The sequence below is a fragment of the Panthera uncia genome, chromosome B1 (genome assembly GCF_023721935.1).
Source record: "Panthera uncia isolate 11264 chromosome B1, Puncia_PCG_1.0, whole genome shotgun sequence".
In the NCBI taxonomy this organism is placed as follows: domain Eukaryota; kingdom Metazoa; phylum Chordata; class Mammalia; order Carnivora; family Felidae; genus Panthera; species Panthera uncia.
This window is the reverse complement of record NC_064811.1, coordinates 153,381,438-153,442,385: the sequence shown is the minus strand read 5'-3', so window position 1 is coordinate 153,442,385 and position 60,948 is coordinate 153,381,438. Positions and strand designations below refer to the sequence as shown.

Sequence of the window (60,948 nt, the reverse complement as noted above, 5' to 3'; positions counted from 1 at the left end):
GTCCTTTTCCTCCCCTGAGCTTAGAGGTCAGTAAGAATAGGAACCAGGGGCGCCTGGGTAGCTCAGTCGACTGAGTGTCGAACTTCAGCTCAGGTCACAATCTCATGGTTCGTGAGTTCAAGCCCCGTGTCAGGCTCTGTGAGGACAGCTCGGAGCCTGGAGCCTGCTTCGGATTCTGTGTCTCCCTTTCTCTCTCTGCTCCTCCCTGACTTGTGCTCTGTCTCTGTCTCTCTCTCAAAAATAAGCATTAAAAAAAAATTTTTTTTTTAAGAATAGGGACTACCTGTATACTTGGGACCACACTCGTTATCTGGCACATGATAGTCAACATACATGACAGGTACTCAACAAATATCTGTTCAATGGCTACGACAGGTATGATTTTCCTGTATTTTAGAGGAAGCTGGAGCTAATGAGGTTTAGAAATGTGTCCAGAGACACAGAGCTTTTAGCTAAGTCCTAGATTTTTCTTTAATATTTTTTAAGTTTATTTATTTATGTTGAGAGAGAGAGCACGCGTGCACGAGTAGAAGAGGGGCAGAGAGAGAGGAAGAGAGAGAATCCCAAGCAGCTCCGTGCTGTCAGCACAGAGCTCGAAGCAGGGCTCGAACTCACAAACCGTGAGATCACAACCTGAGCCAAAATCAAGAGTCTGATGCCTAACTGACTGAGCCACCCAGGTGTTCTGCAAAGCCCCCAGATTTGAGCCCTGGTCCTTCCCGTGCAATAGCCCACACTATAAAGCAAATCCCTCCACCAAAGTGTGTGAGAATTTAATCAAGGACTATGCAAAATGTTTCATTGGAGTCCTCAGTTCTTTCTTATTTTACCATAATAGTCCATCAGAACTCCCCCTCTCTACCCAGTGAAAATTCTAACAACTCATATTTACAAACATAAATCAAAGGCAGGAGCTGTGTTGATGAGATGGGGGGCAAGGGAAGCTGAAAAAATAAACAGAATCTCCTTTTCCTACAGTTTTCTCCCTCTTTTGATTAAATATGTTTTGCGGGCCCTGGTGTCAAATAACAAAGACAAGAAATTTGCCAAAAACTTTCCCTTTCAGCTGATACAGAAGAACAGCCAACACAATGGACTGGTTGGGCTGCCCACCTAATTACGCCTGGAGCTTTTTAGAGCCTTTGGGGTCCCTGTAGAAGCCACCGTTCCATTTCAGGATAAGGGCCTTTTCATGAGAACCAGAAGACGTGTCAGGCTGGGCAGGGGATCGGTAGTGCCTGCCAGAAAGCAGCCAGGCTTCGACACGAGGAGTTATCTGCTGCTCCTTTGTGCTCTGCCCCACTGTGCTATCTGTTGCTGTGTAACAAAGTGCTCCAAAATTAAAAGCTTCGAAGAGCGAACTTTTATTATCTCTGTGGTCCAGGCATTCAAGCGACTTAGCCGGGTGGTTCCGGCACAGGGTCTCTTATGAGGTCGCAGTCAGGATGTTGGCTGGCACCAGAGGGTCCACTCCTCAGATGGCTCACTCACCTGAGCTCCTTGCTGGCTTTTGGCAGGAGGCTTCAGATGCTTGCCACTTGGGTATCTCCGCTGGGTCGCTACAAACACGTGGGTTCTTTCCCCACGCAAGCCAGCAACTCTCCAACACCAGTGGGGTGTCCCATGACTCGGTTCAAGTCTGACACTATCTACATGCAGATCCCACAGGTTGAGGGCTCAGTCTCACGAGACCGCTCCACTTCAGACACCAGTCAGAAGTCCAGGATGTCACCTGTGCTGCTGACTGACCGGCTATGAATCAGAGGTTCCCAGAACTCCCTCCTTGTGTTCGGCTAATACGCTAGAACAGCTCACAGAACTCAGGAAAGTGTTCACTCGCTACATGAGCGTTTATCACAAAGGATATTAAAGGACGCAAATCAACAGCCAGATGAAGAGATTCACAGGACAAGGTACGTGGGAAGGGGAGCAGAGCTCCATGCGCTGTGTCACTCAGAGAGATGTGTGAACACCTCCATATGTTCAACAACTGGAGGCTCTCCAAACCCTGTACTTACATACTGACACGTTTTTATGGAGAGTTTATTACATAGGCACGATTGATTATATCACTGGCCATTGGCAACTGAACTCTATCCTCCCCTCTTCAGCCCCTCTTTCCTTCCCAAAGGTCATAGGGATGGGACTAAAAGTTCTAACCCTCCAGTTGGATTCCCCCCGACCAATCCCCATCCTTAAGTCCCCTAAGGGCTTTCCAAAAGTCACCACTTGAACATAACAAGACACCCTTTATCACTCATCACAGAGGAAATCACAAAGGTTTTAGGCATTCTGTGCCAGGAACAGAGAGAAAGACCAAATATGCATTTCTTATTATAAATCACAGTATCACACTCATGACATGGCAGCTGGTTTCCCTAAAGCAAGTTGTCCATGGAGAGAGCTCAAGGAGGAAACTGCAACGCCTTCTATGACCTCGTCTCTGAAGTCACATGCCTTCACTTCTACCACATTCAATTCATTACAAATCAGTAAATACAACCCACGTTCAAGGGGAGGAGAATTAGGCTCCACCTTTTAAAAGGATAAATATTGGGGCGCCAGCCTGGCTCAGTCAGTGGAGCAGGCGACTCTTAGTCTCGGAGTTGTGAGTTCAAGCCCCAAGTTGGATGTAAAGATTACCTAAAAATTAAAAAAAATCTCTAAGAAAACAAATAAAAGGAGAAATACCAAAACAATTAATGGACATATTTTAATGACACCACACCTATCAACTTAAGAAAGCATTAATTTAGGGGTTAAGTGTCTGGCTCTTGATCTCTGCTCAGGTCAAGATGTCACGGTTTGTGAGTTCGAGCCCTACATTGGGCTGTGCACTGACAGTGCGAAGCCTGCTTGGGATTCTATCCCTCCCTCTCTCTCTCTGCCCCTCCGCTGCTTGCTCTCTCTCTCTCTCTCTCTCTCAAAAGTAAATAAATACACTTAAATTTTAAAAAGCATTAATTTAAAAACACAAACCTCTTCCTTCCTCTCAGGGATCTTACCTCTCTCAGTTAAATGACCCAAGCTGTCCCAGGTTCTGAGAAGTTCCCACACATCAGAAATTATTTTCTTGATTCTAACACCCATTTATGAATGGTGTGAGCCCTTGCTCAGTCCAAAGTGTCTGTCATTCACCAATGAGTAGAATATTTACGGAGCGCCCTGTATGTCCCAAGTACTTAGCAGTTAGAGGGGAATGCAGAGATAAAAGACAGTGTCCCTGCCTCAGATGGCTCCAAGTTGAATGCAGGTGAGAAATAAGTAACCACTTGTCACAAGGCAGTGGGAAAGTATTATGACAGGATTCTGTTTCTGGCGGTTATACGAGCCCATAAAGGAGAGAACTACACCAGACTGGAGAGTGAGAGGAGAAAAGGACACACCGACCAGGTAAGATAACCTTGGAGATGAGTTTTAAGTGATGAGTAGATAGAGCCACTTTAAAAAAAAGGGGGGGTGGGGGGAGGCAAGGGGACTCACCAGGAGATCCTTGGCCTGTACGAGGCCATGCCGATGAGAAGGAACACGGACTATTTTGGAACTTGTGCAAGGTTGCTTAGGGCTGGTGTACAATACGATTGAGTGGGAAATTAGAAATGAGGTTAGACAGGTTGCCCTGCTGAGCTTGGATTTTCTCTGAAGCCAGTGGGGAGCCAGGGAACTATTGTAATCAATGGGGACAAAATGAAATGTGTGCTTAAAAAGGCCCCTACTCAGTTAGCAACCTAGAAAGAAACTTGGAGCAAATTCAAAATGGAGAGTAGAAGGCCAGTCTGGAAACAGTTAGGGTAGTCTAAGCAAGATATGAGCAGGACCAACCCCAGGGTACAGATCTGATGAATCAGGTGGGGGCAGGGGAGGAACTAAGGGAGCCTGAGTTTAGGTCTCAGGATTAGGCAACTGGAGGAAAGGGAGCCACATTGCTAATAAGACAGGAGATAGAGGAATGGGGAGAAGAGAGAAATCAATGTGGTTTAGAGAACGTTGGGTTTGAGTGTTTATAGGATAAATACTAACACGAAAGCCCCTCCATTAGTTTGGGCTCACTGGGCAGAGACTAGAGTTAACAGAAAACTAAATTATAGGGGTACCTGGCTGGCTTAGTGGGTAGAGAATGTGACTACAGATCTCAGGGTCATGAGTTCAAGCCCCATGTTGGGTGTGGTGCCTACTCAAAAAAAAACAAAAACAAAAACAAAAAAAAAAACCTTTAAAAAATCTAAATTATAGACTTTACATGAAAAATTATGACTGTGTTGGGTTTTGCTTTATTTTCTTTTAATTATTTTTTTTAATTTTGCCTTTACCCTCAAAGTGGGGCTAGAACTCACAACCCTGAGATCAAAAGTCACATGCTCTACCAACTGAGCCAACCCAGCACCCCTTGCCTTGTTTTGTCTTTATCTTTACTGTCTCCTGTTTGACCTGTCTTACCGAATCTTCTTTTGTGAACATGTAAGAATTCTCTAATTGTTTGGATTTAAATGGTTGTCTCCAAGTGCTTTTAAGTACTGGGAAATTTCTTTTCCTGCATATTTTTTTAAATGTCCCCTTCTAATTGGTAACATTAGGATATATTCACACAGTGATATAATGTGTTACCATTTAAAATGGTTTGTATGTAAAAATATTTAACGAATGGGGGAAATCATTGTGAAGTACTCCTAAGTGGAAAAGAACGGGTATGATACATAAATAGTGCATACGTATAAATAGTATGTACAATAGGATTCTAATTTTCAGAAAAATATGTGTGCATCTATACTTAGAAGAAAAAATGGAAAGAAAAACAGCAAAATATCATTCTGAGTATTGAGAATTTGAAATGATTTTTTATTTCCTTGTTGTGTCTTTATGCATTTGCCAAACTCAAAACAATGCATATTTAATATCCCAGGGTTTAAAAATTCATATTGTTTCCAAACGGTTTGCCTTATAAATTTATTCTATATCTACAGTGGCAAATTTTAAAACCGAAAATAAATTCACCAAATCGGCAGAAGTTATCTCTGGATTGCGGGACCAAGAGCAATAGGTTTTTCTTACACTTTTTTGCATTTTTTCCCCATAATGGAAAGGTTTACAATTAGAAACAGGTTTTTAGGAGGAAATAGATTTCATTCCTTCCTCTGGCTCATAAAGTTTCACTATCAGGAAAGAACCTGGTGTTAGTCATTTGCACCTCTGTGTGAATTTGACACCTCTCCCTCAGAGGTATTTACTGTCCCCTTATGTTCTCTAAGAGGAAACCTGAGTTCCATAATGTCAGATGTCACGTAGCTGAGCCCACCTACTATCCCACCAGACTTCCTTTTATTTTTTTTAAGTTTATTTACTTGGGGGGGGGGGAAGCATGAGCGGGACAGGGGCAGAGAGAGAGAGAGGGAGAGAGAGAGAATCCCAAGCAGGCCCCACACTCAGCACGGAGCCTGACTTGGGGCTCGATCTCACAAACCATGAGCTCATGACCTGAGCCAAAATCAAGAGTCAGATGCTTAACCCTCAGACACACCCAGGAGCCCCTCCTCCCCCACCCAACACACACCGGACTTTCATAAGGAGTTATGCCCTCATAGGAGATGCCCTCTTCATGAGTCATCCTTCTTCTGCCAGGGACGAAGAGCTCTTGTCCACAGTTTTCTCCTTCGATCATCTTTCTTTCCTATTTCTGCTCCTCAGTGTTCAGTGTTCAGATTCCTTGGCTAATAAAGCATGTTGGCTGCATGGAGCTACTTATAAGAAAAACCAGAGCAGCCTCCAGTGGCTGGAGAGGTGAATTCCTCCCAGATCTCTTTTTCTTGCTCGTAACCCCAAACCGCTTCTTTTTTTGCTTTTTTCTCCCAGTTCATTTATCCCTACAAGTCCTGGATTTTCTGAGGCAACACAGTTACAAATATCCTGTGCACATACCCTTGCTTTTGTCAGATCATGCATTTTCGATTCTTGGTTCAGGAAACGTGGTCACCATAGATGACCTCCCTAAGAGCCTCAAACAGCCCTGAAAAGTCAACGGCGCTGGGTAGAAATCAGACTTCTCCATCTACAGGTGAGGAGGGAAGTCTCCATGAGGTTAGGTGGTTTGCCACAGGCAGTGAAAATGGCCTAGAGCCAATACTCAAGCACTGTGTTCCTTTATTTACTCCTGTTTTCCTGGGCTCTGAAATTCCCTTACTAGACACAAAACCTTTCATTCCATCTTTGGAAAGAAGTCCTAGATGCCAGCCGAACTTGAAGGAAATGACTCATTGTGAACAGCTGAGTTTCCTAGATAGCTGAGGGCTTGCTTCCCTATCATCCATTTCCACTCCTTCCTCCCTGCTTTATCCCCCTTCCTCTCCTCTGTTTCCCTCGATTACTTTCAAACTATTTGGAATAGTCTATGCTGCCTTGGAGTGTGAGTTACAGCCCCCACCCCTATCCACATGGCTGCTACAGCCACTGCCTAGCAGAACACGCTACATAAGGAGTAGCAAGCCGGTTGGGGGGGAGGGGGAGGAAAACTGGGTCTACATTTTTCTAGAGCACAGGAGAGGCACCAAACTTTCATCATCACCTTCAACCATCCAACACAATATACGGCAAAGTTGCTTGCCTTCTTAGGAAAAAAAGAGCTGAATTTATCCTTTGTGTGACAACACAAGAATATCCTGATAAACCTAATAATAGCCTAATATTTATTTAGTGCTTACCAGGCACCAGACACTATTCTAATTGCTTTACACATATGAATTCCTTAATCAATATCCATGCATCGTTCAGTTTTTTGCAATCCCGTAAATCAGCAATGCTTGAGGAGCTATTGAAGTATGGGGACTATCTGCCTCTACATTTTTTAATTCTTGGATTTTTTTTTTTTTTTGCCTTTTTCTGAAGGCATTGCTATTAGGTTGCAAAATATCACCATTCTAGATTTCTGATTTGCTTCCTTTAATCTCCTACAGATTTAGAAGGAGAAACCAATCATGTTGAAATTCTATCCAGAGAAAGGTAAATATGCATTGATAAGGGCACATAAGTAAAACATATTAACAATCATGACCGTGTGGCACCCAGAGAGAAATATATTCGATATATCTGTCTCATTCCTCTTAGGTGCCAGAGGCTTTATTTTAACTCTTTATGTTGAAATAATTTCCAATTTACAGAAAAGTTGCAAGAACAGTACAAGGAACTTCCATACACTTTTCACCAACCTTTCACTAACTCTGGGTAGAAGTATCTCAGTGAGTTCATGAGGTATAATTTCTCAGGATCACTAGTAAAGAATGTCACCATTGTAGGATGTTTAGTCTCATCTATAAAGAACTTACCAAACTCAACACCTGAAAAACAAATAGTCCAGTGAAGAAACGGGCAGAAGACATGAATAGACACTTCTCCAAGGAAGATGGCCAACGAACACATGAAAAGATGCTCAATATCACTCAGCATCAGGGAAATACAAATCAAAGCCACACTGAGATACCTCCTCACACTGGGCAGAGTAGCTAGAATGAACAACTCAAGAAACAACAGATGTTGGCAAGGATGTAGAAAAAGGGGAACCCTCTTGCACTGTTGGTGGGAATGCAAACTGGTGCAGGCAATCTGGAAAACAGTCTGGAGGTTCCTCAAAAACTTAAAAATAGAACTACCCTAGGACCCAGCAATAGCACTGCTAGGAATTTACCCAAGGGATACAGGGGTACTGATGCATAGGGGCACTTGTACCCCAATGTTTACAGCAGCGCTTTGAACAATAGCCAAATTATGGAAAGAGCCCAAATGCCCATCAGCTGATGAATGGATAAAGAAGACGTGATTTATATATACAATGGAATACTACTTGGCAATGAGAAAGAATAAAATATGGCCCTTTGTAGCAACATGGATGGAACTGGAGGCTATTACGCTAAGTGAAACAAGTCAGTCAGAAAAGGACAGATATTATATGTTTTCACTCATATGTGATCTTGAGAAACTTAACAGAAGACCATGGGGGAAAGGAAGTAGAAGAAAAAAAAAACAGTTACAAACGGAGAGGGAGGGAGGCAAACCATAACAGACTCCTAAATACTGAGAACAAACCGGGGGTGGATGGGGGGTGGGGGAGAGGGGAAAGTGGGTGATGGGCATTGAGGAGGACACTTGTTGGGATGAGCACTGCGTGCTATATGTAAGCAATGAACTACAGGAATCTACCCCAAAAGCCAAGAGCACACTTTACACACTGTATGTTAGCCAATTTGACAATAAATTATATTAAAAACAAATAAGTTAAAATTAAAATTAAAAAAAGAACTGTTTAGTCTGTATACATTTACTCTCCTAATTTTTCCTCCCACCATGAATGACTAAGAATCAGCTAAATTAATTTTTGCTACCTATTTTCAACCTGAAATCAGAAGTATGGAAATCCCTAGAGACGTCATTGAGACCACTGACCCGATGAACTGTAGAAGTTAACTTAAACTATTTCAGATTGAAGAAAATTAATCCCAGCTTCTGGCTGTACTATATATTTATTCATAACACACATGTATTGCTAGGAACATTTTGGGGTGATTTTGGTTTGTTTTTCAATGTTTATTTTTGAGAGAGAAAGACAGAGTGTGAGTGGGGGAGGGGCAGAGAGAGAGAGGAAGACACAGAATCTAAGCAGGCTCCAGGCTGAGCTGACAGCACAGAGACAGACCCAGGGCTTGAACTCGGGAATGGCGAGATCATTACCTGAGCCGAAGTTGGACGCTTAACCGACTGAGCCACCCAGGTGCCCTGCTAGGAACATTCTGTAACAGATCTAACACTGTCAGAAGTCCTATTTATCTATTCTTGGCCTCTAATGTGGAAGCACATCTGACTTCATCAAGGATGAAGAATACTTTATAAACTAAAAAAAAGTCTTTTAATTTCTCTCCAGTCCTCCCTTCTGCAGCCAAATTACTCATCAGTAAAAGTTTTTTGGTGTTTTGTTTTGTTTTGTTTTTTGCAAATGATCGTATTTTCTAATCTCTGGAATCTGTGTTGCTAAAATGAATTTTAAAAGATTGACAGGTAAGGACTATGTCCTGCACACGGTAGAGACTTTCAGTGCTTAAGCTAGTGTTGAATTAAACACCACGCTGATTTGAATTAAATGCTGAATTAATGCTAAATTAAATATCAGGAGGTTTTGACCATTGGTGAAAAAAATGTCAAGATGATCTTCCTCATGGTCTCTCTAGACCACGCTCCCCTTCGTGCAACCCAGAACTGGACATGCTCCTTAAATTTGCATTTATTTAGTCACTCATTCAACATTTATATTGTAGGGTATCTGTTCTCTTAAGAAAAAGCCAAAAAAAAAAAAAAAAAAAAAAAAAAAAAAGGAGCAGAGGCCCCTGGCTGGCTCAGTCGGAAGAGCATGCAACTCTTGATCTTGGAGTTGTGAGTTTGAGCCCCATGTTGGGTACAGAGATTACTTACAAATAAAATCTTAAAAAACAAACAAATGAAAACTGTATTGCTACCATAAATGATTATTTGAGCACATACTGAATTGTTGCCATTCCTACTCAGCTCAAAACACATAAATACGTTTAATGTAAAATTATACTTTAGAAGTATATAGCCATTTTTAATGTGTTATAATATGAAATGCACAGTACCACCTGTGAAATAATCTCTACACTCAACATGGGGCTCAAATAACAGCCCCAAGATCAAGCATCACATGCTCCACTGACTTGAGCCGACTTGATTACCCCAAGACTAATTACAGCTGTTGACATAACTCTAAGTGTACAAGAAATACAGGGGTAGAAGAAAATTTTAATTGAACTATGAAGAAACAGTCAAATAAGTCCAGTATGTGGGACATCCTTTAAGGCAATGGGCTGGTATGTCTAATAAGCCAATGTAATGAGGGGAAACATGGTGGAGGGATTGTATTCTTAGTTCAAAGGCCTAACAACCAAATGTAATTCGTGAACATCGGTTAGGTCGTTGTTGAAAAAAATACGCTACAGAAATTTCTCCTCAGGGTGCGCCTGGGTGGCTCAGTCGGTTGAGCTTCCGACATTGGCCCATGATCTCATGGTTTGTGAGTTCAAGCCCTTCATGGGGTTCTCTGCTGTCAGCATAGAGCCCTCTTCATATTCTCTGCTCCTCTCTCTCTCTCTCTGCCCCTTACCTTCTCTCTCTCTCTCTCTCTGCCCCTTACCTTCTCTCTCTCTCTCTCTCTCTCTCTCTCTCAAAAATAAATAAATAAACTTAAAAATATATATCCTCAATTGGAGAAAATTGAGTATACCTCTTAAAATACATAGAAGAATTACTATCAATTTCCTTAGGTTTCATAATGGCACTGGGGGTATATATGAGAATGTGCTTATTTTTAGTAAGTACATGCTAAGGTATTTGAGATAAAAGGATGTTGGGGGTCCACAAATTAATTATAAATTTATATTTATAAAACAGCAGAAAATTATGTGTGTATGTAGATAGATAGATAGATATAGATATATCTCAGCAAGAAATTAGAAATAAGTCACATACATATTTATATAAACATGTTTATACATACACAAATTGAGCAAATGTGACAAAACATTAACAACTGTTAAATCTAGAGGATGAAGAATATTCATTTCACTATATTTTTAAATTCTCTTTAAGACTGGAGTTCTTTAGCATAAAATGTTGATGAGAAAAATACATAGCAATAGAAAGGAAAACCTCTACACACCAGAAACGGGAGGAGTGCTAAGAGAGGGACAAACCCATGGGTCCCGCAGCAGGGTGAAGACCAGGCAAAGAGGGGGGCTGAGTTTTCAATGAGCAAAGCAAGAGTTGGCCCCATAGGCGCACCAGGTCCTGCAGAGACGTGTAAAGTCAAGAGCTGGGAGCAAATACTCGTCCAGCAAAACGAGCAAGAAATCTGATGCTGACAGAGGTTGAAACAAACATGCTCAGAACCTTGGAGGTTGAACTAAACATTCCCAGAAACTTGGTACCAGATCGTGAGACCTCAAAGAGCAGCGAAGACCTATACTAGCGGCCCATTCTCCTCTAGCTCAGGCTGAAAGTGGCCCCAAGGGAGAACAATGAAAACGAAAACTATCTACACCCACATCGTTTGGTGTCTGCTTTAACACGCCCTTCCTATTCCACGGCCCCTTCCCATTCCACCGCCCCTTCCCATTCCACAGCCGTCAGTAGCATAATTTTGCTATCCCAGGTGATTTGTATCCAAGAAAGGAAAAGTTGCAAATAACCTTGTAGCTCATCATAGGAACTCATCATAAGACCCAGCGATTCAAGAAAACATCAACACAGAGTTCACACTCCAAGACTCTTTGAATGCCTTGTATCAAAACCCTCACCTTGCTATTGCCACAAATCCCAAACTCTTATATCATGATAATTACCTCGTTGCAACCAAGTCCCTGAGTTGAAAGACCTGCCTTAAACCACAGTTCAACATCCCAGTCAGTCAGGTCTTGTGGAGACGCTATCTGTGGACTTGTCATTCTCCCTTCCTCTAATAAGCAATAAACACAGTTTTTTGCTACCAAGAGGTTATTTGGGTACGATTTGGGAAGCCAGCATTCTACAAGGACAAAGAAAAAACTCTATAGCCAACAAAGGAAAAAGGCAGATTACAATAAAGTCATGGCAAGAATACTGAAAAAAAAAAACAAAACAAAACAAAAAAAAACTTTTCATCAGCAAAAAGTAAATGCTGGAAGACAAAGAAGTAATATCTTTGATGTGCTGAGGAAACAAAATTGGAACCAAAATTTCTAAAGTGAGGCAAAATATCATTTACAAGTCGAGGCAAATGAGAAATTTTTTGACACTTAAGCACTTAGAAATTACTACTAATAGACCCTCACAAAAAGAAATACTAAATAAGAAAAAAATGAACCTAGAAGGGACGAAAAGGACAAAGAAGCAAGAGTATGCAGAAGAATTGTTAAAATATGCTGGTAAGTCTAAATAAATACTGAATGTGAAAAAAATTACAACATCAATCATTTTGTGTGTGTTTTCAAAAACCAGCTGGCACTCCCAGTTAAAGATAGCATATTAAAAGCTACCATTTGATTCTGCTTCTTCCTGAAACCCCACAAAAAATGACAATCAACAGATTTTTTTTTTCAAACATGAAGCCCACCAGAATGAAAAGAACAGGAAGTATTTCAGCAGCAACAAAATGCTGGATGCCGAAAAGCAGGAGGCAAGTCAGTTGGGGAATATTGGCGATCGATCTGATTTACAGGACAGAGCACCCAAAAGGCCAGGCAACTGGCAACGCTAGCTGTCAGTAGAGGTGAGCGGAAGACGGACGAAACCCACAGACTGCACTGGGCATCTTTTAAGGTGAACTCGACAGATCTATCACTGCACATCAGGCATTTGCTCTTCCCCTCCCCCAGCATAAGACTGGAGGCTCACTCTCTGAAGATTAAAAGAGAGGGTCTCTTGACGAGGGGAATATCAGGGGTGTTTGAGCACGCTGGTATCCTACTAAAAACAGGAGGATGCCCAGGAAACCAGGCTTCCAGAAGCCAAAGGAATTCCGAGAATGAGAATAAGAGGAGATCCCAGGGCAACGGCTCTACACTAGCTTAGAGATGAGGATAGGTCAGAAAGGTCCAGAAAAGACTTATGGGAAAAAAAACAAAAAACAAAAAACAAATGACACTGAGAAAGTAATTGATATATTTGCCAAGAGGAGATTTAGGCAATTAGGGGAAAGTGTGAGGCTGAATTAGTGAGACATCTGCTGGAAATTAAACAAACAATAATTCTTAACTGAACGGAAAACAAAGTTATGCAAGAGAGGAAAAGTAATAGCAAACAACATGATTCAACTGTGAATAATAATTATATTCACACTGGCTACTTATAAACAAAATTATGATATAACTGTTGAAGGCAAATGCATAGAGGGCACGTGGGTGGCTCAGTTGGTTAAGCATCTGACTCTTTTTTTTTTTTTAAGTTTATTTATTTATTATTTATTTTGAGAGAGCCACAGACTGCATGAGTGGGGGAAGGAGAGAGAGGGAGGGAGAGAGAATCCCAAGCAGATTCCGCACTGCCAGCACAGAGCCCGATGCGAGGCTCAAACTCCCAAAACTGTGAGATCGATCCGGACCTGAGCCAAAACCCAGAGTAGGACGCTTAACTGACTGAGCCACCCAGGTGCCCTGAATCTGACTCTTGATTTCAGCTCAGGTCATGATCTCACAGTTTGTGCATTCAAGCCCTGCACTGGGCTCGTGCTGATAGCGCAGACCCTGCTTGGGTTTCTCTCCTTCTCCCTCTCCCTCTCCCTCTGCCCCTCCCTCCCCCAAAATAAATAAATTAATTAAAAAAAAAAAAAAAGACAAATGCAAAGAGAGGGATGTTTGTCTATATTTTGGTGGGGGACGGAATAAAGAGAAAAAAACCCTCAATGTTCATAGTGAGAAATCAGTAGGGAATGTCTAAAACTTAAAACTCAAAAAACAGCAATATAAACGTATTATTGAGAGAGAGATAAGATTAAAGAAATACCTGGCGTTTTTCAATATGTTTGCTTCCAGGCAGTAGGGAACCAGGATGAGAAGTAAGGGCGAAGGGGGAAGACCCAGATGGAGAGCTGTAAGCAGAGGGTTGCTGTTGTTTTACAAGTATTGCAGAAAACACAGATTTTTTTCTTTTAATTTTTTTAACGTTTATTTATTTTTGAGAGACAGAGACAGAGCATGAGTGGGGGAGAGGCAGAGAAAGATGGAGACACAGAATCTGAAGGACGCTCCAGGCTCTGAGCTGGCAGCACAGAGCCCAAGGCGGGGCTTGAACCCACAAACCGTGAGATCATGACCTGAGCCGAAGTCAGATGTTCAACCGACTGAGCCCCCCAGGCGCCCCTGCAGAGAACATCAATCTTTATGCGTGTTATGGGACTGATGACCATGAAAACAAAGAATTTTTTTTTGAGAGAGAGAGAGCATGAGTGGGGGAGACGGTAAGTGGGGGAGAGAGAGAGAATCTTAAGCAGGTCTCCCAGGACCCCTAGGATCATGACCTGAGCCAAAATCAAGAGTCGGGTGTTCAACCAACCGAGCCACTACCAAAGAAATTTTTCTAAGGCTGGACTCAAAGTACTGGATAATAATGACAAAAAAAGATGGGAGAAAAAGTATTTCTGAAGGAAATTAAAATAAAAATCTTCACGTAGAGAGTGAAAGTACCAATTAGATGTAGACTTTGTTTAACTTAAAAATTGACAGAGAACAAAAAACCTAGGTAAACCCAACCAAAGAAGGAGGGAAAAAAGAGTGAGAGAGAGAGAGAGAGAAAGCATGATAAACTGAAAAAGACACAAAATAAGATGGCACAAATTATTTTCAATACATCAGTAATCACAATAAATACAAAACGAGAATCACTATTAAAATAGCGATTTTTTAAACCTAGTTATAAATAGTTTATACGAGTTACACTTAAAATGAAGTGTATATACATGTATTCCAAAGATTTTTTTTTTTAAGTTTTAGACGACTCACCAACTAAAAAAAGTTATAGGAGAGCCTGGGTGGTTCAGTCGGTTAAGTGGACCGAGCAGACCTCGATTTCCACTCAGGTCATGATCTCACAGTTCATGAGATAGAGCCCCGAGTTGGGCTCTGCACGGACAGCACAGAGCCTTCTTGGGGTTCTCTCTCTCTCTCTCTCTCTCTCTCTCTCTCTCTCTGCCCCTCCCTGGCATGCTCTCTCTCTTTCTCTCTCAAAATAAACATTTTTTTAAGTTATAAATATTCATTTTTTTGTAAACCTGTGAATGTTATGTATCTAGGACCACAAAAATGGGCAGAATTAGACCAAGGGATTAACAAGTCCATAAACCTGGGAAATTTTTTTTTTTTTTTAATATTTACTTGTTTTTGAGAGACAGAGACAGAGCATGAGAGGGGCAGAGAGAGAGGGAGACAACAGAATCTGAAGCAGGCTCCAGGCTCTGAGCTGTCAGCACCAAGTCCTACACAGGGCTTGAACCCACCACCAAGAGATCATGACCTGAGCCGAAGTAGGACGCTCAACCAACCGAGCCACCCAGGAGCCCCAAACCTGGGAGATTTTAATCCATCTCTCAAAAGCTGATAAATCAGGATTAAAGAAATAAGGATATAGACTATTTTAAAACGTTATATAGGATGAAAATAAAAATAGAAATGTCCATTCCAAAACAGAGATTAACTATTCTCTGCAAGCATGAGCAGGATATTTGCTAAAATTGGCCACACAGGAAGCCACTAAAAAGAAAATCTCAACCAATTTCATAGAACGGACATTGAAAATTAATTCATATGGATTGCTGAAAAATTGAGAAATGTAGATGTTTTTAAAGCACAAGATAGAAATTATCTGCCATTCCCCTTTGGCTGGAGATTACCTCTTTTAATATTCGGCGTATTTCCTCTCAGTCTTCTTCAAAATGTGTATTTATAGCTGCTCTTCTTTTTATTTTCTTCTTTTTTAAATAGGGACATTTGCTGCATTTTCCCTTTTGATTCTTGCTTTATTTGCGAATAATGTCCTGGTTCATTTCTGCTAGAAGAGCTCTAGCCTCTCTAGAGTTTATTTTCATTCCAAAGCCAGGCTAATTGCCATAACGTGTGGCTCTTAGAAGAGAGTGAATATTCACAGTGGTCAGATGTGCTCACCTAGAGGTAAATCAGAAGGAAAGGGGCTACCGAATGCATTGGATGGAGAGGTGGAGAAGGATGGCGTTAGAGTTGAAGCAAAAACCAGACTGTCACTCTACCAAAAGGACTGCGTACCTCCCCGTTACCCCCAATTCAGACCCAGCAGGAGCCCGGCAGAGGAAATCCGAACACCCGGCTGGCTGACGCCGGAGAGGACAGGCCCACCTATCCCACGTGGGGACCTGGGGGGAGAGAAGGTGCTAACTAGGGGCCCAGGAAGAAGCCGAAGGACGGGCACTGGGAGAATTGGGAGAATGGAGAACTAGAAGAGTTAAGTCAGAATCAACACGGGGCGCCTCGAGTCTTCTGCCCCGCCTCCCCTCACCACACCACACGCCCACCGCTAAATAAAGTCGCCACTGTCTGTCCTCTGCTTGCTACCGCAGCCTTCGGGAGAAAAGGCCATCTAAACTGGCAGCAGAGCCCTGTGGACGAGCCCAGGAGCGGTGGGCGTGGCGACACTTTGGGCGTGGTTGGCGGGAAGCCAGGTGCCGCTTCTGCTTTGTCTTGTGTAGCCGAAAGCCACGCGGTGCAGCAGCCGGCGTCCCCAACCGCTCCAGCCTTCGGCGCGCGCACCTGGCGGATCCTGCGGGTGGGAGCCACGCCCCCTAAGGGCCCAGGGCTCAAGGCTTGAGAATGCCTTCCTTCCTGTAACTTACACTACGTGCCTGACACGCAGTAGGGCTTGGTACGTTTTAGCCATTGCTATTCTTTTTCTTTAGGTATGCGTACTTGCTACAGTGATTTGAGGCACAGGCTTTGGTTTAAAACAGTCATGGGTTTAAATCCATGCTCAAATCCCACGTATTAGCTACTTGGCTGCTGCAGGGTAGATTTACCACAACTCTAAACCCATTTCCTCAACCGTAAAATGGAATTAATAATATCCACTTCATGGGATTAAATTAGCTAATCTATGTAGAGCACTTAGCGTAGTGCCCAGCTCACAGTTAATGGTAGCAGTTGGAATTACCATTTAACACATGGTTGTTGGTCTTCCTTCCTTCCCCACCCCCCACTCTCCTTCTTCTCCCTCTCTCTCTTATTTAAATATTTTTGGGCGAAGGAGGCATTTCTTTTGAGACCGTTTGGAGACCTATTCCTATTTTTTAGTAGCCTCATTTTTCCATCTTAGTTCATCCCCATATAGTGTGTCCATTCATGACTTCTAGTACTGAGAGCAGAGATTCAAAGAAATATAGAAGTAAAATATAGGTCATAGGTCCTTTGATAGATGTCTGTATCAACACAAAGAAAGAAACAGACAAAAGAGAGTGAATCTAGAAGACTTTTTAAAGGAAGTGATTCGTCAGCCTCATCTTGAAATATACACGTTTGGAATCAGATAGCCTTGGGTTTCCACCTGTGCTTTGCCATTTACTAGCTGTGGGTGAGTAAACTCATCTAGCCAAGCGTCAGTCTCCTCATGTATTCAGTGAAGGTAATAACACCCACCTAAAAATTGGGTGGGATTAAATGAGCTGATAAATGTGAAAGCCCAAGGAATTGACAGATAATAAATTATCAATACATGCTGTGTCTATTAGTTTCGTCCCCTCTCCTGTCCTACCTTCTCCATTACCTTCTCCCCATTAACTCTTTCTTCCAGCCTCCCTCCCCCTCTTGTCCTTAGTTTGGTGTCATCTGGACCTCCTAGTTACAAAGAAAAACATAAAGCCCCTTGAGTTGTGGGTTGATTCCTAGTAATTTAATGGTTTTCATGAAGATGTTGATCCATGGACAATCTCTATAATAGCCCATAAACATCTGCCCATGAGGTCTATAGCATGCTTTAAAACATATTTTTCCAGCTTTTTGAGAAAAGTGAAATGCAGGGTTGAAATGAAGGCCTTGCCAAAGGTTGAGGTCAAGTTCATCTACGACATCTTCTCAACCTACCAACCCTAAAGACTCTGTCATTTAAAATGAGATTTGTCCAGTAATATGTGGTCTTTCACAATTTGACTTATGGCAATTTTTTACTGATTTTTTCCTGGAACGACAGAGTACATTTTCAACTTTCCCACGCCAAGCCTTTGTTTTAAATGATGAGGATTTCATTTCTGCATGTAAACTCCAGAGCCAAGAAGGCATGGAAAGGAATTGAGTTTGCTTCTCCAGAAGGAAAAGGCCAAGAAGACTGAAATTGGTCTGTGCTGGAACTTCCCCTTTAGCATAGAACTGACCTAACCCAGAGATCAAAGCCTCATCTCCCACCCCTACAGGGAACACAGTCAATCTTGATTTCAGCTACAGTTGCTAATGTCTTCTCATCTGAAACCAGGTCCAGGGTGATCTTATCTACTTCCTGCCTCCCTCCCGCAGACAGCTCTCCTGGAGTCTGCCATCTACCTGGTTTTCAACAGCATCATCTGATGCCATTCATTACTTCCCCCACCTCCGCCATCACACAGTGAACTAGAGACTGGGTACCCCAACACCGTCCTTGCCTTCCACGTGTTGACAATCTTGTAACTGATGAGGTGATTAGAGTAGAAAAGCAAGTCGAGGTAAACCTCACTAAAAGCACAAATGAAGCGGTTTGGGCGTCAATTTCTTCCAGAGTCAGGGGGAAAGTGGCGCCGGCCAGGAGCTGAGCTGGTGGGAGTGGCTAGCTGATAGAAATCCACCGTGCCCTTCTCCATGGTGTGGGGTCACTATCTAGACCAGTTAAGGACATGACCTTTGAGTGCCACTGCCAGGATTTGAAGCTCAGCTCAGCCCATAACTAGCATGTGGCCTGGGCAAATTACTTGGCCTCCCGGAGCCTCAGTCTCCTCTTCTCTAGCATGGGGACCTGATAATACTCTGTATCTCACAGACCGGTGGTGAGGACAAACGGAGTTACGTGAAACACGAGGTCTATAGTAAATGCTAATAAGGGCTACGGATCGGTGTCATTTATGACATGGTGCTCTTGATACGAAATGGACGAGCGAGGTGCACCATCATGTCTGTGTAATTAGTTAATGCTGCCAGGGGAGGAGCGGGTGTGTTTAAGGCGCTGTCTGGGACGACTTGTATAATGTCATCTTCAAGCAAAATGCCTTGTAATTGGCGCAGCTCCGAAAATACACGTCTACTGGGGCGTGCACACCGGGCGGGGCTGTGGTCCGTGTCTGGTCTGCAAACACCCGCGGGCGAGCCCACGCTGCGCGTCCACTCGGACCGCTGGGTGTGAGGCTGTGTCTCTGAGTGTCACCGACACACACACACACACGCTGATATGAGCCCTGCTTCGACGTGCGTGTCATGGCTTAAAAATAGAGGCTAATCCGTCAGCCGGTCTCGCAGCGGCGGCGGGGGCGGCGGCGGCGGCGGCGGCGGCGGCGGGAGAGTCATGGCCGTGGGGCTGGCTGCGCCTGCGATCTGCCTCCGGGACTGAGACCCCGCGCCGCGCTCGCACCGAGGTACCGGACTGCGGGGGGGTGGTCGCCTCCCGGGCGCCGAGAGGCTAACGGCTCGAGGCTGGGGGCGGGGTGCGGGGCAGGGAGCGCCCAGGCAGGGGACGCTGGAGCAGAGCTGGCTAAGCACCCCCCCCACCCCACCCCCCACCCCCGGGCTGCCTCCCTGCTCCCTCAGCGCCTGGCTGTCTGGGCTGGCCGGGGCTCGGGCGACAGCCATGAACCTGTTACAACCGCCACGGCGGACGTGGGGGGAGGGGTGCCGCGGGCGAGGGCCCCTGGAAGCGGCTGATGGGATTGGAGAAGGCGGAGGGGCGTCCCCCCCCTCCCCGGGACCGAACGGGGCTTCTCCAGCCCCGGGGAGAATTCGAGTCCCACCGAGCTCTTCCCTACACCTGGTCTCCTTCCCGCTTCCTTTTTACCATTCAGCATCACACAGGCAGCAGAACCTGTTTGGAGAAACCGAGAAACCGTGGTTTGGGAATAAATTGATGGGGTCTTTAGGCCTAAGGAGACAAGGCAGATGATGATGATGGTGGTGGCGGTGGTTGTGGCTATAGTCCCATATTTCTGTGCTTCTTCAGCCCCAACCATTGCAAAATTCTCTCTCCCTGAACACCCTAAGATCCAGGCTCCCCTCAGCGGTCGTGATCCTAATGCCCCTGCTTCCTAAGGCCTGTAGGTACATTGTCTCCCCAGGCCTGGGGGAAAGGAGAGCTGGGGGGGGGGGGGGGGGGGGGGGGGGCCTGGCTGGCCATGAAGGATGGGTTCCCAGAGTGTATGCATGTCAAAGATGGCCTCTCCCTACTAGACTTTTGGTTGAGGTGTAGGGGGCAGAAGATCAAGAAGGGGGACCCTTGGGACCAGCCCACCATCACAGTGGGAGAGAAGGAGGAGGAAGAGGAGACGGGGTTTTGCCAAGTGGTCTCTCTGCCTGAAGGGCCCAGGAAGAGTCTCCAAGGCTGGCTCTCTCCCCCACGCTGCGCAGGCTTCCCCTTTCAGAAGGGCCAGCTGGCCAGAAGGGCCCTTTCAGAAGGGACAGAGCCCGAGGCACACATGCTAAGCCCCTCACTGCCAATCCCATGCCCTTCCTAGGGGTCACTTGACTCCAACAGCAACACAGATGGTCACTGCAGCCTCTGAGCTCCTGGGCCTGGCAGGATCCCTCATCCTTTCCCTGCCTCCCCCTTCTTCAACCCCCCAGCCTCCACCTCTCCCCAACACACCCAGACACACTACTCCAGCCTCGCTTGACTCAGAAATCCTCACATTAGAGATGAGGTTTAATCAATAATTTCTGTACACTGATCGAAGGAGGGTGGTTTGTCTGTCGTGCACATAGATCGGCACCTTCTTCCATTAGCTCATGCATCCAGCAAGTGTTTTTCAAAAATGTACACTTCCTCTTCTTTGCTAATCCCCACTCACCCCGTCCCCCAAAAGACACTTCCCATAGCACGCTTAGCTCTGAGGCAGTGATAGGGCAGCAGTGGGTTAAAGCAGCCCGTCTCTCTGGCGCTGAGGAGACAGGCTTGGCATATGTCATGGCCCCAGCTGCTGCTGCCTTCCTGCTAATTCTCTCTGGGTGGGTCCAAAGCCACCCCTCATTCCCATCCCAGCTCCCTAAGCTCTCTGCCTGTGGCCCCAGGCAGATGAGACCCAGATTCAGGCTGGCAGGAGCTCCAGCAGTGGGCATGGCCACCCAAATATCAAATGTGTGTGTGTGTGTGTGTGTGTGTGTGTGTGTGTGTACGTGTGTTGGGCGTGGGGGTGGAGTGGCGGAGCAGAAAGCCAGCAGCTGGGCATCTCCCTTTCCCCGTAAACAAGGACATGTGACTCTCCCACCTCCTTGTGCGGCTGAGCCAAAGAGCAGAAAGGAGCTGCGGCAGCTTGAAGGAGAGAATAATTGTGGAGGTCCTCCTGCTAGGGCCAGGCTTCCCTTCCCTCCCTGAGGATCCTCTTCCCGGGGCCCAGTCCAGTTGGCAAGAAGGGGAGCTTCTGCCCTAGGCTCACTCAGGTGTGCCTCCCATCCGTTCCTCCTCCAGCAACAGCCACCTGGAGACGGACGCATCCTCACGGCAGCCGCCCCTGCAGCTGCCGCACGGTTTCCGCCACCTCTAAGATGTGCCCCGGTAACTGGCTCTGGGCGTCTATGACTTTTATGGCCCGCTTCTCCCGGAGTAGCTCAAGGTCTCCTGTTCGCACTAGAGGGGTCCTGGAAGAGATGCCGGCTGTTCAACATCCCTTCCTCAATGTCTTTGAGTTGGAGAGGCTCCTCTACACAGGCAAGACAGCCTGTAACCATGCCGATGAGGTCTGGCCAGGCCTCTACCTCGGAGACCAGTATGTACCTGGCAGCCCCGGGGTCACTGCTGAGTGTGTGTGTGTGTGTGTGTGTGTGCGCGCGCGCGCACGCGCGTGCACGCGCATATGCATGCAAGAAGGAAGGAGAAGGGTGGAGGGGAGGCGCTGACTCGTGTTGTGGGTTCCAGGTTGAGGACTGAGGGGTAGGGGTGCATGGACAGAGAGTGGAGGATTATGAAGATACCCAACTCTGGACAGAAAGTCTCTGTTCACGTGATAATGTCATTGATTTAGCAAAATTAATTATTGAGTGCCAGTGCTACAAACCGGACATAATAGATGACTTCTCTGACCTTCCATCTATTGTGCTGTGATTCTGGGGGAAAAAAAAAAGGCAGGCAGTGGGAGCCAGGAAGTCGGTAGTAAGCTGAAGGGTTGACCAGGCAAAGCCACGATGTGTGCAGAGGTTCTGGAAGATGGGGGCCATGGAGAGAAGAGCATCACGGGAAGAGTAGTCCTCCCCTCTCTCTCTCAAGGGCGTTACAGTATACAAGGAGTTTTTCACATGCATTTTCTCTCTTGATCTTCACAACAGCCTTGTGAGGTAGGTACCACTATCCCCAGGTTACAGATGAGGAAACTGAAGCTCAGAGAAGTGGTGACTGGCCCAAGGTCACACGGGGCGTAAGTAGCAGAGCCAGGACTTGCAGGTTCAAGTTCAGTGCTCTTTCTACTTGAGGAGTTTGCACTGGACAGGGCATTTTCCCTGAGATATGGCCATGGTGCCTGAGAGGTGTCTACCACTGAGCTGAGGGGTGTGGGCCAGACGGACACCTGAAGGTGACATCATAAAACGGTAAATGTGGGCGTGGAGTAACTGGTGAAACATGAGAAGGTTCTGGGTGTCAAAGAGAGCGTAAGGTAACAGGGGAGCTAGGTGTGGGAGCAAGGGCCAGAATCACAGCACCTCAAGGTTACCAGGGAGGTTAAATATGAGCTGGCCCAACAGCCCACCTGATGTCCAAATTCCCTCTGCCACATCCATGCCTCCACACTGACCTCCTCCCTCTGCTTGAATACCCTGGTAGCAGGAAAATCATTCTCTGCCAATGATTGAAAACCATTCAATCTTTCTTCAGCGTGATTCCATGGCTGGGACAGACTTCCTTACACAAAGTACAGATCCGGTGAATTCTTCCCATAGATCAAGTCAAACCCTGCCGCCTCAGAGCGCTCAATATTTTATCATGTTTGTTGTTCACCCACCCCGTAGTCTTCTCTTCCCCAGGCAGAACCTCCCCAGTGCTCTCAACCCTTGCTCAAGGACGAGACTCCGGGTCATTGCCCATCTTGGGTCCCCGCTCTGGGTCATCAGTAAGTAAGGCAGACGCATGGAGCCAATGACATTAGCTAGGCAGCAGCCAGGGGGGAGACGAGGGCTCCTCGCTCCAGAGCCTCGCTTCCCCACCCTCCCTTTAACCTCTACCCAATGCAGGGACATAGCTAACAACCGCCGGGAGCTCCGCCGCCTGGGCATCACCCACGTCCTCAATGCCTCGCACAGCAGGTGGCGAGGGACGCCGGAGGCCTACGAGGGGCTGGGCATCCGCTACCTGGGTGTCGAGGCCCACGACTCGCCAGCCTTTGACATGAGCATCCACTTCCAGACGGCTGCCGATTTCATCCACCGGGCACTGAACCAGCCAGGAGGTAGGAGGGAAGAGAAGGGAGGAAAGAAACAATGGACATTAAGTTAGGGGAAAGCCCGAGGGTTCAAGTATGGAAGAGATTTTAATGACATGACCAAATGCTTAGCGTATAGTATCAAGGAAAGAAAAATGCCCTCAACTGTTTGCAAAAGGCAATGCATGAAAAGGAAGGAAGGAAGGAGATAATCCAAAATGTTAACAGAGTGGTGATGATAACGCACTCGGGAAATATCCCCTGGGTCCCCATTCTGGGCTAGACCCAGGCTTCCGTCGGTGATGAGTGTCTCCCTGTGAGTTGCTGAGCTGAGCTGCTGTGTTGTCCATCTTATTCTGTCTGGGCCTCCCGGGGGGTCTTCGTTCTTCCCACCGCTAGTCTGCACCCCATCCCGTCTCCCCGCACCCCTCCTTACCTGTCTTCCTCCTCACCTGTCCCTGCAGCTCTCTCCCTAGCCTTCTCCACCCCCCACCAACAGCCCCACAGCTGCCTTGTGTGTATGTCCTCGCAGGGAGGATCCTCGTGCACTGTGCCGTGGGCGTGAGCCGGTCCGCCACACTGGTCCTGGCCTACCTCATGCTGTACCACCACCTGACCCTCGTGGAGGCCATCAAGAAAGTCAAGGACCACCGAGGCATCATCCCCAACCGGGGCTTCTTGAGGCAGCTCCTGGCCCTGGACCGCAGGCTGCGGCAGGGTCTGGAGGCATGAGGGGAGAGGAAAGGAAGTCAGGCCAGGTGCATGGGTCCCTGGCTTCCAGCTGGAGGGAGGAGGCCCAGATGTCCCACCGTCCCCTGTAGGCGGGAGAGCGACAGGGCTGAGGCTGCCACCACTGCTGCTATTTGCTGGGAGGGAATGGGGAGTGAGGTCGGGTGATGTGCTGGGCGCCCAGGAGGGAGCTGACCAGAGAAGGAAGCAGCTATGGTGTAGGTAGACGGCAGTCCTGGGATTCAGACACCCTGGATTCCAGCCAGGCTGCTCGCAGTGACCCAGAGCCCCTTCCCCCCATTGTGCCCAAGTGTCCCCCCTCACTCCCTTATCGAAACAAAAGTGCCATCTCTGCCCCATGCCTGCGCAGGGAGTCGGGGATGCCGCAGGCACGAACGTGATGGTGTCCCCTTGTGTGTAGATGGTGGTGTAGAGACAGACGGTGCAGAGAGGGTGTGAAAAGCTGTGAGACCAGAGGGAGAAACCCACAGACGTGTTACTCCAAGCACAGGAAGAGGAAGTGTGGGAGGATTGGCGCTGTGCCCGTGGGCGCTGGCTGCGGCCAGAAGCTGCAGAAGGGCATGGCTGGGAGTCTTTAGAGGGTCGCTCACTTGCTGGCTGCAGGTGTCTCCAGGAGAAATAAAGACGGTGGACAAGAGAAGAGCCTTGTGAAGTCATTGACAGCTCGTAGGGGCTCCCCACCTCCCTTCTGGGAGCCCCCATCTTGCTGGAGATAGCCACAGTTCCTGACTCCCTCACAGTGGTCATAAACCCCCAGTAGTTCTTAGGGATGGTTTCTTTTCTCTCAAGTCCCATTTTACGTGGGCCACAAGCGAAATCTTGAATTGTTATTTCCCTCCATGTCCACACAGGGGCAGCAGAGGACCAAAAACTTCAGGCTTGCAACCAGTTGGTGTAGCTGCTGGCCGGGCATGCCCTCCTCCGTCTGCCAAGCTTAACATAGGTCCCTATTCCCAAACTCAGGGGTGTAGGAAATAATACCTTCGTTTTCAAACATTTCTCATTTCTCTATCAAGTCCCCATCGTGATGGGATCGAATACCCATGTTAAATCAACCCCAGCCTTAAATCCTACATTCAGGGGTTCGGGTTTTGCCTGGTTACCAAGGAGTTGGAGGAGAGGGAAGGAGGCTTGAGGTGATTGCTTCTTCTTGTAATCTTTCCAGGTTTGCCTCATTAGAGTGTAACAACGTCTCCTTAGTAAACTGATAAAAATTTAGACTCACCCACCAGAGAGAATAGTATGGTCTTTCTGTTCTCCCAGCTGCCAAACTGCCAGCTCCCACGTCCCTCCTTTTAAAAAAGACAAGTTCCCAGAGCAGAATATCTGCATGAGTAGAAGGAGACAGAAGAGAAAGTGAAAAATACAGGGAAGAGAAATCGCTCAATATGCCTGAAGAGCATATCTTACCCCAAAGTATAGAAACAGAATCTCAAAGCTGGAAGGTACCTTCCTAAATACTCCATTTCCAGCCTCCAACAAGGCATAAATAAATCGCCTGTTTAAAGTCTTTCGTGATCATCATCAGGCACTTGCTTCGACACCTTGGACACCTTTGATAGCTTCCACCCCATTTTACTAGCTCTCGACATGAAAAGGCTCTGATACTGTGCCTGCGTCACACAGTCCTGCTACAGTGGTAGTGAGATGAAGCCAAAAGATCTGGCAGCCTGGGCTCCGTGGCTCGGAGGGCCTTTGGGCAAGTTGCTTTGTCTCTTCCCCACCTACTCACAGGCCATAGTTCTGTCTGCTTCCACGGAGTTGCTCCGGGCATTTGATTAGATATGCAATACAAAGCTTGGAGCCCAGTCAGCATTTAATAAGTGTTCTTTCTCTTGCTGCGTCCCTCCCCGCGATTTGAAGCCAGCTCTCTGGTTCTCCTGTGTCCTCTTACTTTCCGCCGAGCAGCTCTGATTGTTTCCAAGAGTGCATTTGTCATGAGTTTCCTCCCCAGCCTTGCCACCGGAGGCATCTGATTGTGGCAACCAGCGCTGGTCTCTGTGCGTGAAGCTACACCTAGACGACAGGAGACCAGCAGGACCTAGTAGCTGGGACCTCAAATTTCTATTACCGTTGAGGGTCAAATTATTCTAAGGGGCAGAGTGAGGTCTTCCTTAGGAATGTGGATTCTAATCCAAATGCATCGAATCCCTGTCAGAACTAGGTGCAGGAGGACTCAAGAGTAAGTACAAATAACCCAGAAGTAACGCAGGCTCTCAGAAGGACTGTTAGTGTGACCTGACCAGTACAAAGTACGGTAGAGCTGGGACACCCCCCCACCCATTTTAGTCTAGTAGATAGATTACTCTTGAGGTAACCGCAGCCTCGGCTGTATTCCTGCAGGCTGAATCTGCCTCCCGTAAATCCCCTGGAATTTTTTCAAGCTGAACAACTTGAGAATTTATTTCTAACTTCTGGTAGAAAAGGATAGTTACTAAAGTATATTTGACCAAAGATGATCTTCACAGAGGAGGTGGCATATTTTTATCATTTAACAAAGCCATGCTTTGCTTTGCTTAGGGAGTCTTCTGCCTTTGCAGATATTAAGACACCAGCTCATTTAATCCCCATAAAACCCCTGCGAAAGGTGTCATTGGCATTGCTGAAGAACAGGGAAATTGAGGTGAAATACTGTTCCCAAGGGCACACAAGCAGTAAATGTAAGCGTTAGGATTCAAACCTGGTGCTCTGGCCCCAGAAGCTGTGTGTGTGATCATCCTGCTTCTACGCCTTTGGTCCCTAACTCCACCATTTAAGGTTGTGTGTGTGTCTGTGTGTGTGTGTGTGTGTGTGTGTGTGTGTGTGTGTGTTGTGGGCCTATATGGTTGCAGGGAGAGAAGAGGCTGGCTACAGCCTGGCTGTTACACAGAAAGAATCAGTGCTCTCTTCCCAAGGGGCTGGCGATGTCTGCTGTCACAGCTGGGTCTTGTGCCACCTGCCAGAACCGACGTTGAACGTCCAGTCTCCCTAATCCTCTTCTTGGAAGAAGTTGACCATTTGAACCCAAGCAAAGGGGAAATGCACAGGAATAAGTGAGCCCTTGTTAGATTCAGCCTGTTCTTCCAGCCGGCTGGGCCTCGCCCCTCGGGAGCTGCGGCCCCAGTCAATCGTGTAATCCTGCTGCGCTCCTGCCCTTGCCGCCTCCAGCCTTGGCCTGTGCGATGTTGACTCAAGCCCTTGTGGTGAGCCCCAGAGCCTGGGCTGCCTCTGGAGAGAAGGAGGAATGTTTGCCCAGTCCGTCACCCCTGTAACTAATCCCAGTTGAGAAGCTCCACAGGGAGAGGAGCTAAGAGAGAACGGCTGCTCTGAGCCCCTACGTAGCAGATGGATCTGCAACCAGACAGGCGGCTGAGAACTGCGTCTGCCGCATGGAGAGGGCTGGGCCCGGCTGGCTGCGCAGAAAGGCCTCCGCCAGAACAGGGTCTTACACAGAAGGAAGCCTGGCCGGGGAGAACGAATCTGGTTGAGAAGAAAGACAAACCCGAGGCGCCTGGGTGGCTCAGTCCCTTAGGCGTCCGGCTTCGGCTCAGGTCATGATCTCACAGTTTGTGGGTTCGAGCCCTGCGTCGGGCTCTGTGCTGACAGCTCAGTGCCTGGAGCTTGCATCCGATTCTGTGTTGTCCCTCTCTCTCTGCCCCTCTCCTGCTCATGCTCTGTCTCTGTCTCTCTCTCTCTCTCTCTCTCTCTCTCAAAACTGAATAAACGGTAAAAAAAAATAATAATAATAATAATAAATAAACAAATAAATAAAAACAAAAGGGAAGGAAGGGAGAAAGAGAGAGGAAAGGAAGGAAGGAAGAAGGAAGGAGGGAGGGAGGGATCCAGTTCATCATAGATTCCTCTCCCTAGAGCTTTTTTTGAAGATGGAGCAAAGATCCAAACGTTTAGGGAAGAGCCATGTTCATACCCTAATCCCTGGATCCTATGAAAATGTTACCTCATGTGGCAAAAGGGATTTTGCAGAGGTGATTAAAATACAACTTTGGGGGTGCCTGGCACAGTTGATGGAGGACGCAACTCTTGCTCTTGGGGTGGTGAGTTTGATCCCCATGTCAGGTGTAGAAATTACTTAAATAAATTAAAAAAAAAAACCCAAAACTTTAAACTATAACCTTGCATGGGGAAATAACACTGGACTGTCTGGTGGGCCCCATGAACCCTGAAAATCAGAGAACCTCTTCACACTGTGGTGAGAGATTTGACATGGGGGCTGAACCTTCATTGCTGGCTTAGAAGACAAGGAAGGAGGCTGTGAACAAAGGAAGGCAGCTGGCTTCTAGAAGTGGGAAAAGGCAAGAAAACAGATTCTCCCCTGATCCTCCAGAAGAGAACACCGCCCTGCTGACAGGGCTTGATTTTAGCCCAGCGAGACCCATGTCAGACTTCTGATCTACAAAACTATAAGATAATAAATTCTCATTGGTTAAGCCATTCACTTTGTGGTGATTTGTTACAACAGCAATGAGAAACGAATATCAGCCCCTCAATTCTCCATGAAGACCTTTCCACGTGAGCATCTAACCACTGGTTCCAAATGCTGAGACTAATCTCCAGTATGTTTTTTTGTTGTTGTTTTGTTTTGTTTCAGCTGAGAGCTGGTGACACACTGTAGGGGGAGAAAGATTCATTTGGGAAGGGCTTTACATCAGGGGTAGCAAACTGGCAGCCTGACACATAAATTTACTAGCAGAGGGTATCTCATGATCTGTGCAACGGTTCCACGCCTGGGATTTCTAGTTCCTCCTAAACTTTTGAAAGGAACAGTGAACCTACATTTTCACATGACAATGGTGAGTAGGGGCTGTCCCGTTGGGATGAAGTAATACCTGCTCTCCAGGTCCTCACTCCCCATCACTATGTTCTTACACTGAGCCTGCTTCATTCAAGATCATTTGCCTACACACATGCGCCCCCAATATTTAGAGCAGCGCTTTCAACAATAACCAAATTATGGAAAGAGCCCAAATGTCCACCAACTGAGGAATGGATAAAGAAGAAGTGGTATATTACTCGGCAATCAAAAAGAATGAAATCTTGGCCATTTGCAACAACGTGGATGGAACTGGAGGATATTATGCCAAGCGAAATAAGTCAGTCAGAGAAACACAGATATCATATGTTTTCACTCATATGTGGAATTTGAGAAACTTAACAGAAGACCATGGGGGAAGGGAAGGGGAAAAAACAGTTTCAAACAGAGAGGGAGGCAAACCATAAGGGACTGTTATACAGAGAACAAACTGAGCGTTGATGGGGGCAGGTGGGGGAGAGAAGAAAATGGGTGATGGGCATTGAGGAGGGCACTTGTTGGGATGGGCACCGGCTGTTGTGTGCAAGCGATGAATCATGGGAATCTACTCCTAAAGCCAAGAGCACGTTAGCTAACTTGATAATAAATCATATTTAAAAAAAAAAAAAAAAAGATCATTTGCCTACAGCCCCTGTGGTAAATCAACCCTATCACGGTGTCTTAATATCTTACCAAGAAATGTGAGATATTCCTTATCCTAAGAAGCCCAGAGAAGTCCATTTTGCCTCATTTTTTCCCAATCTCCACCTCGACCCCTGCCATTCTTGGACTGTTCTGCTCGTGGGCAGTGGTCACTAGCCTGCGAAATGGCCTAGGATTGTTCCCTTGATTTGGCAGACATTTAAGTCCTCTGCCAAACTCTCATTTAAGCGTCTGGAAGCAGCCTGGGAGAACGTGGCTAGTACAGCCCGTCCCTCAGGAAGATCCCTTGGAAGCCAGTGGGGAGAACTTGAAAGTGACCTCGGGAAGCAAGGAGAGGAATGTTTATCAGCGACGTTCTGATGGTCTGCAGACTAAAAGAAAAGGACTCTCGTCCTCCTAGGCGACTTTCCTGGAGGCGGTTTGTACAGTTGAGAATTGAGGGGAGAGGCCTCTCCCTGCTAGTCTCTGGAGTTCCCTCACAAACTCGGTCAGGGCTGGGCAAGTCCACATTCACCACCTATGACCTTGGCAGAGCCTGAGTTCTTAATCCCAGTTGAAGCCAAAAATAGCCCAAAAAAGGCCGAGGCAAGAGGGGTGGTAGAAATATTAACCTGGGAGGAAGACAGGGTCAGCTTCAAGAATTTCCACATCCCCACCTGTGGGACTGAACACAAGGGTAAGGTGTATCGGCAACTTAGAGCACTCCTTCCCAGCTGCACAGCACCTTGGCCCCCGGCCCAGGGATGGAAGGACGCTCACTCACATTAGGAGAAAGGAGAGATGCGCCACGAGATCAGGAAAGGGTTAAAAGGAAGTGAGGAGAGGCCGGACACCTGGAGCAAAGGCTCAGGTAACCTCTGCCAAAAACACATGCATGTACAGCAAACTCCCAGCTGCCAAACAAGACAAGGCTGTGCGATCCAGCCCAGCTCAGGACACACAGGTGAATGATCACAACCTCAAAAATACCAGAAGTGGAGGGAATCCAGGAGAATCTCTCATTCTGTGACTTTTCTGACCCTGCCTCACAGAGCCCTGGCATTTCAAATAGCTTTTCATGGGGCCATCGATGGGGAGCAGGTGCAGGAAGAGAAACCCTATGGTGATTCAAACAGAGCAGATCTGTTTTTATTTCCTTATGTATGCAGATTCCATTTTTAAATATTATTTAATAGGGCTGTCTGGGTGGCTCGATCAGTTGAATGTCCGACTCTTGATTTCTGCTTGGGTCATGATCCCAAGATGACGGGATCTAGCCCTGCATGGGGCTCCATGCTGAGCATGAAGCCTGCTTAAGATTCTCTCTCTGCTCCTCTTCCCTGCTTTCATGATCTCTCTCTCTCTCTCGAAAAAAAAAAAAAAATATATATATATATATATATATATACACACACACACATATATATGTAATAAAAAGATTCTGCTCAAAAAAAAGGTTTGTAATCCACCAATCACTTTATTTTTTGTTTTTATTTTTTGATGTCTAGTTATTTTTGAGACAGAGTGCAAGCAGGGGAGGGGCAGAGGGAGAGGGAGACACAGAATACAAAGCAGGCTCCAGGCTCCAGGCTCTGAGCTGTCAGCACAGAGCCTGACCCCAGGCTCAGATTCACAAACCAGGAGATCATGATCTGAGTCGAAGTCAGATGCTTAACCAACTGATTCTTCATTTTATAAAGGAGAAAGCAGCCCTGGAGAGGTAACTAACCGAAGTCTCAGAGAGGACACAAACACCAGGATTTGGGTAGGGAGACACTACTCACAGACCATTCTCCACCTCTTCCTGTTATTAACAGAACCATCCTGAGCTTCAGCAGGACTCATGACTGTCCATCTAGAGACTCCATTTCCCAACATCCTTTGCAGATAGCTGGAACCATGTGACTAAGTTCTCACCAATGGAATGGGAACAAGAGTAATGCTCCATTTCTTACAGAGAAGACTCCGTCCCCCCACTCTTTCATACCTTCCCTTGGGGTTGAAACATAAGACACGTAGCTGGCAAGCCAGCCTCTAATGTATGAACAAGGAACACATCTCAGGATGAGCCAAGTAGCAAGAGAAAAGAGCCTGAGTCTCTGGATGGCTTTGTGAAGCAGAACTACCTCCTTGCCTTGTACCTCCTTTTCTTGGAATATTTACAAGACAGAAATAAACTAGAGTCTTTTGAGGCTCTGCATTTTTATGTCTCATTGTTACAATAACCGGCTGATTTATCTTTTGTTAAATAGCACGTTACCTCCCCCAAACTCAGTGGCTTCAAACAACAAACGTTTGTTGTCTCATCATTTCTGCAGGTCAGGAATTCAGGGGCAGTTTAACTGTGTGGTTTTGTCCCAGGGTCTCTCCTGCGGTTTGCAGCCAGGGTGCTGGCAAGCCCTGCAGTCACTTGATGTTTGACTAAAGCAAAAATATCTCCTTCCAAGTTCATTCCCATGGCTGTTATCAGAGACCTTCATTCCTTACCACACCGCTTTTGCATAGGTGACTGTCTTTTTGTTTGTTTGTTTTAGTTTATTTATTTTGAGAGAGAGTGTGGGGTGGGGGGAAAAGAGAGAGAACCCCAAGCAGACTCTGCGCTGTCAGACGCGGGGCTCAAACTCACAAACCGTGAGATCATGACCTGAGCCCAAGTGGGACACTTAACCGACCGGGCCACCCAGGCGCCCTGAGTGTCTTTGAAGGAAAATGCAGTACACTATTACGACCCAATCTCCAAAGTCAAGGGTGGTCACTTGTGCTTCATTCTACTTGTTAGAAGGTCCACAAGCCCAGCGCCATCTCAAGAGAGTGGTAACCAGGCCCCACCTCTTCCGGGGAGGAGCATTCAAGAATTTGGGGACATACTTTCGAAACCACCACAAAGACCCAGCGTGTGTCCTAATTAATACACGAGACGTACTGGCTGTTTGGTCCAATGCTGCTCCTCAGCCATGATACTTCATGTGTAGTTTGGTGGTGATAAGAATGAGCATTTACCGGGGGCTTGAGAATTGAGGGGAGAGGCCTCTCCCTGCTAGTCTCTGGAGTTATTTTGTTCTGTCATATGCCAAGCATTTATCGAATGTTGTTACTCATGTGACCCTCTGTGGTAGATTCTGCTACAAGGTGAGGAATTGAGGTGAGGAACTGAGGTGAGAGCTAAACCTGCTCTCTCTCTCTCCCTCTCTCTCTCTCTCAACAATAAATAAACATTAAAAAAATTTTTTTAATTTTTTAACGTTTATTATTGAGAGACAGAGAGAGACAGAGCATGAGCATGGGAAGGGCAGAGAGAGAGGGGGACACAGAATCCGAAGCAAGCTCCAGGCTCTGAGCTGTCAGCACAGAGCCCGACGTGGGGCTCGAACTCACAAACCTCGAGATCATGACCTGAGCCGAAGTCGGGCGCTTAACCAACTGAGCCACCCAGGCGCCCCAACATTAAAAAAATTTTTTTGAAAGAAATAAAAGTTTGGGGAAATGTGGGGTGCCTGGGTGGCTCAATCGGTTGAGCAACAAACTCTTAATTTTCACTCAGGTCATAATCTCACAGTTGTGGGATGGAGCCCTGCCTGGGGCCCTGAGTCAGGCTCTGAGCTAGGCACGGAGGCTGCTTAGGATTCTCTCTCTCCCTCTCCCTCTCTCTTCCACTCTCTCTCAAGAAAAGAAAAATTGGGGGAAATGTCTAACTTTGCCTAATTTTGAAGTATGTTGTGTTCATTTGGGCTGAATTATCACTTTTTAAATTTGTATTTATTTATGTATTTTGAGAGAGAAAAAGAGTGAGTGAGAGCACAGGGGAGGGGCAGAGAGAGACGGAGAGAGAAAATCTCAAGCAGGCTTTGCATCGTCAGTGCAGAGCCTGACACAGGGCTCAATCTCATGAACTGAGAGATCACGACCTGAGCCGAAATCAAGAGTCAGGTGCCCAACCCACCAAGCCACACAGGTGACCCAATGATCACTTTTTAATTATCAGCATGGTTAGTGTTCTCTTCCAGACCTTAGGGCTGGATCAGGAGGACCACAGAAGAGAGACTCCCTTACTGAAGGCGAAATGGGACGGTCAAGTTTTCTGGCCCCATGCTCCTCCACAGAATGAGCTGTCTCTCTCCGAAGTGGTTCTCTAATGCTTGCAAGGCCTTAAAATAGGGGAACATGGGGTGTCTAAGAGGATGCTGGGGTAGGGAGGTAGGGATGAAGAGAATCTCCGGCTCCTTAAACGTTTTCCTGGAGGCTTAGTATTACCTTTCCCTCTTTCCACGGGAGATTTAGAAACATAATTCTACTTCAGCTTTCTCAAGTAACTTTGAATATATAATCCATCATCTTCTTTACTGTTTCAGTGTCTTCCTCCATAAAGTAACCAGATATATCTTCCTGACTCACAAGAGGCTAGGGGTCTGAATGCTCTGGATGGGGAAGTAGGGGTAAGTTACCTAAATTGTATTCACATGATGTGGGAAATCAGCTTGTCTTTGGTAAGACCTTCAGTCTAGAAAATGCTGGGAGACTGAACTAATCTTTTCAAGGATGTGTAAGACCAAAGCCTTTCAACCTGTATCTCTCAATCTAAGCCATCATCCGAGGCACAGCCCTCCTGGCCATCCCCAGGAGGGGTGAGGGTGAGAGGAGACTGGGAAGGGATGCATTGGGCTTCCCAAATTTGAGTCCTTTAGTGCCTCAGGAGATCTTACTGAATGCTTAAAATATCAGGCTTAAAACATAAGTTGTTATAGAACATTCTGATGACTGTAATCATGGCCCTTATAGGTGTGACCTCAGATGGTCACTGTCCTGATAGACCAGGTCTTTCCCCATGAGAACTTGTGCTGTTCCTACCTTCAAGGTGTCTTCCCACTTTGGGGCTCTTTAAGAAGGGTGGGGAGAGGAGACATTCCTCACTTCTTGTCAATTTTTCCGTCAAAGTTGGAAAATCTGTGCCCTACAGGGACCAACACATAGCAGGAACTTAATGCAGTCAGGCTCACCTATCGACACCTTCCCCTTGAGCCAATGTATAGAAAGAATTCTTGCATAATAATTATACACATTTTTAAATCATCAACACTGTCTGGAACATAGCTTAAATTGTATGATAATTGATACACATGCTCGCACGTACATCTATTCCAAAAGTACTTAGTGAACCAGACACTGGTCCTACAAAAGTGGTTCCTGCCCTTGAAAAATCTCTTTCAAGGAGGGCTCCCGTGAAGGGCTCAAATTTAGGAAATCACTGGAATTATCCCGATAACCCCACAATAGACCACATTTTACATGAGGTGAAAGAAATGCAGAGAGGGACAATGACAGTGGTGAGCCACCGAAGAGATGTATTTTCAGCTGAATCTTACAAAATATCAGGCACAGAAAGAAAAAGGGCATTCAAACATAAGTGATGCCGTGTACGAAATCACAGTCAAGAAAGAATGTCCTATGTTTAGGGGACAACAGCAATAGCTTTGTGGCTGATGAATAGCATGTGAGCAAGAGAGTATTTGGCATTAGGAAGACAGGCAAAGGCCGGACTGAAACCATCTGAATGCCATACTCTACAATTTGACTTTACCCAGTAAGTAACGGGAACCAATAAAGGTTATCAAGCAAGAGAAGTAAAGGAGCAGATTTACATTTTAGGAAGATAACTCTGGGCCCAGCAGAGAGGACAGATTTGAGAGTGAGATCAGAGCATTATTTCTTTCAGCATAATTGCTTGAGAATTTGGCTGAGGAGGGGTGGGGGAAGGTGGAGACAAAGCATTCTGGAGCCCACCCTTTAACTACTGAATCAGAATCTCTGGGCTCCAGGCCTGGGAGTCTGTATATGTAACATCTCTAACATAAGTGATTCCTGTGGGCTCTAAAGTCTGGGGCAGAGACTGGAGTCAAAGAGGTCAGTTAGGAAGCTTTTGCAATTGCCCAATTAAGAGATGAAATGAGTTGGATCCGTACATGATTCCAATCCCCCAGACCAGCTCTTAAAGAAAAACAATTGTTATAAGACAATTACGTAATTAAGTGCTAAACTGTTTGTTGCATACTGCTGTGTGATCTCAGCCAAGTTATTTAATACCTTAACCATCATGCTTTTAAATGACAAAGCACTCATATGCATAATCTTATTTGAGTGTCACAAATTCCCAAGCGTTAGGGAAAGTGTTTATCACCTTCAATTAACAGATTAAGCTTAATTGGAAGATGAGATTGAGTCATTCTTATTTGTTTGCTTGCGTGTTTACTGTCTGTCTCCTCAGGCACTAAGAATCTCAGGAAGAGTAGAATCCTTCCGTCGCCAGGGACCTAGATAGGTCTCCGGTGTAAACAGCGCTGGGCACGAAGTAGGTTCACGGTGAACACATTCTGTATAAATGAAAGACAGAATGACAGAAAAAAACAAGCGATGCAATGTCAGATAAAAAGAAATTATTTTGGACGGGGAATTAAAACAGTCTCTCTTCCAAGTGCTATTCAATACCTAGGTGGTTCTAGATGCTGAAGATACTGCCCTTAAGGTATTGCCCACGTGGATTTCTGGATTTGATTCTGCTACTCTGGAGCATGGAGGCCTTGACAGATCTACCTTAAGCTTACTCTTTGGCTCCTTGTTTGTAAAATGAGGGGCTGACCAAACATGAGAGGACAACCCGACCTCTTTCCAGATCTCATTTTTGCAATTCATCTGCTTTACCCTCTTGCTTCAGTTCCCCCTTTAGCAGTGAGCGAAGGAACGTGCTGCTAGCCACCAGCCAGGACCGAGTCCTGGACCTCGGAGCAGAAATGTAACCCCTCCCTAGAACTGGCTTCTCAAAAAGCTATAGAAATACTAAACAGTAACAGCTCTGGAGGCGGAAAACAATGTGGTACTAATCCTTCGGTTTCCTCCAGGTCCCGGCGGAGGAGGCTGGCCCCCGCCTGCGCCAAGCTTCGCACCGCGCAGCTTGCTTGTCTTTAGAGTTAAGTTTCCCGAGGACCGGGAAGGCGAAAGGGGAGGCGCCCACTGTGCAAAGATGCTCTCCCCTTGGACGGGGGCGGGCCTGCAAATAATACCCGGGGCCAGCAGGAAGACTCTCATTGGCCCGAGGGCGGGTGACGGGCGGGGGGCGGAGTTTGCGGGGTGGGGGGAGTAAAAGGGAGGGGGGTGTGCGCAGCCCGTGTCAGTTTCGGAGTCCTGGCGGCTCACCTTCGCGCCAAGGATCCTGAGCCGAGGCTCCCGGTGAAGCTTTTCCCTCCTCTGCGAACCGGGCCCCCACCCTGTTCTGTAGCGCCCTGCATCTCCCCCAGCTCGGGGGCCCTTCCTGCATTTCCTCGGCGGTGCGTTGATCCTGGGGACTTTCTGTTTGTTTGTTTTCCCCTTTTCCCTCTTTGTTGCTCCGAAACCATTCAAGCCGAACCCCCCCCCCCCACCACCCCGGAGGGCGTTCGACTTGTGAAGAAAGGCGGCTGCCGCGGACAGCACCGGCCCCTCCTGCGGACCCGAAAGCCGGTGCGCCCACCCCGTCTGCCCTACCCGCCGGCCGCCTGCGTTCGTTCGCCGGAGGAAGCCAGCCGAGAATTCATTGATGCACCCATTCCAGTGGTGTAACGGTGAGTTCCCGGGGCGGGAGGGCGAGCGGACGCCCGGCCGGCCGCAGACGCGGAGGGGCGCAAGGCTTATGATCAGACGGAGGGCTCGTTCTTCCTCTTCAGCTAAGTTTGTCATGAAATGGGACGGGCGAGCAGGCGTCCTGGCGCCCAACGAGGCTCTGCACAGCGCGGAATTTGAAACAAAAAAATCAGGTTTAATTCCAGGGGCGGAACGTCTCTGAACGTGCGGGGGGCGTGGGAGCCGAGGGGTTCGCGGCCTTTGTGTGGCGCCTTCGCTCTTCTACCCCCTTCCCTTGCCTTTGTGCGCTCAAACTCTGGTCTTTGTTGTGGTTGTCGGAGGAGAATTAAATCCGCGCTCGGGCTGGGATCTCCTAGAGGGAGCTCAAGTTCCCGGCCTGGAACTTTGCAGGCTATTTTAAATATGTATACAATGCAGCGTGCGGGACGGGGCGCGGAGGCGGCTTCCTCTGTGCCTTTGTTGGCTTCTCACTGGCTGCTAGGGGGCTTTGTGCTTGAGGAAGATGCCGGATTAAAGAGCGTGCCTTTATTGTATTGATAAAGCCTTGCAGATGTCTCAGCGCCCGGGTACCTTTGGGTGCAGAGTTAGGCCAGCAGGAGTCGTGCTCTCTGGCCCCAAGGCCACACTGTGGTACTAGCTTCTGAGCTGTGGTGGTGGCCGCACCCCCTTACCTAAGTCACCCCTCCACCCCATTCCCTACCCACCCGCCCTGGAATGATGCTAAATTCATCTCACCTGAGGCTTTTTTTCTTCTTCTTTTTTTTTTTTTTTTTTTTTTTGGTATTTCAGGTGATACAGGTTGGTTCTGACTCCTCACCCAAGCTATCTTAAAGGAGGGTCTTTCTGAGCGACTCAGTTAAAAGGTATTGGTGTTAGATACTAACGTTCCAATGGTTTTGGTGTTTTGACTGCGTAGTCCCAAGGCTTGGAGTTTCTGGAGGAGGTGTGTGGGGGCAGGGGGCCTTATCTCTGAGTGTGGTAGGCTGGATAGTTACAAAAAGAAAAAAAAAAATCCATTCTTGAGGGCAGACCCCAGCCAGATCTTGGATTAATTATTTCAAGTGGCTTTTGTTTTAAGGCAGGGTTTGGACAGCATGTGTATGAACGTCCCCCAACCCCCTCTTCCTCTTGCTGGTAGGATCTAATTTCCTGAAAATGAACCAAGCTGTGTGTGATAGGCGGGCATTGAGGGACGGGGGGTGGGGAAGGACGGTGCATCCCGGCATCTGGGAAAGATTCCCGGCGGCTGGGAGGGGGAAGCATTTCCCAGACCCACCGATCTTTCTTGGCCAGCCTTCTCTTGACGTCATTCCAACTCCCAGCCTGCACACCACCGAGATGAGACATTCTGATGTCAAGGCTTTCATAGGTCAGCTGAGACAATGGAACAGAGACTTCGCAAGAACCAAGGTGGCTGGCACTTTATTCTGGCGCTCCTATTTTCATATCGGGTTTTTAGACCAGCAGAAGACTTGCTCTTTTTCTTTTCACTTCTTAAAGTGGCTGATAGATCCTCTGTTTTGACTCCAGTGAGGAAGCACTCCCTTCCCCCAGCCCCTTTGTGGAAAAATATCTGGAGGCTCTCTTTTCTGGGGTTGGTATTCTGCCCTTACAAGTGTTTCTCACCTACAACTCTTTCTCACATAAAGTTCCAAGCTCACTGACTCCATCCTGGAAGCCCAGGGAAAGTCTGTTAGGAGAGGTAAGATGGTCAAGGTAAACTGATCAGAGGACCACTTGAGACCAGAGTGCAGATACATATCCTCTGTAATAGCCAGTGCTCTACAATTTCCCAGGACAGGAAACCAAATGGGGTTCTCTGGGACCCTAAAGGTAACCAGGATTCATCTCCTAAAAGGTGCATGGAGAGCCAAGACAGATCGGAGGTTAGACCTGCTTAGTGCATCAGTTGTTAGTGAGGTAGGGAGCCCAGAAGCAAGGGCTTCTTGTTGAGGATAATAAGGGTAGGTGCTAATTATTTAATCTTTCCAACAAAGTCTTTCAGGACAAGAACTACTTCTACGTTTTGTTTTCCCACAATGTCTAGGTCAGTGCATAAATCAGCCCTCGATTAATACTTGTTGGTTGGCTGGCCATTCATTAGCTGAGGGCAGTTTCTGGGCAACTTTCCCAAATATCACTCTCCTTACTTTGGGATGGGAGCTTTTGCCAAGGGTACCAGGTTGTCTTGAAAAATCAGGAGTTACTTATCTGCTAACTAATTAAGTGAAAGCAAGCCAAACACCAGGCTAGGCACTGGAGGAGCTACAAAAGTCCAAGTTGCTGTCCTGAGACTTGGGAGTATTCGAGCTTATTAGGACTTTGTCATTTCTGATCCCAGTATTCTAGTTGCGTCTCTATTGCCGTGCCTCCCTTTGTATGGCAGAAGCCTTTGTGTTCTCTTCATCCCTACACTGTAAAATCACCCCGTGATTCCTTTTTTAATTTTTTTTTTTATCTTACGCGTCTATCATGGTACTTGTCATATAATCGATGTTCGAGTTAAATTAAGTTGATGCTTGGAATATTTGGGCAACATAACACAATACTAAGTATTCAAGAGCCAGAATGTGTGGTAGAGGCTGTGAGTACTGTAGAATTCAGGGAAGAGAGGGGTCACTGGAATATCATGAGGACCAGGCTTGGTGGGCGTCCAGAAGGGAGGGGGAGTTTCAGGCAGGGAAAGTTGCATGAACAAAGGTATGGAGGCAGGTGAGGACAGGTTGGACAAGAAATAGGAGACTGGTCTATGTTGGGGGATGCTGGAAAACTATGAGCAGTGGAGGTTGAGGCGACCCAGTGCGTGCATGTTTAGCAGCACTTAAAACCAGTCATGAGCCTGGGAAATACATAATGGAAACTGAGTGGGAGGATATGTCACACACATGGGCTAAAGTAGAGGAAGGACTTGACATCAATGAGGGTCTGGGGTGGGGACTTGGAATAGAACTGGTCCCGACATCTGAAAGAGGTTTGAAGGGAGGCTCACTATATGATCACTAGATTGATCTAGGGGATGACTGAGGCATGAGATGTAGGATGTCAAAATCGACTTCCGGTCCTTTCAGCCAGTCTTCTGCTGAATTGTAGCACTGGTAATTTTAATCTAGAATTCCCAAGTATATTAATGGGTCCTGGCTTCTAACCAAGCTGTCAGGCAGATACTTAAAACCCATGTTGAAGACTTGGGTACAGAGGTCTTTGGAAACAAGCCTTCTTAGCTGTTTGACGTTAGACAATTTATTTAATGATTGAGTCTTTTTTTCCTGTAGAAGGGGTAAGTAAATTTCTCAGTGGCATTACAAAGATTAAATTGGTAGCGTGAGAATGTGCTTGGGATATTGCAAGATTCTAGTTTTCTCGTCGCCTCACTTTCTGAAATCTAAGAATTTTATTCTTGCCTTTTGGATCACGATAATATTTTGTCCTGGTTGCAGGACTAAACACTCCACCAGCTTATTGTTTCTATCCTATATTTTTTTCTTACTGTTAAACAGTACAGAACATTTACTAATTCTCAGAACGAGTACTCCCAAAATAGAGAGTGGCCCCAGGACTGGTTAATCCAGCAATTTCACGGACATAAATCATTTCTTTCCCTCTCCCTTCCGCCACCCTCGGCCATTGGCTTTATATTGAACTGCTTTCTTTCCAGCTCTAACTTGGCCGCCACCATTCCAATCTTTCCTGCTCCAGCAGAACTTGTCTTTGTTTCCTTGGCCAGAACCCTGTCACATACTTACCTCAACACCAAACTCTGGCAAGAGGCAGGTGACAACGATGATTGATAAGCCAATCAGGATTTACCCTCTGAGGATGCTTGGTCAGCCAATCAGGATTTACCCTCCGAGTCACGTGAGAAGGGGAAGCATCTGGTGGCTGGTCAGTGCTTCCCCGCTGCAGGTATAGGAATCTGATGAGGACCTTGTTAAAATGTAGATTCTGATTCATTCTGTCCAGGGTGGGCCGGAGATTTTGCATTTCTAACAAGCTCCAGGGGCTGCCAGTACTACTGTGGCACTGCTTTGAGTAGGAAAGGGAAGGGTGCCCAAAGTAAGCTGCACCCCCCCCCCCCCATCTCTTTCTGGAACACTGGCCCAGCCTCAGGGTGAACAGTTTCTATTCTGGTCCTGGTGCAGCCTGTCTCCTGGAGCAGGTGGCTTAATAATGACAGATGACCTTTGCAACTGCACCTTGGCAATTTACAAAGTACATGTCTTACACCAGTTTGGGTCCTCTCTGCATTTTGCTTGTTTTTAAATGACAAAGTGAAGCTTAGATAAGTAAGTTCTTAAAGGTCACCTCTCTAGGGAGAGGCAGTGTTGGAACCCAAGTACCCATTTTCTCACCTACGGCTCTTCATTCTGCTACTGCACTAAATGAGCTTCTACTCGATGGAGTCGAGTTTCCCATTTGCTGAATCCTTGATCCCCTGGATGGGGATGCAGTTTTAAGTACTGTGTGTAGTATCCCATTTCACGGATCACTGAATGACCCAAGATAATGTAGCTAGTCAGTATCAGGGCTAGGTTATAAACTTAAGTGTCGGCATCAGAGAGGTTTAGGACCCCAGAGCCTGCCATTTCTCTCTCCGTCCTGCCTGACCTGAGTACCATCAGCCCCAGTGGTCAATTTCCAACTATAATGCTTTCCCTCTCCCTTTCTTTTCAGGGTGTTTTTGTGGCCTGGGACTGGTTAGCACCAACAAGTCCTGCTCAATGCCACCCATCAGTTTCCAAGACCTTCCCCTCAACATCTACATGGTCATCTTTGGCACAGGCATCTTCGTCTTCATGCTCAGTCTCATCTTCTGCTGCTATTTTATCAGGTGGGTGGCACCCTGGGTGACCTGGGGCAGGGAGTCCAGGAGGAGGAGGCCGGGGGGTAGGGTGGGCCAAGTGAGATTCCCACAGCAGTCCCTAACTTCCCACTGGGGCCCCTGCTTTGAGGACAAGGCTCAGCCTGTCCTTCCTTGGGCCCCTGAGGCCTGGTGTTTCTATTTTCAGCAGCCTCTGGAGTTGTCCCAGAGCATATAAGGTCACCATTGGTTGGGCTACATCGCATCTCTTGACCAGTTATTCTAGGGTGGCCTAGAATTACTATCTGACCAAGTAATATCATTGGTCATCCCTTAACCGTGTCTCCACTCCCCACGCGTAACCTCTGGGTGGCCGGGGATAGGTGGGCATCGGTTACACCAACGGCATGTTCCTCTGCCCTCCTGGGAAATCCTGCCGTCAGCCATCCAGATGCTAATATTAGCAAGCTGATGTCTGGAGAGCTGCTTGGTCTGCCTCGTAAGCTCTTCTTTTTTGATAGTGAGAAAAACCCTAAAAACGCCCCTTATTCTTACTGCGTGGAGATCCAGGGGAGGACTTGAGCAGGGCAGGGCTAGCCAGGGAGGTGTTTCTTCACCTCCTGTTGAAAGACATGGGAATTGGTGGCTGGTTTTCTACCAAAAATTTAGGGCATGACTGGCATTTAGAGTTGAAATGAAAGTAGTGTTTCTGGCAAGGGCATGCTGTTGGGATTGCCAGTTCCTCATTGTATGGGTGTCCTGCACACTGGAGGATGTTGAGCATCCCTGAACATGCTAATGGTCTTTAGGGCCATTGTGATAACCACCCCCTACCCCCACCACACCTTACGAAATCTCTACGTAGCCAGCAGCTGGAGTCTTAAATCCTTTAAATTAAAAGGAGGGACAGAGGAGTTCTGGCTTCCTCCTGAGATGTCTTGGTGGGTCTGAATGCTTTGCCCAGAGAAGGGGCTAGGGGGAGGCAGACACTCAGTCTCTATTCCTAAGGCTAGCAAGAGTTTCCTCTAAAAAAGGGGAAGGGCCCTCAGTGCCCCCAGTCAGCTACTTTAGGCCTCTTCTTTCTCAGAACTTTAAAAAAGTTCCTGGGACTGGAGTTTTCCACTTAAAAGTTGATGCAGAGAAGATCGTGGTGTATTTTCCCTCTTGTACAACCGAGCCTAACATTTGCATAAGTGGGAGTGAGGGCAGTTTTCTAGCATCTCCCCACCCCTTCCCCTTTCCCCAAGCCTACGTTTTCTTCCTCAAACATTCTGCCTTCCTGACCACCAGCCACCCCCATCTCCCCATACCGAGCAATTTATGCAGTTCCCCAGGGACTAAAGATGGAGACATACCAAATACCAAAGGTTTATATATGATACTGAGGGAGGGGTCTCCAAAAGCAGCTCTGGTATACACACACACACACACACACACACACACACACACACACACACACAAGCTGCAAAGGCAGTCAAGTGAAGAAAAATCTAGAAAATCACTCTGGGCCAGGATGTGGGTGACCAGGGTTCATTTCCTAACTCTGCCACTAATACGTGCGACCTTGGGTTTTAGTTCTTCTTTACCAAGTGCCTTCTTTGTGCCACACTATGGTTGGCATTTTGTGAAACACCCCTCCAGTTTCTATATTAGCCCACGTTGTAAATGAGGAAATTCATGCTCTGGCAGTTAAGAATTTGCCCAAGGTCCTATATCGAGGAAGATCCAGGGGTGGGCTAGCCCAGTGGTCATTAGCTAGAGTCTTTCAGATTCCATATGTTCACCTTCCCTGTCGGGTTCCCACTCCTTGAATGGAAATAAAAGGAACAGCTGCAGCATCCCTTAGCACCCCCATACGGCCCGAGATGGGGGTCCTGCAGAAGGACAGGCTGGGGAGCTAGATAGGGCTGATTTATTTTTGTCTGGCTGGAGTGGAAGAACAGCCATAACCACATGATACCAAAAGCTTTCCTGACTGCGGGCCGCTTGGCGCCACCTGTCCCTTCCGCAGTAATCTGCCCCTTCTGTCACCCCCACCTTCTGTCCTGCAGCCTGCCCAGAGTCAGCTGACCCCAGACTTTCATGGTTCCAGAGGCTCGCTGCTGTGTGGCAGCCTATGGGTGTCTATATATAGAAAGACACACAGGCACAGAAGCCACTTCCTCTCCTCGCTTCTCAGTTTCCTCCATAGCCAAAATAGGCCCATGACCCCTACTCTCCACCTGGTGAGCTCATTGGCCAACGCCAGCCTCCTCTCCCCTGCTCCCCTCACCCGTTCTTCCCTGTTCCCCAGGAGCTGACCTCTGCCCTACACAGGATGGAGGGGCCAGTGAAGTACAAATAGGCAGGAAAGGAGCAATTATTTTCAGGACCTGGTAGCATTGTTTGCTCCAAAAGGGAAAAGCAGTGAGGGAGAGCCCGCTGGCAGTGGCTAGAAATGGTCTCATTGAAATCGGAGTATTTTTAGTAGCTTTGCTCACCCAACAGCTGAGAGGGCCACCTGTCCAAAGTAGCCGGCACTGCCTCCTCTGCTGGGATGTCCCAGGGGCTTTGCTTTTCTGCTTTGTTTCCCTTGCAACCTTATTGGGTCTCATCACAATGTATACCTTCCTGTTCTGGAAAGTCTGCATGCAGGGCGAAGGGGGTGGGTCTGCAGCCTTTCACTCTTCTGGTGGTACTGGGCTCTGAGACCCAGGCTGCTGGAGGATCCTTGACTGCGACCATCAAGTGGAGCCAGGCAGACACAGGGGGTGAGGGTGGGCAGGGGGCGCCCTGCGCATCCCAGGACACAGCGAGCAGAAAGGCACGGCACACCCTACCTGCATAGAGCCATGTTGCAGGTGAGGTGGTTGAGACCCCAAGGATGTGTGGCATCCTCTCATTCTCGGGGTTAAAAAGCAGGCCCCTCACCACTTCCTTATTTACTCTTCGGCATCCCCGCGACAGCGACGGTGACTGCCTGAGAATGCGGCTGTGAGCGCTTTGACCGTGAGAACACTTTTTTGCTTCCCCAGCTTCATTCAGTGTCAGCCAGGTGACAGTTGTTCGTTGAAGCTTTGCATGCACCCTGCACCGCCCGTCTTGTTTGGAAGCGGGCACAGAGATGCATGCATCTGAAAAGCTTTCCCGGACTGAGGAGTTCTCTGAGTAAAGGACGGAACAGTGGGAGTCCTGGCTAGGTCTTTGGCCCAACCCTCCAATGACCAGAGACCCTCCAGTGGATGTGCTGCCCTGGGACTTAGCCCTATGGTGCAGGAGTCAACCTGGACTGGAGTTCTTTTTTAAGATTTTATTATTTTTTTTTTAAGTTTATTTATTTTGAGGAAGACAGAGACAGCATGAGCGGGGGAGGGGCAGAGAGAGAGAGGGAGAGAGAATCCCAAGCAGGCTCCGCACTGTCAGCACAGAGCCGAATGAGGGGCTCAAACTAACCAAACCGTGATCATGACCTGAGCTGAAACCAAGAGTCAGACGCTTAATGGACTGAGCCACCCAGAGGCCCCTTAAGATTTTTTTCAAGTCCTCTCTACATCCAACATGGGGCTCAAACTCCCAATCCTGAGATCGAGAGTCACATGCTCCACCACTGAGCCAGCCAGGTGACCCTGGACTGGAGTTCTTAAGAGTCTCCAGGCACCCGGCCTCCCAGGGCCCTGACTTGTGCTAGGAACAGTGGAGATAGCTGGGAGCCAGATCCAGATCTGCCCCCCGACTGTGCTTGGGGCATGGCTCTGCTCTGCCCCTCATTCCGCACCTTCTGCTGTTCTATTCAGCTTCTCCACAGTGCCTGTGGCGCAGGCACCTTCTTACCTTCTCGTTGAGGCTCCTGATTTGAGATTCGCTTCCTCTGACTCCTGTCAGCCTTCTTGTTCTGCAAAAGGACAAACATTTGGGGCTTTGGAAGTCACACAGTCTCTTTCTTAATTACCCCCACTCTACTGTGCAAAAGCCGCCACAGATAATATGTAATATTTAATTATTATCACGTGCACACATGCGCTCTCTCTCTCTCTCTCTCTCTCTCTCTCTCTCTCTCTCTCAAAAATAAACATTTAAAAAGTTAAGAATAAAAATCAGTCTTAGCTCATAGGCTCTATTGAACAAGTGGCCCTTAGGCCATCGTCCGCCACATCTATTCTAACTTGACGGGTTTCTGATGTTTCCTTCCAATAACGCAGATCTGGCAGAAGTGCTCAGTGGAGAGAAAGCCCCATGTGGCTCCCAAGTATAGGAGGACACAGAGCCACCTGCTTAATTTGGACAGTTTCTCTCCCTGCAAATAAAGAAGCAGCAATACTGCGTAATCGTGATCCTAGCCGTTCGCTGTAGGCTTGTTGATGAAGATCGGGTGTTTCCCAAGGGATGTGGTCTCCTTCTCAGGACGATGGTGTGTCCCACCTAATAGGCGAAAACAGGCCACACTGTTAAAGCGCTCAGGCCCTATGCTCTGATAGACTGATTCAAATCTGCCTCTTGCTGCCAACTAGCGGGAGGTTTGGGCGAGTTACTTCTTTGGACTCCATTTTCCTCATCTATAAAAAGGAGGGTTTCTCACAAAGTATGTGAAAATGGTAACACAGGGATGGGTGCACATCAAGTCCTCGATACAACCGCTGCGTTATTGCCGTTAGTAACAACGCACTGGGTTTTGGCTATTGAGTTAGGTTGTGTGCAGGCCACCAGCTGGAAACTGAAGAGAAGAAAACAAAGAGGGCATCCTCAGTGTTTGCCTAGGTGCTGTGAAGGGGAGAGTGTGCTTTGGTTCAGAATATTAGTGTTCCCCTGGGTGGAAAATTCCCCAGAGTCAACAGAGACTCACTTACACTGCTACCCTGGCTTAATGGCAAGATCCCTTGTAAGAATATCTAACTTCTGTATACTCAGGAAGCAGAGTGTTGACCTCTCGACTTGGGGGGCCTGAGGAGACTGACTTTCTGGGAAACAGCAGGGAGTACGAATGAATAATTCTGCCAGAATGTGCTCTGCCATAATTCCCCGATCTGTGGGACCGGATGGTAAGTTTTGAGGCTGTTGTGGCTGAGTAAGAGTCTGAGTCCTTAATCAACTCTGGGCGACCTGCACAGGTCCAACCACACCATACTCCATGGCTTCTCCAGGACAAGACGTCCCTCTGAGGAGCAGCCTCTCCGCCCCCAGAAGAGGGCCCACGCAGCCTGCCTGCCTCTCTCACTCTGAATGGCTCTAATTTGTACAAAGGCATGGTAACCTCTCCTTTCTCTCTCCCCTAGCAAACTCCGGAACCAGGCACAGAGTGAGCGATACGGCTATAAAGAGGTAAAGTGCTACATCTTTCTTTCTTTTAAAAACATTTTTTTCAATGTTTATTTTTGAGAGACAGAGACAGAGGGTGAGTGGGGGAGGGAGACACAATCCGAAGCAGGCTCCAGGCTCCCAGCTGTCAGCATAGAGCCCGACGCGGGGCTTGAACCCACGGACTGTGAGATTATGACCTGAGATGAAGTCAGACGCTTAACCGACTGAGCCACCCAGGCGCCCCAAGTGCTACATCTTCCTGTGAGACTTCCTCTCTGCTACCTGCCCTGCTAGAGAGAGGATAGGCAGCAAGCAAGCTGAACCCCCTCGGCCTCCCTGCTGGCTCCCCCTGGCCAGTGCTTTGTACCGTCCTCGAGTCTGGCCTGGCCCGGCCCAGGCAGTGGCCAAGCCCTCCCCCTTCACCAGAGGAAGAGGAAGACACGCCTGTGCGGGGCTGGGGATTCCCTTGGCTGGATGATAGCACCTGGCCCCTGTGCTTGGCTTCTTCTGACGCCATGCCTCCTCTCTCCTTTTCAGGTGGTGCTTAAAGGTGATGCCAAGAAGTTGCAGTTATATGGGGTAAGTGTCCTGGGCCAGGGTGCAGGAGGGCCCTGGCTGGCAAGGCAGACAGCACCCTCTCCAGCTCTCAGCCAGGGCCTTTCAGGAACTTATCTCCTTGGGCCAAATAAATGTGACTCATTCCAGTAGGTAATCCGTGTATGGAATTCATTATGTCTGGAACCGGCGCAGGCAGAAAACATAACAGGATCGCGGAAGGGTTGGAATGAGCGAGGACACGTGGCCCCGGAAAGGCTGCTGTGCATCATGTTTAAGGGGAGGATGGGTCTACCTCTCCACGCCAGATCCCAGCTACCCTTCCCTGCTTCTAGGTCTCCCGTCTTGGTTTTTCACTAAAGAAGGCCCTTTTTACCCTTACACATATACTCTGTCCTGGCAGACTGTGGACCTGACCAGTGCATCTAGCCCTGCCATTCTTGCCTGTTTGCTCTCCAGTCCCCTGCCCCAAGCAATACTGCCACTCTTTGGGTCCCATCAACACAGACTCTTTAGGAGTGGGCTGTTGCCTCTTCCTTCCCTACTTGTGCCCATGAGATCATCTAACTTTCTCAAGACTTCTGTCCATAACCACAGACACTTGTGCACAGGATGTTTGTGGTGGTTGGGCACCAGGCGGACCCACGGGGATCGTGAGACATGAGACAGCCTAGGAATGCTTCATTTTATCCCTCTTTGATGTGTGCTATCACATCTCAGCAAATTCAGTGTTCCCTGAGCCCTCCTTGAGAGGGAGAATTCAGCTGTGATCAAGAAGTTAGTCCAGAATTACAGAAAGCTAGAGTCCAAGAATATGAACTGAACATTATACCCCCATTTTTACCTTTAGATATAGATGCATGCCTCCTTGCAAAATGTACTAGGCTAGAAAGGTTTAAAAAATACTCCTCTAGAACACTTACAGTCAATGGAAATTTCTGTGATGATAGAAATGTTCTATATCTGCCCTGTCCAGTATGGGAGCCACCATGGCCACATTGTGGTTACCGAGCCGCTGAAATGTACCTAGTGCAACTGAGGAACTAAACCTTTAATTTCATCTTCCTTTGGTCTTGTGAACAGTCTGGTGTGGTTAGTGGCTACCCTATGACTCAAGTTTCCGTGGCTAATCAGGAAACTGGGCTAGAGCTTTGTTTTCTTGGATGGGGATGAGCTGATGGGTGAATGCGGTTCTTCCCCAATCTCCTCTCACACCTTCCCTTTCTTCCCACAGCAGACCTGTGCAGTCTGTCTGGAAGACTTCAAGGGGAAGGACGAGCTAGGTGTGCTCCCATGCCAACATGCCTTTCACCGGAAGTAAGTATCCACCGTGGGGGACGTGTGTCCAGGGGATACCTTTTGAAAGGAATAAGTAGGGAGCGTCTTCGAGAACCTGTAATCCCTACCCCCTCCCATCTGTCCCTTGCCAGCGATGCCTGACATCCTGTCTGGACACCAGGCAAGCCGGAGGGGTTGGACCGGGGCAAGGAAGGAGGTGTTGCTGTTCGGAGAAGCAGCTGGGCTCTCTGAGAGACACGTGGAACGGGTTGGGGGTCTTAGGGGAAAACTGGTCTTCTTCCGCCCACAGGTGTCTGGTGAAGTGGCTAGAAGTACGCTGTGTCTGCCCTATGTGTAACAAGCCCATTGCTGGGCCCTCAGAGGCCACTCAGAGCATTGGAATCCTATTGGACGAGCTGGTGTGAATGCTGCCTCTACACCAAGGCCTGGAGAAGACCGCTTGCCTCATGGGTGCCTGGCCCCTCCGCACAGCTATGGGTGAACAAGACTGGTGGGTGGTGACTGATGTGCTTACCTGAAGGGGCAGTAATGCAGGGCTGGGCTCCCACCATCAGGGGGAGGCCTGAGTCGCCCCACCTTTCTGCCTCCTGAAGCCTTCTTCAGCTACTCAGCACTGCTGCTGAGCACTTCAGCTACTCAGCACCTGCTACTCAGCACTGGCGGTGTCACCCATCAAGAACGCTGTATCCTGGTACCGGACTGTCTACCTGCCTGTCCCTGTGGGGGAAGCTGGGGAAGGCAATCCACCCCTATCTGGCCGAGAACTTGGAGTTCACCCCTTAGGAGGACTGGCTGCCCTGACCTAGAAGAAGGGAGGAGATGGGCCCTGCCCCACCTGTAACCTGCCTCCCCTCTTCGCTCCTTCCACAGGAAGGGGAGAAGGGGAGGAAGGAACCATCAAGGAACCAAGTGCCTCCAGTGCAAGCGAGGGAGGCTCTGTAGGAAATCAGGAAGAACAGGGACACGGAAAAAGGAAAGTCAATGTTTACATGGGGCCTATGGAAATAAAGGCTTGGCCTGTAGGCCTGCTGACCACAGGGTAATGGGGGGCAGATGCCTTCCCTCTGCTAGGATCTGAGGTGCTATCCATTCACTGTCTTCCTCAGCTGATCTCAGAGCGTCCTATTCCGTTTTGGGGTTATAGTACCCCTCCAGAGGAAGGGCTTATTTTACACTCAAATGAATTCCCAGGGGCTTTTTCTAAAGGAGCAAAAGGGGCCTAGGGATGGGGGTGTCTGAAGGTTAAGGTGGCAACAGATACCTTCTTCCCCTTTGTAAATAGTATTTTTATACTTCATCCTCACCATCTCAGGCTTTATACATGGAATCCCCTGAATGGAGGGGGTGGGGTTTCCTCTCTCCTCCTCCCCCCACAGAATAGTTGAGGGTGGGAGAAAGGTATGTATTTAAAGAAAATTAAATTTAATAACAAGTTTCTCTTTTTGCATGTGGTTGTGGCCTGTGTCTCTTGGCCCTTTTCTGCCAGCAGAGGAAACAAGTTCTCTACCCGCCTCTCGCTTCTCCATACTCAGGGCACACTATGTGCACAAAGGTTCCTAATTCTTAAAAAAAAAAAAAAAAAAAACTGATATCAGGTTATTACCCATATAACATAGGGCTCACATCGGTGTACTTTAAGACCAGATTAAAAATATTCTAAAGGCAGGCTTAAAGAAAGTTGATGTATGTCACCCAAGTGTGTGACAGGATGCTGAAATTCCAAAGACTTGAATAGCGTCCTATGTTTAATTCAAACAATTGTGCTCTTAGCACAACTAAAGGTCAAGGTTGCTACCATAGAGGCTTGATCTCTTTCCCTTATTAAGCTTTTCTCTTGCCTACTTGCTGACCATTATGGACACATGCTACCCACTGAACCCACATCTAGAAGTGTTGGCATTAACGAATGTATGCCCCTCTGTGCGCTCAGATCTTGTACCCACACCCTCCAGCTTTGCTCTCAGTGTCTCAAGGGAGCGTGGAACCAATAACGGATACGCAAAATGGATTATGAGGGCCGGGAACAATGTTCTTGGGCATCACAGCATGGAGCCGGTGGGCCGCGGTTGACCCTTGTCGGTGGAACACGGCAGTGGCCAATGGTCGTCCCAGGGGAGCAGGCCCTGGGCACAGTAGGAATATTTGTTGAGCGAAGTCTAATGTAGCCGTGGGTCATGGATGTGCAAGAGCCGCCCATGCACCCAGAGGAGCCAGGCCTAAAGGGCAGGCGTGACCCCCTCCCTCCCCCGCAGTTGTGCCATGGAGGCTGTCGGCACACCGGGTGCTCGTGCTTGACAGACCCGAGGCGGTCCTCGTGAGGTTGTCAGCACCTCTCCTTTGCCCAAGGACCTCCTCCACACTGGGCATAACCCCTGCTCCCTGCCTCTGCCCCCTCCTTGTTGTTGCCAACCCTACAAAGTCTGGTCTTTTCCTCATCGGGCACCCGTTCTAGTCCTGCCAGTTTCAGTGTGCAGAATAAATGTATTTCCTTAGCAAAACAGACCCTCCCTCTAGCTCCTGCTGCAGCCTTATGGTGGAGGCAGGTCTGGGACGAGGGGGGAAAGGTGGTCTAACAGGTTGGCTTCACCATCTACATGCTCCTACCTTGCCGTCTCCCCTCCTCTTAGGGAGAATTTACCAGTGCTGGCATATTCTGATTAGAATGTTGGGACTAAAATGTGTTTACAAAATTGAATGGCATTGTCCTGATGTCAAAATGACGGGGTAAAAATGCCTCGGAGCTAGGTAGGTGGTACTACGGTGCGCAGCGGCGAACACGCACTATGTTCTCACTGATCAGACGGGAATGGCAGTAACCAGTCACAGTCCCAGCCCCAAATTCATGGTCATTAGTGTGGTCTTGTTTCTCAGCGCAATGTGTCCAGATCACCTGGGCTAGACACTGCCACGTGCTGGAAGGCAAGACATTCCTTGCGTTGGGAAAGCAACGGTGTGTTTTGGGTGAGCAAGCTCACCCGTGGGGAGGGGATACATGAGCTGAATCCTGAGGGACTATCCTGGATAAAAGCACCCCAGGGATTAACCAGCCTTGTGGGGGTCAGAGAGTGCACGCGAGTCAGTGTGAAGCTGAGGTGGGGAAAGGCTGGGAGAGAGACAGTCCCAGGTGGGACTGGAACCTGAGACTTGATAGAGTAAGAATCCTGAAGTTCCTTGGATCAGGCTTTTAAAAGATCAGAGCACCATTTGGAAGCTAAGCCAATGCTTTTCTTCCTTGCACAAAATGTTCACAGGCAACTACAGTGTAGATAGCACTGCTCCCACTGCTGAAAAAGAATTTGAATCTTAAACGTGTTTCAAAGAGCAAAAAGGGGTGCCTGGGTGGCTCAGTCGGTTGAGCATCTGACTCTTGATTTTAGCAGGCTTGCGCTCTCTAAGGAAAGGAAGGAAGGAAGAGAAAGAAAGTAAAAACCATGGGTTTTTTAAAACGTGGCTGACTCAGTTGATAGAGCATGCAACTCTTGATTTTGGGGTTATAAATTTGAGCCCCACGTTGGGCATAGGGATTACTTAAACCCAAACAAACAAAAAACAAAGTAAAAAACTGAAGGAAGCTGAGCGATAAGCATATATACCAGGATCCCAACTCCAATGATCTGTGGCAAAGCAAACACCAATCAATCGAAAGATAACGAGCACTTACCCCTCAGTGTGTTCTTTTATAAAATACATTTTGCTTTCCTTTCTGTATATACCCCCTCTGAGTTTGGGATTAGGAAAAGAGTGTTGAGAAAAGCACCTAAGTAGCCTACTCATACTTACACAGATTGTGCACAGCTAAGTTCAGCGTTGGATTTGCTGACCAAAAACAGCTTTGGAGGCAGACTGCTCTCCATGAAGATTCTGAAAGTAGCAGGTGCTATGAGCTCCTGGGCGGACGCCCTCATGGAAGACACAAACCCCAGATTACTGTCAAGTGATTTGTGTGATTACCATTATCTAGGACTGGATTTTTTTTTTAACTCCACGGTAGATTACTTCTTTTAAGGAATCATACGTCGATCCACCATTCACAAAATGGGTAATTGAAATAGGAATGAGAAACTCAGAGCAGAATTTGAACATCCCAGACTTTGACAGATTGGGACAATGGCTGCCTTGAAGAATGGAGGCTTACTGTTCCTGTTTCTCTCCCGTCAAGTCTTCTATTCCAACTCAAAGTCACCCTCTACCCACTGGGGCTTTGCCCATTCTCATTAGGGCCTTTTCTGCCTCCCCATTTTGGCCATTCCCCCCCGCCCCCAACAGCCTGTATCTTCCATTCTACCCTCTTCTTCTGTCTCTGGGTGTCAGAATAACATCATGGATGCCCTTGACCACACCACTTACTACAGGGGAATCTTCTGTCAAAGCCATATGGACAGATCCAGAGCAACTGATGTGACCAAATTAGAGACAGGAAGGTCAAATGATGACCAGTCGTGTGGGCTGATATATAGCCAATGTCCCCCAGACCCAAGACCATCAACAGCGCTGGATTCCTACTGGTCCTACTCTAAGAAATTATGCCCATTTAATTCTTCCTTTGATAGACTGACAATACTATGTAAACAGGGGGATATGGTCAATGTCACCTTTGTGCTTTGAAGTAGCTTCTGTTCTTATCTCTATGTGACAGCCTCAACAACGATCCAGGGCATGTGCTCTGTAGACAAAAGGGAAGCTGCCAGCACCAGGAAGGAGCACAAGAAGACGTTTTTGGTGGCTCCTGGTGTTCTTCTCAGTCTTTGTCACTTTCCACCACTGCTATCCATCAGCCCATTTTTCTTATCCTTCTTCTCTCTCATTCCTTTTTTCTCCCTCTTCCTTTTTTTCTTCATCCCAGCCTATTCTCTGATATTACTGAGCACACCAAAGCCACTGCAGACCCCTCCTGATGGCCCATGATTGTCATGAATGGTTCAAAAGATACCACCAATTACTAAAGATTTATACCAAGATGATGGTGTGAGGTCCCCCAGGGACCAGCTCTGAATTTCTAAATGTTTAATATTTATATATGCTCATTAAGTCCCAGGAAGGTAGTTGATATCTTTGTATAAAAACTGAAATCAGAGGCACCTGAGGTAGTTCAGTCGGTTAAGCATCTGACTCTTGATTTTGGCTCAGGTCGTGATCCCAGGGTCGTGCAATCGAGCCCCGCATTGGGCGCCACGCCAACGGCATGGAGCCTGCTTGAGATTCTCTCTCTCCCTCTCTCCCTCTTTCTGCCCCTCCCCAGCTGTTCTCTCTCTCTCTCTCTTTCAAAATAAATAAATAAACAACAAAAAAACCCTGAAATCATCCTGTTTACTTAATCGTGTGTTTTCGTGTCCCTATAGGGATCAACCAGGAAATTCAAAAGCGCCTTTTTTGTACCTTTTCCTTCTTTGAGTTCCCCATTCTAATTAATAGGTAAAACAGTGTTATTTGCTTGTACCTGGAGTCTTTGCTTTTGGTGCTCTGGTGCTGAGGCAAGAAATGGGCACTCAGGTGGTCCTGGTGGTAAGTTTCACACTGTATATACAGAGGGCATGTATCTCACCTGCACTCCACTGGGTTATAGGATCTCTGGAGACATTTGTATCTACCTGATGAATGGCATTAATTACTTTTCATTTAAAAGACAGTATCTTTTCTTGCCACAGTTAATTTGCCAGAGAGGCAATTCATAAGGCCAAGTTATGTTCTTAGTAGGAATTGCTCTTTTCAATTCCCCTGCATTTTTAGTAACTCCCTTGTCTATTTGGTGTCTCAAAAGAAGAACCTAGCAATGGTGACTTTTTAAAAAATACAGTCATAAGTTATCATCTCTTTCCGCAAATAACTGATCTAGTCTGGTTTCTAGATGAAAAGTTGCAAGACCCAGATGCAGAAAACCATGAAGCCATATTTCAACTCTGAAGAAAAATCTACTTCCTGCATCTGTTGAGAAATACTATAATTACAATTGCTCATAAATGCCATACTTTATCTTTCTTTTGACAAATTGCAGAATTCTTGCCAAAATAAATGCCATTATCTGTATGCTTCAGGAAATTCTCCCAATTTGATGAGCGTGTGTGTGTGTGTGTGTCTGTCTGTTTGTCTATGTGTCTGTGTGTTGGGGGTAGAGGTAGGGAGGGAGTAGGTGGGGGATGGAGAGATGGTGAAACATTTCCAATGAAATGAGAGTCCTTGGATGGCATGGATATGCATTCCTTCCTGGTAATAATTAGGTATTCAAGGAAATACAGTGTCATCATGGAAATAAAATTTCCTGTTTTAAAACTTTTCCAAGGAGCAATCCTTGAGATTCTCCCTAGAGTTGATGTGGGTCTATTTCCATTTCATAAAACCTTTCTTCGTTTCAAAGCTTTGGTTGTAAGTCAGAAATATACTGGGGTGCCTGGGTGTCTCAGTTGGTTGAGCATCTGACCCTTGATTTGGGCTCAGGTCATGATCCTGGGGTTGTGGGACTGAGTCCCAGGTTGGGCTCTGTGCTGAGCATGAAGCCTGCTTGGGACTGGGATCCTCTCTCTCACTCCCTCTGCCCCCTCCCCTGCTCTCTCTCTCTCTCTTAAAAAAAAAAATGTACTAAATAAAAACAAACTGTTTTGTATTTAATTTATTCATTTTGTTTTTTTTAAATTTTTTAAATGTTTATTTATTTTTGAGAGAGAGTGTGAACAGGGGAGGGGCAGAGAGAGAGGGAGACACAGAATTCGAAACAGGCTCCAGGCTCTGAGCTGTCAGCACAGAGCCTGACGTGGGGCTTGAACTCATGAACTGCGAGATCATGACCTGAGCCACCCAGGTGCCCCTTGCTTTTTATTTTTTTGAAGATTTTTTTTAAGTTTACCTATTAAAAAAAATTTTTAACATTTATTTATTATTGAGAGACAGAGCATGAGTAGGGGAGGGGTCGAGAGACAGGGAGACACAGAATCTGAAGCAGGCTCCAGGCTCTGAGCTGTCAGCACAGAGCCCAACACGGGGCTTGAACTCACAAACTGCAAGATCATGACCTGAGCTGAAGTCGGACACTTAACCGAAGGAGCCACCCAGGCGCCCCATAAGCTTACTTATTGTTAGAAAGAGTGTGTGAGTGGGGGAGGGGCAGAGAAAGGAAAAGGAAGAGAGAATCCTAAGCAGGCTCCACACTGTCAGTGGAGAACCAGACGCGGGCTTGAACCCACAAACCATGAGATCATGATCTGAGCTGAAATCAAGAGCTGGATACTTAACTGACTTAGCCGCCCAGGTGCCCCTGTTTTGTATTTAATTTAGAGAAGAGTAAAGGGAAGGGGAAAAAAAAAAAAAAACAGTCTTTATGTAATCTCCAAAGTGTTAGGGCTTAGAGGGTTTTTCTAGTTTTATGAGAATTTGTAGTACTGATTTTCATATATCCCTGTTTTATTATTTTTCTTAATTTTCTTTTAAGTTTATTAATTTATTTTTGAGGGAGAGAACAAGTGGAGGAGGGGCAGGGAGAGAGGGGAACAGAGGATCTGAAGTGGGCTCTCAGCAGAGATCCTGATGTGGAGCTCAAACACACAAGGTGTGAGACCACGACCTGAGCCAAAGACAGATGCTTAACCAACTGAGCTACCCAGGTGCCCCATATATACCCCTGTTTTAGAGATGAACAGATCTCTGGGGACACTGGTGCATTACAATGATGTTTCACTGTGACCCCTTTCATGTTCAAATCTGTTCTCTAAGCCAAGTGACAGTTTGTCGCTTTGGTTTGCTGTCCTGCGAAAAGTCAGCTCCAGTTTCCCATAAGTTGTGTGTTCATGATGAATCACTGCGTTTCCTCAGTGCAAAAGTTGTCAGCCCTCTTGATTTGGTTATACATGCTTAATGCAAAGTATCTAAATCTGTAGTCTAATCTGTACATGCTCTCCTGTTCATTGTTATTGACTGTTCTGATTATCTTGCTTGAAGAATGTTTCCTACTTTTTAAATTGATAGAAATGAAGGGTTTTTTCCCTGCTTTAAAAAAAAAAAAGAAGAAGAAGGTGGCTGAGTGGCTGATATTCTCTAAGACACAAAGAGAATCTATGATGACTTTAAATGTACGATACAGGGGTGTGTGTGTGGCTCAGTCTGTTGAGCATCTGACTCTTGATTTTGGCTCAGGTCATAATCCCAGGGTCATGAGATCGAGCCCCACATCAGGGGGCTTAAGATTCTCTCTCTTAAGATTCTCTCTCTCCCTCTCCCCTGCTCATGCCCTCCCTCTCCCTCCTTCTCCCCCCCTCCAAATAAAAAAGATAAATTTAAAAAATGAATTAAAAAAATAAAGGCATGATGCAATATGAGAGGGGCCACTACACCCAAAACCAAAAGAAGGAAACAACAGGTTTACTTCAGCTGATAGAAACTGATCTGGAAGCACAGTGGATGTCAAGTTGGGCATAAGTTAGTAAAAATCCCAATAAATCCAAAATGCAATAGCATGTCTATACTCAGCATCCTCTCCACTTTCTTCAATGTTCTTCAGTATTGACCAAACCTCTATTGAATAACTTTATTCAGATTTTTATGTCTGCGAAAAAACAGAGAGGCTATAAAAAGTCCCATGAGGAAAAAACTGGCGTATCTTAAATCTGCATGGGTAAAGACATAGGGGCAAGCAACTTAATGGTGGTCTTCAAAATTATGTTGTAAGCATGAATCTCCATGACAAACTCAGTCACTCCGGAAATATATTGTTTTCTTCCTTTCAAATTGCCTTCGACCCTGAGCCACCAACTTTCTCCTCATCTTTCCATACACACCGTGCTTGTCTTCCTCCCTGAATTATTCGGGAGTCTTAGAGTCTTATGCAGATCAACCTTCTAACCCCATCCTCTGTACACCCAATGAAACCACTGATTCGTCTGTTTTCTGGGTTCTGAGACTCCATATCTATCATTCCCGGTGCCCAGTTTGCAGTCTGAGAGGTCTGCTGAGGCGTTAAGGGCCCAACCCACACAGCTTCCTCCACTGACACCATCTCAGGCTAAGGTGCCAGCCCCCATTAACCTCGGGACCTGCCACCATTTTCCTTTTCAGGTTGAAGAATTACAGCGTGAACCACCTGTATTCCACAATCAACATTTTGTTATATTTGTTTTTATCCTGTATCTATCCATTTATCCACAATCCATGTATTGTTTTCAATGCATTTGAAAGCAAACTTCAGATTCCAGTACACTTCTTATATTACACTTGACAGTTAGCTTCTCTGTTTCCAACTGAATGGAGAATGACCAGAAATCTGCCTTGAATATGATGAGATGCACTTTTTGATAACTTGCAGGTAAATTTTGAAGGGAAGCTCTGACTTCAGGGTGGTTTTAGAAGCGACTCAGGTCATTTTATATTTAAAATGGGGTGAGTAAAGAATTTTTCACTGCCCCTGGTAACTTTTAACCCTGCTCAACATTATGCTGGTGTCGAGGAAAAAAGAAGGGGCAAGGGAGGGGAGAAATACATCCAGAGTGTAGGACATCCTCCTCTTACTGCTCATACTAACATTTCTTGCACAATTACCCCCGGAATATTCTCATTTTGGACTTTTTCCACACCCTAAATTTAGCAAGCTAGAATTATCTTTTAAGTACTACTTTAAGCAACCTTTTTGAAAAGAAAAATGCCAAAGAGGGGGAAATCTGCATTTCTTTGTGCTTAGAATTAGAATATAATGTCCTCAAACTATTCTGCAAAGCAGCAGATTATTCCTTTATTACATGCTGAAGAGAGAGTAAAGACAGTAACCCCAGCAAATTCATTACAGGTCTGTAAGAGCAGAATCTTCTACATTCAGACTCAGAACAAGGCAATGCATGACAGGTATCTTGTATGTTCTGGTGAGGGTGCCCACAGGATTGAATAGTTGCCTTGAATGTGTCAAGCCTATTTCATTACTTAAGGGAATTCTACCTTTGAGTCTACTGAGGACTAAAAAAAGTCTTTAAAAAGATGTTTAAGGACTTTTTCACTTTTTAATTCCTGGAATTTGAAACACTAAAATCTTCATGTAAAATCAGGTTTTCTTAAAGCAAGGGCTACCCATAGAATGCAACAGAATTTCCTTAAGTCTGGTTTGCAAAGAGAAATGCATGAAGTCAGCACAAATGAAGAGAGCAAAGTTTTGAATGAATGCTTTTTGTTCATTATAGTTTTACAGTGGGGGAAGGGCTCAGTATTGGAGAAGCAAAAGGTTTACAGCAATGAACTGTGGCTTTTTAGGAGATCAGGGGCACCTTCTGTGCTGCTTCTCATTAGGAGGCTACATACATTGTGTAGTGGAACAAAAAATGGGTTTTAAACCCAGCTCTGTCTCTAATTAGCTGGGAGACCTGGCTAATCTAAGTAATCTAAGCGTTACTTTTCTCCTCTGTAAGATGGAGATAATCATACCGCCTCCAGACTGTGGTTAAGAAGAATACATAAAAGAATGTATAACACAGGCTCAAAGTCAGATTCAAATATAAGCTATTTTTGTTTCTAAAGTAATAGGGATTTAGACCCCCAAGTAAGGGGACTAAATGAAAAGTCTGCAAGAAATAAGAAAGCTTGTGTATTTCCTCCAACAGTCCAGTAGTCCTTCATCAAGCGTTTACGATGTCACAGGTGCCACACCCAGGATTTGCTTTACTTGACTGGGCATAGCTGATAGACAATGAATCTGCTGTTTGTAGAGAAGTCTGATATGGGTCCTTGTACTTAGAGCCAAATATTGAGGAATATGTATTCCAAACTCTTAAATTTATTCATCGGCCAACATATATTAACTGATAAACAAAAACCAAATGGCCCCTACTCCCAAGATGTTTATGGCCTTATGGGAGAGACAGATACTAAATAAATATAATGTATACATGTGCCAAACGTGATAAAGTATGCAGCGCCCACATAAATTAAACATAGGGTGGGTGTTAGCGCAGGCAAGAAAGACCTCTCAGAGCAAGAGGTATTTAAGCAGAAACAGGAAGAATGACAAGAACTGAGGAAAGACCAGACAGGAGAGCATACGTGAGAACATGGCGGCAAGACAGAGCCCGGATGACTGGGGAACGAATCCAGTGTGGTTGGAGCTCAGCAAGAGAAGAAGAGAGGTACAAGATGAGATTGAAGGGACACTGGGGCACATCACGTAGGTCCAAGCAGCGACAGTAAGGGGTTTTAAGTTATGATAACAGGGTTTAAAGAGAAGTGACATTATTTGAGTTGAGTTTTTAAAGGAGATGGGATGGTGGACAAGAATGGAAGCAAGAGGCCAACTGGAAGGCTACCAAAACGGATCAGGTGAGGTAAACCTGGACTGAGACGGGGCTAGCAGCAGCAAAGAAAAATTGATGAATTCAACGTACATTTTTGGAGATAAAATCAACAGAATTACCAACAGATTGCGTGTGGGGAGGGAGGGAATAGGAAGGGTGACAGGTTTCTGGCTAAACGACTTGGTGAATGGAAGGGTCATTCAATCAGAATGAGAATATAGAAAGAAAAGTTTTCGAGGGGAAGATTCTAATTTTGGTTTAGAAATATTAAATTTACTCATGAGACATACCAATGGAAATGCTAGATAGGAATCTGAATGCATGATTTTGTTTGTTTATGTTTTTTTTAATGTTTATTTTTTGGAGAGAGAGAGTGAGCAGGGGCAGAGAGACAAAGAGACACAGAATCTCAAACAGGCTCCAGGCTCTGAGCTATCACCACAGAGCCCAACACAGAGCCCGACACGGGGCTCGAACTCACAAACTGTGAGATCATGACCTGAGTTGAAGTCGGAAGCTTAACTGACTGAGCCACTGAGGAGCTCCTGTTTGTTTGTTTTTTAAAGTTTATTTATTTATTTTGAGAGAGGAAGAGAGAGAGAGAGAGAGAGAGAGAGAGAGAGAAGCCCAAGCAGGCCCCACTCAGGACTCACAGTTGTGAGATCATGACCTGAGCCGAAATCAATCAGACACTTAACTGACTGAGCCCCCCAGGTGTCCCCTGAATGCACAATTCCGAAGCTCAGTGGCGAGAGTGGGCTACATGTCCACAGTGGGGATTGAACTTACAGGTGGGACTGGAGGCTGCAGGAAGCATGGGCTCACCTCAGGAGAGAAGGCTGGCAATGAGGAAGGGGTCTGTGACAAG

The 60,948-nt window shown here is 46.9% G+C and overlaps 2 protein-coding genes across 2 annotated transcripts; both read left to right on the top strand.

Moving 5' to 3' along the window:
* The first annotated feature begins 18,815 nt into the window (after window positions 1-18,815).
* On the top strand, window positions 18,816-24,500 carry DUSP26 (dual specificity phosphatase 26). Its single transcript, XM_049631403.1, has 4 exons — window positions 18,816-19,132; window positions 21,172-21,469; window positions 22,926-23,140; window positions 23,646-24,500. Exons 2-4 carry the CDS (start codon window positions 21,249-21,251, stop codon window positions 23,843-23,845), a joined length of 636 nt encoding a protein of 211 aa, XP_049487360.1. The 5' UTR covers window positions 18,816-19,132; window positions 21,172-21,248; the 3' UTR covers window positions 23,846-24,500.
* Window positions 24,501-36,440: 11,940 nt separating this feature from the next.
* On the top strand, window positions 36,441-50,363 carry RNF122 (ring finger protein 122). Its single transcript, XM_049631402.1, has 6 exons — window positions 36,441-36,883; window positions 41,574-41,730; window positions 46,950-46,995; window positions 47,512-47,553; window positions 48,764-48,846; window positions 49,118-50,363. Exons 1-6 carry the CDS (start codon window positions 36,859-36,861, stop codon window positions 49,230-49,232), a joined length of 468 nt encoding a protein of 155 aa, XP_049487359.1. The 5' UTR covers window positions 36,441-36,858; the 3' UTR covers window positions 49,233-50,363.
* Window positions 50,364-60,948: the final 10,585 nt, after the last annotated feature.

Coding starts and splice junctions, on each gene's coding strand:
- RNF122 (XM_049631402.1), top strand. CDS start 36,859: ATGCACCCATTCCAGTGGTGTAACG. Junction 46,996..47,511: donor AGCGATACGGCTATAAAGAG/GTAAAGTGCTAC, acceptor TCTCCTTTTCAG/GTGGTGCTTAAAGGTGATGC. Junction 47,554..48,763: donor AGAAGTTGCAGTTATATGGG/GTAAGTGTCCTG, acceptor TTCTTCCCACAG/CAGACCTGTGCAGTCTGTCT.
- DUSP26 (XM_049631403.1), top strand. CDS start 21,249: ATGTGCCCCGGTAACTGGCTCTGGGCGTCTATGACTTTTATGGCCCGC. Junction 21,470..22,925: donor GGCCTCTACCTCGGAGACCA/GTATGTACCTGG, acceptor TACCCAATGCAG/GGACATAGCTAACAACCGCC. Junction 23,141..23,645: donor GGCACTGAACCAGCCAGGAG/GTAGGAGGGAAG, acceptor ATGTCCTCGCAG/GGAGGATCCTCGTGCACTGT.